This window comes from Girardinichthys multiradiatus, chromosome X (genome assembly GCF_021462225.1).
Source record: "Girardinichthys multiradiatus isolate DD_20200921_A chromosome X, DD_fGirMul_XY1, whole genome shotgun sequence".
Taxonomy (NCBI): domain Eukaryota; kingdom Metazoa; phylum Chordata; class Actinopteri; order Cyprinodontiformes; family Goodeidae; genus Girardinichthys; species Girardinichthys multiradiatus.
The window spans coordinates 17129663-17190610 of NC_061817.1; the positions used below are offsets into that span (position 1 = coordinate 17129663).

General features: G+C 37.9%; 2 long non-coding RNA genes and 3 gene segments (V, D, J or C); all 5 read left to right on the plus strand.

The window, feature by feature from the left end:
• The first annotated feature begins 2079 nt into the window (after nt 1–2079).
• Nucleotides 2080–2630, plus strand: LOC124863100. The segment is given in 2 exon segments: nt 2080–2124; nt 2248–2630. Coding segments are annotated over 2 exon segments (426 nt in total).
• A 22861-nt stretch (nt 2631–25491) lies between these two features.
• Nucleotides 25492–25954, plus strand: LOC124862944. The segment is given in 2 exon segments: nt 25492–25559; nt 25647–25954. Coding segments are annotated over 2 exon segments (348 nt in total).
• Nucleotides 25955–32580: 6626 nt separating this feature from the next.
• LOC124862947 lies at nt 32581–36853 on the plus strand. Its single transcript, XR_007037031.1, has 5 exons — nt 32581–32717; nt 32926–33020; nt 35889–36158; nt 36411–36437; nt 36540–36853. It is a non-coding gene; the product is annotated as an uncharacterized LOC124862947 (long non-coding RNA).
• Nucleotides 36854–41842: 4989 nt separating this feature from the next.
• Nucleotides 41843–45769, plus strand: LOC124862948. Its single transcript, XR_007037032.1, has 4 exons — nt 41843–41933; nt 43831–44100; nt 44353–44379; nt 44482–45769. It is a non-coding gene; the product is annotated as an uncharacterized LOC124862948 (long non-coding RNA).
• A 3227-nt stretch (nt 45770–48996) lies between these two features.
• LOC124863102 lies at nt 48997–49441 on the plus strand. The segment is given in 2 exon segments: nt 48997–49045; nt 49134–49441. Coding segments are annotated over 2 exon segments (357 nt in total).
• Nucleotides 49442–60948: the final 11507 nt, after the last annotated feature.

The window sequence follows — 60948 nt, forward strand, 5'->3', positions numbered from 1 at the left end:
CCTCCTCAACTGTGACTGCTTCCTTCTCAGCTCCATCTTTGATCTTTGCCTGCAGACAAACTCATCACATCCTTACTCACACATGCACCATGAAAGGTTATAAAGATCAAATAGTCAAGTTAAAGAAAAGGAAAATATATAAGATAAATCTATCTTCAATTATTCCAACAGTTTATATAGAAGCATTTTCTTTCAAATTTCTTGGTTTTTAACTTCTGAATTTGAAGTATTCTATGTTTTCACAAAACCTGGTGGTTTTGAGACTTACTCTGGTTTTTAGCTAATATAAAATCAGCTTTCATTTGATCAAAAAACCAAGTTAATGTGCTTATGAAATATTTTGGTTTGTTGCGCTACAAATCAGGTTCACAAAACCTTGTGTTTTCAGATGCAAAAAGGGTTAGGGTTGGATGAATATTCACACAAAAAAAAGGAAAAAAAAACAGTTACAAATGTTTACTAAAATGGCCTACTGATAACTGCTGCTTCATACTTTTAGGTTGGCTGAAAAAAAAATCTTATCTGAATTGAATTTTAAAGCAACTACTTCAACCATTTAAACCAGGATAAGATGAGGGTTCATACGATGCTTCATGTGAATTATTGTGAATTATTATTTTGTCTTAACGTTAATTTGCTCCTAATCCCAAAAAACATTTAACATTCACACAGACAAGATGAATAATGAGGGATTTCTTGTCACAATTTTAGAAAAAAAAATCAACATACTGATGTTCTTATTGAATGTGCCTAATTGTTTCACTGCTGCTCTTCTTAAACAATTTTTAAATATGCTGCAATAGACTTGTCTATTTCTCACCATGAACTAGTTTCATTTGAGTTAATCGAACGTCAGCCTAACTGATGGCTCATTATAATAACTCAGGCACATTTGTGCTTATTTTATAACACCAAAAATGTAACATCCCATTTCTCTCTCCTGTAACAGAAGTATCCACATCATAGATAATCAAAATACCATAAATGGTCTTGTCTCCCATTCAAGCTTTCCAACTTCCCTGATACCTTTACTTTCATTTGACCTGATTTGAATAAAAATTATCAGCATTTACTTGGTGGCACAGAGAAATAAACATAAACCAGACAATAAACTGGGTTTTATTTTCTTAATACATTTACTATTTGTTGACATTTTTTAAAGTAATAAAAACGATCTATTTAGGAAAAAGATTATCTTTGATGTTTATTGGAATTTCAAATAAGAAATGCAAATCCAACAACAACTTTATATCTGTTTCTATAGTTTGGCTCTAACTTTTCCTCTGATGGTAGTTTAGGTTTTTGTAGTAGGGTTTGTCGCTGGACTGGGAGGGACTGGGAGGGCACATACATGTACACCAATCCAATATCTGACATTGGTACATAAGGTAGGAACCCTGTTTACACATTTTAATAAAGTAATGAATATTTCAAATCAGTTATTCTCCTTGTTAAAGTCATACAGTGTATAAATGTATAAGAACCAATTAAATCCTGTAAAGACTCACAATAAAAACACAAAGATGCCGATTAGAGAAGTTAAATAGCAGATGTTTATTTCTTTGGCGTTTGGACCCCTGTTATTACAAAAATAGCTCCTTAAATCCACTAAACACTTTAATTCAGGATCAGTGGTCTCAAAATGCTGATGTTCACAGCCTGTAATGTGGTGCTGGTGTACTGAGACAGAAAAAGAGAGTCTCTTTTTAAGCACTTAATGGGCTCACTGTACCCCTGACAAATGTTCATATATGGGTGTTTAATCTACTATGCAGGAAACTGCAAACAAAATGTGTATGAACACCTATAAATATTTAATCTTAAAATGATTTAACAGAGCTTTTCACAAAAAATAAACAAAAGAACAAAAAGCTGCTTTTCACTGACTTTTAGACAAATATCTAATATTTTCATTTTTTTATTATTGTGTAAAAAAGTTAGATTTTATTTTCAAATTGAAACTGAGTATTATAAGAGCCACTCCCTCATTAGTGGTATCCTGATGCAAATGTGTGGTCTTTGCAGGGTACAAACTGGTCTTACAATTCGTAGAGCAGCAGAAATCTTGTGGCTTCAGTAAGATGAACATGTTCATTCTTCTTCTGCTTGCTCTCTCTCTGCCTTGTGAGTTATTCCACATACTTACTTGCCAAACAGAATTTTCCTATTAGTCTGTAAAGCTAAACAACCCAAATCATTTCCTCATTTTTAACAGTGCAATCGTTTCTGCTTCTGTAATCTGATCAGGTTGTACAGGCCAGAGTATGGAGTCCATTCCTTCCAGTCCAGTGGTGAAAAAGCCTGGAGAGACTCTGAGTCTCTCCTGCAGAGGAGCTGGGTTCTCGTTTGGGTCCTACACCATGCACTGGATCAGACAACCTGTGGGAAAGTCACTGGACTGGATGGGATATGTTTATTACGATGCAAGTGGAACTGACTATTCGAGTGCTTTACAAAGTCGGATAGAAATCACCAGAGATAACAGTAACAGCATGGTGTATCTGAGTCTGTCTGGCTTAAGGCCAGATGATTCTGCTGTGTATTACTGTGCCAGACAAGCACAGTGTTCAAAGTGCATGGAGAGGCTGAACAAAAACCCTTCAAAGAATATTTGTTCTGTCACCAGGTGATGGCAGTGTTGACAGCAGGATGACTGAGTAGTGTATTATGTGCATACTTAAAAGCAACAGAAAATGTATGTTGTAACTTACATTTCAAGGGTCGATGTTTTAATTTCAATTCAGTTTATGAATATAGCGCCAATTCACAACACATGTCATCTCAAGTCACTTCACAAAAGTCAGGTACATACATTCCAATAAATCCTAATCATTGAACAGTGCAGTCAGATTCAGTTATTTATTCAAATTGGATAAAAAGTTTTTCTGTCTAAGGAAACCCAGCAGATTGCATCCAGTCAGTGACTTGCAGCATTACCTCCTCCTGGATGAGCATGTAGAGACAGTGGACAGTCACTGGCGTTGACTTTGCAGCAATCCCTCATACTGAGCATGCATGTAGCGACAGTGGAGAGGAAAAACTCCCTTTTAACAGGAAGAAACCTCCAGCAGAACCAGGCTCAGTATGAGCGGCCATCTGCCACGACCAACTGGGGGTTTGAGAGAACAGAGCAGAGACACAAAGAGAACACAGAAGCAGTGTACCAGGAGTACTTTCTATGGGAAGGAAAAGTAAATGTTAATGGATGTAGCTCCTTTAGTCGTTTCACCTAGAAAGAAAGAACAGATAAACTCTGAGCCAGTTTTCAAGGTTAGAGTCTGAAAGAGAGCACATATAATTAGTCACAGTAAAAGCTCAGTCAATTTTTTTAATTTTCATCAGAACTCTTGCTGCAGCATTTTGAATCAGCTGAAGGCTTTTAACTGCATTTTGTGGACATCCTGATAGTAAAGAATTACAATAGTCCAGCCTTGAAGTAACAAATGCATGGACTAGTTTTTCAGTGTCACTCCTGGATAGGATATTTCTAATTTTGTCAATGTTCCGGAGATGAAAGAAGGAAATCCTAGAAACCTGTTTAATATGGGATTTAAATGTCATGTCCTGGTCAAAAATGCCACCAAGGTTTTTTATTTTATTATCGGAGGTCAATTTAATGCCGTCCAGGTTAAGTGATTGACTAAGAAGAATTTATTTTTATCTTCCTATAGTTGTTTCATGTTGCAGATGTGCCCAAATGAGCACAGTGACGTTTATAGGTTCTGTAACAGGACAGTATCGATGTATACATAATTCACAGAGGGTATGGGACGTGGAACTTGTTTTCTGTTTCTCATTAACACACTATGTACATTCATACTATAATTTTCTTTACTGTTGCTTAATATTGTATTTATGATAAGCTTATAAGTCTATAGTTTATCTCCTCTATTTTTATTTTTTTTTTGTATTTGCTTGGATTCCAGCTTTTTGGAAACTAAAGTCTTTTCTCTTTAGTCTGACAAAAAGGTCCTGTGTTAAACATCACAAATGATCATCTATTCAGAGCCCTATCTGTGTTTAGTATTTTAAGTCAAAGGTCATCATACATTGTCAAGATCAGCTTAATCTTTTTTTTGTTTGCCTGAAGAAGATAATCTGGTTTTAATGTAGCATGTGTCACTTTTAAATAAAGACATTTAAGCACTTTATAGGTTGTATTTCAAGAAAACCAGCTAAATAGCTTTTAATTTACATAAAAAGGATTTCGGAATATATTTATTATCTAAAAAACTACTAGCAAATTCAGTTAAGGTAGATCCCGAAGTAAAAACTTAATAAAAAGAAAACAAAAAACAAACAAACAAAAAAAAAAACTTCTTTGTCCGAACTGTACAATGAGGAGGAGCCATGTAGTGCAGGATATCATCCACAGCTATATATTTGACTTCAGGTGGACTGACTGAGTACATCAGAAACATTTTATCAGAATGGACTACAGGACAGGGCTGCTGCTTTTAACAATCTGCTGCGCAGGTGAAATATTCAGCCTTTATCAAAATGTATTTGTTGAATTTCTTCTTTGTGTCTATTTAATACAGACCTTTAAGTTTTTATTGTTCTTAAACACTTGTTTCCTACTTGCAGGTGTTAATAATCAGACCTTGACAGAATCTGAACCAGCCGTTAAAAGACCTGGAGACTCACACAAACTGACCTGTACAGGATCTGGATTCTCATTCAGCAGCTTCTTGATGGCTTGGGTCAGACAGGCTCCAGGGAAAGGACTGGAGTGGGTTTCAACTATTGATGTTACAAGCAAATATTACTCTCAGTTAGTTCAAGGGAGGTTTACCATCTCCAGAGACAATAACAAACAGCAGGTTTACCTGCAGATGAGCAGCCTAAAGACTGAAGACTCCGCTGTTTATTATTGCGCTCGACAACCACAGTGACTAAAGTCAGTTCAGCAGCTGTACAAAATCCCATGACGTAAAGCAGTTATGGAAAAAAACTTGTGAGAAGTATTTTTTGCAATGTGTAATACATTCAATTGTTTGATAAATTTGTACCTGCAAATATTTTATTTAGTAATTGCTTAATTTTATTTTTAAAGAAAATAAAAATATATTCCATATGTATATAACGCACACAAATGTGTAACATGTATAGCTTATATCAATCAGTATATTAAAAAGATTATTTTTTTCATTACAAGAAGTAGAAAGAATGTCGTGAGTTTGACACAATAACAGATAAATTAGTTTTCTTTGTACAGGTTGTTTCTACGTGGAGAAATGTAGCATGAAGAAAAATCGTTTACTGTTAGACATGTTGGTAATATTTTACAGTAAAGCTCTTTATGTATTGCGAGTTATTTTCTCAAAGTCAAGGATATAACTTTTTAACTTATTAACAATAATAATATATATAATAATTCCAGTTTTTCTGAAATTGTCACTTTTGTGTTCATTATGTTGCCAGAAATGAGTTTCGTGGCTGTTTTACTTCACAAGAAGTGCTAGTTCGTTGATTGCTCTGCTGCTACTTAAAACATAGCATCATTTCTACCATAGACTTGGAGAGTGCTTAATTCCAGCTGCCTTTGCAGTAGGACAGCTGTGACCTCATTGTTTTCATCACTCGTGATGTCCTCTATGGCCTTGCTTCTGCTCCGACAGCTTTCAGAAAATGCTAGCTACAATTGTGGAAGGACTACCAAATGTAGCAAACGACCTTGGTGATGTCATCGTCTGGGTCTGCAGTCAAACTGACCATGATGGTGCATTGAGAGCTGTGCTGCAACATTTAAAAGACCATGGATGTCTACATTAGCTTGGACTCACAGTGACAGCAGTGGGAATTCAGCCCAATGAGGATCGCATCTCTGCTGTTCTTCACGTTAAGCTGCAATCATTCCTGAGTATTCCTTGTATAAAAAGTTTATACCCAACTTTCCTACTGCTGTTGAACCTTTATGTGCCTGCATACGCCAAGAGGCTGAGTTCAACTGGTCTGAAAAACCGGGGCATAGTTTTGAGAAGATAAAACTGCTAGAAAGTCCAGCTCTTGCACTTTTTGATCCTGACCTTCCCACTACTGTGTCCACTGATGTTTCTGTTTATTATTGGTGCTGTGCTATACCAAATTAATCAAATGGCACAGAACTCACTGTTGCATTTGCATCCAGAACTTTGAGTCCTGCTTAACGCAAATATTCGACAGTCGAGAAAGAGGCTGAAATGGTGAACCTATCTGTGGGAAATGTCAAAGTTAGACACACTGATAAACTCAGAGAAGGTAAACATTGACGATACAAGCGAGTTAAAGTTATCTTTGGCTGGCCAGGGAGAGACAGTCCATTCTCTCAGAGGAGCTGCCATGTGTCACAGCCTTTTATTAAAGAAAGGAAAAACAAAACACTCATGTGACAGCATCGTGGGTGTGGCTACACACAGTTTCACAAATACAAGTCCAACTGAATAAAACTGGTTCTGTCCAGATACTGATACAGTCCACATGTCCACATCTGGCATTCAAGGACACGAAGATTGGCTGGGGTGCGAACAGCCTTCTTCCCAGAAGTCCCACGCACAGCTTCCTGCTCAGTCTGTATACCAACCACACAAATGCAACTCTAAGGCAAGATGACAATTCTGTTAATAGTTCATAAAAGTACCTCAAAGATAAATATGAAAAGTATTCAAACCACTTCTATTAAGGTTTACCAAACTAAATAAATGAAAATGACTTTTAATGATAAATCATCGAGGATAAAGAACCTTTTTAAACTAAGCAATGATAATTTATGTACAAATTTTCCAACAGACTGGAGATTTTACTCTCTTCACAGAGCACCTAGCTCTGACAAATCCCCTGACTTCTAAAGGTTCTGACCGTGCTGGCATGTGTGTTGCACAGTGGCTGCTGTGTTTCACTTATGTTACTTATTTGCCAGGTTCATATAAAAGCACTGCTGACTGCCTCTCTCTTCCATTGCCCACTTCACCTGATCATGCTGTGAATGTTGAATCTGAGTTTGTTGCAATACTGTCTGCCAGCCAGCTGCCTGCTGTTTCTCTTGATGATTTTGTTGCTGCTTCTGCTTCCTGTCCTGAATGCTGTGCATACGGATTGCCTCACTCTTCTGCAATCCTTGAGCCCTGTTCTTTGCAGATATCCCAAACTTCAAAATAAGCTGTCTGTGCAAGGTGAATCTATTTTTCGAGGCTTTCAAGTCATTGCTCCAGCCTCACTCCGTCATGCCCTGGTTGTTCTCGACAATGATGTCATAATGGAGAACCAGGTGATTCTAGTGTGAGTAACAATTATGGAGGCAGGATCAGAATTAAACAAGTTTATTGAAAAGCAGGGAAACACATTGTAGTCGTAAGGGGGTCCGTGTCTCGCAGGTCGGAGTACTATAGAAGAGAGGTTGGTGGGTACGAATGTCAGGTTATGGTGTGCAACTTGGAATGTTTGATGATAGCATTTACTTGAGAATGAAGTGGAGCAGCCGGGAGGTGGTGAGTGATGCCACGCAACAGAAATTGACAGGTGATATTGTGGTGAGGCGGCTGAGGTTTCTCTGGGATTCCTTCCAGATAATTGGTGTAAGATTGGAGGCCGGACAGGCAGGTGTCTTTGTGATTTGAAGATCCAAGAAGGAGCTACCTGTGTGATCCCTTCTCTTTTCCGATGGTTATAATCAGTCTGACAGAGAGAGGTATCCCAATCCTTGTGGTTTTTAGTATAACAATGACCATCAGTGGGACCCTTTGTGTGGTGCCTTGAGACGACATTGTTGTGAATAAGCACCGTTTAAGTAAATAATCTGAACTGAAACTATCTCTGTAGTTATGCTGCTATAGGCTTAGGCTGCTGGAGGACATAACGACCACTTTCACCCTCTTCGCTACATTCTCACACTACTCTACAATTTTGCATTATTTGCTGTTATTTCAGCTTTTAACTTTGTTCTCTCTATTCTCTTCCTAGAAGCTACACCTGGCCTGGCTCTGTGTCTACCTGTGACACCTTTCTGGAGAGGGGAATCGTCCGAGCTTCTGCTGGCAACAACTTAATGCTCACCCTCTACCAATGATCCACATAGCCCTGTCTTTTAGTGTTTAACCCTTTCTCTCTCCTAGACGTGGCGATTGACTGAGCTTAACTTTAACTAACTCTATGTGCTCTCTTTCAGACTCTAACCTTGAAAACTGGCTCAGAGTTTATCTGTTTTTTTTTTCTAGGGGAAACGACTAAAGGAGCTACATCCATTAGCATTTACTTTTCCTTCCCATAGAAAGTACTCCTGGATCAGTGCTTCTGTGTTCTTTTTGTGTCTCTGCTCTGTTCTCTCTAACCCCCAGTCAGTCGTGGCAGATGGCCGCTCACACGGAGCCTGGTTCTGCTGGAGGTTTCTTCCTGTTAAAAGGGAGTTTTTCCTCTCCACTGTCGCTACATGCATGCTCAGTATGAGGAATTGCAGCAAAGTCAACGCCAGTGACTGTCCACTGTCTCTACATGCTCATCCGGGAGGAGGGAATGCTGCAAGTCACTGACTGGATGCAATCTGCTGGGTGTCCTTAGATAGAAAAACTTTTTATCCAATTTGAATAAATAACTGAATCTGACTGCACTGTTCAATTGTTAGTATTAATTGGAATGTATGTACCTGACTGTTGTGAAGTGCCTTGAGACAACATGTGTTGTGAATTGGCGCTATATAAATAAACTGAATTGAATTGAATTGAATTGAGAGGCAAGTACCTTTTGTACACTACCAGTTTCCAGGAAACTGAAGGAGATTCAGGACAGGTGAAGCCCAGAGAAGTGCTTTCGGCCACAGGTGAGCTAAAGCTTGGGACATGCACAGAGAGGGAACAGGTTCGGGTTTCCAGAGTTCCTTTCAACTCTAAGGAGATGAGAGCAAGGAAAGTACAACACAAGATCGTGGACAGTGAGTACACATAACTGGTGTGTCGCACTGATTACAACTCAGGTGAGTTAACAATCTGACGTCTCCTTCAGGGTTCCAGCGACTTAAAAAGGCTCTTCCTGATTAGTTCCGATGATCCACAGCTATGGCTACAACTGCCTGTCGCACCCTGCAGGTGGAGATAAGAGAACACCACACACACAACAACACAAACCTGTCCTCTGCTCCGTCACATGACACATGAAGAATGTCAAGGCACTGTAATAACTAAACAGCACCTCTGTGAGGTCTACTAGTGGCCAGGTAGATAGACGTCATACTCCTTCAAGCCTGTGTATGAATAACAGATACAGAACAAGATTGCTGCTTTTATCATTCTGCTGGACATGTGAACATTTTCTCTGGCTCTAAGTTAGACAGAGTGGCCCAGCTTATATGTTGTTATATGTATTGATGGTCAAATGTGACAACATCTGAAATAGAGGTTTTCATCATAGTTTTCACATAATCACGTGAAAGGTAGTTTACAGTTTTAAAATAGTTAATTTATCGACTAAAAGACAGCAAATCACACAATTAAAACTGTATCTCATTTACAAATTTCATTTTGTTTTTGATTAAATATGTCATGATTGAATAACGTCTATTTTGTTAATTGTGTTCTCTTTCATTTGCTGGTCAGGTTATTTTCTTTAGTGTTTTCTTCCATGTTGCAACTATCGTCATAATTGATCAAAATTAAATAGCTAGATTCTAAAGGGATAAAGGTTCTACTGAGGTAAAAACCAAATCTGTCAAACTGCATGAAATAAATCCAGTCAGACTATGATATTAAGACTCAAATCTAAATTTCCGTTCCTCCCTCCCAGGCAGGAGGAGTCAATGCAAAACCTTACAAACTTCCAGCCATATTTATGCTCCTTATTCTACTGTCAAACAGCAAGGAGCAAACTGGACCATGATGGACTACATATCAGCAATGCTCTTTTTAATCATCTGCTTTATGAGTGAGAAAATGCTGACAGAACGTAATCTATCCTTAGCAAAATGTCTCCTAACAAAATAATTTTGACTGTCTTGCTTCATAGGTGCTGATGGTCAGACTCTGACAGAATCAGAACCAGTGGTTAAAAAACCTGGAGAATCCCACCAACTGACCTGTACAGCCTCTGGATTCACATTCAGTAGCTACTGGATGGCTTGGGTCAGACAGGCTCCTGGAAAAGGACCAGAATGGGTTTCCACGCTTGATAGTGGCAGTGGTAGCAGCAAGTACTACTCTCAGTCAGTCCAAGGCAGGTTCACTATCTCCAGAGACAACAATAAACAGCAGCTGTATCTGCAGATGAATCGTCTGCAAACAGAAGATTCTGCTGTTTATTTCTGTGCTCGAGAGCCACAGTGACTGAAGTTGGTTAAGCAGCTGTTTAAAAACCTCAACTGCCTCATCTGGATCCCTTTATTTTGCTGTGAGAATATTTTCCCATACAAGAGACTAACAGCGTTACAGTGACAGCACTGATACTGAGGAGAACAATTAGTCTACCATGTTCTTTTGTCTCACTGTCCCACCATCAGGAAAGCAATTTTATATAAAGAAACATGATTGTGTTTGTCTATGTCAAAATAATAAATGTGGATTATTGTATTTGTACATTAAGTGCCACTCCCTTATGCATCCCTTGGTTTCAATTTAGGGTACACACAGATGACTGATCCTGTACTGTAAGTTAAGCATCAGATAGCCTGTGTCCTCAGCAAGTTGAACACATTCACTGTTGTTCTGCTTACTTTCAATATTCATGTCGAGTTCCCACCTTTCTTTACTTGGGTTCAGTTAGACAATATTTATATATGTTTGTAATTCAAAAACATGCTAAATAGCTTCCTAATTATAACCAGTGCAATATCTTCTGCTGTTACCTCATCAAGTTACAGTTCAGAATATGGAGTCTGGTGGTAAAACTTCAAGGAGAGAACCAGTCTCTCCTGCAGATGATCTGCCTCCATTTAGGTCTGGGATATGAACTGGATTAGACAGCCTGTAGGGAAAACATTTGTGGGATACATTTATAGAGATGCAGGTGGAACACAATATTCTCAGTTTTCAGGGCAGAATATGACTAGAGGCAACAGCAATAGCATGGTGTATGTTAGCTTAAAGCCAGAGGACTCTGCTCTGCATTGCTATGAAAAAGATGCACTGTATTCAAAGCAGGTGGAGAGGCATTCAGATATTTTCTCTTTGACCATCTGGTGGCACTGTTGACTACAGAATGACTCACCCCATTTAGTTATATTTATGTATTTTTTTTATTTTATTTGTGCCATCTCAAGGCATTTTACCAGACATGCATACATGTATACAATATTTGCACATTTTTAACAAGTTGATTTTTGATGATTATTTTTATTACTGAACACCTACAGTGCTCTCGGTCAATCAAAAATGATAATAAAATGTTAATAAATATCAGACCTGAGTATTCAAGAAAAGAAAAGTGAGGATCTATTGGAAAAATGTAGGTGTGCATTATTATATAATCAAATGAAAAATGGAAATGTTCCCATCTCACTTGTATATTTTTGTCTAATAAAGTGAAAGTAAAGAACTACCAAAATAAAATAATTATACCCCTTTCTTTTGGATAACAGCCACAAGCCTTCCGTTCATCATTTTTTTGATCTCTTTGACAATTCAACCACAGCCTCCCAAACACTCTTCAGTGAGGTGGATCATTGTCCATCACCCTATAGTGGCCCAGATATTCTCAACAGGGTCCAGGCCAGGTAGGGAAGAGGGTCATCTCATTATTCTTTTGTCTTTAAGCCTTTGCTAGCCATGCAGTGGAGTACCCCATGCATGCGATGCAGACTTTTCCCTGAACCACTGCTTGAAGAAAGTGTGCTCTAAGAACTAGCAGTATGTTTACGAGTTGATTTAATACACCCCAACCCAAAAAGGTCATCTCTAATAATACAAGCACATACATACCCAACCTCCACCTTTTGCCCTTGATTCCAAATTGACCTCTGTCCACTTTACTGTTCAGGCTATGAGCCCTTTTTAGCTGACCAATGTCTCTGAGACCTGAACACCATGTACCTCTGGGCACACCAGGTAGTTGTAGTCAGGGGTGAAAGTAGTTTTAAATTCTTGCTGGTACTTAGGGGCGGAGCTAGAGGGGGAATGGGGAGGCACTGGGGGTATATATATGTATAGTGTGTGTTAATTGATACTCTCATCTATAGCCCCCTCGAGATCTCTCTCTCAGCAAAGTCCAAACTCAAACTAATTAAAGCGTATCAATATTTTATAAGGCAGCATTAAAATCACTTGAGACAATGTAGAATATTTCAATTGTTAAAGAACTGCCATGTATGAAACAATGATAAACCATTTTCTGATGCATAACTTTTCATCTTCAGTTTCCGTCTTTTCTTTTGAACAAAGAAGTTATTGTTCTCTGCTTTGTGATCAAGTTTTGATTTCATTTAAATTAAAAATTTGAAAGTTTGGTTATTTTCGCAGTTTTATTTAAAAGTCTGTAGATGGTGATTGATTTATTGTTCGTCCTGTCCTGCAAGCGGCGGTTTTTTATGTCTGTGCACCACCTGTGTAAATAAAATCTCCCAGTCCCTTAAATCGAACGCACCAATCTCCTTGGCAACCGCTCGGTTTTGGGGGTAGTGTATGTGTAGTGTATGTGAAATCTCTGGTCAAACGCGATGTTTTCACATGTACATGAAACACAACTAGTTACTCTCCCTTTGCTTTTAACTGGGGTATTTAGCAGCGAGCAGACAGACATTAAACGTAGCGGTGCTCGTTTTAAAGGCTGGCGTGCACAAAAGCCTCGAGCTCCGAGGGGAGAGAAGCAAAACAGTTCAGAAACTATTTGGAATGTGGAGAAAAAAGCTATATTTACAAACAGATTAAGTCGTGTTTAGACTGATTATTGGTAGCAGATCTGATCTTCTTTGTGTGCTTGTGAATTTTTGCAGCCGTGGATGACGGCTTCATAGCACACAGCCGTTCTTCCCTCTTCCCGGTACTGCATACCGGCACAGAATCTTTTAGTGGTACGCAATACTGGACCGTACCGGCTCACTTTCAGTAGTCATGGAATATAAAAGCCCAGCAGGAGAGTTGACTCCTGGTAGTTTCATATTAGATCCCTCTCATACTTTGTGCAGGTAATTTATATTTATTTTTCTCAACACCTTTCTTGCAACCCCGCTGACTATTTGTAACAAAACATTTGATGGTTCTATGATTACACTCCAATGTCTTCACAATTTCAAGATTTATGAATTTCTCTGACCTTTGCAAGTTTCTGACTTTTCCTTTAGTTAAATCTGTTGTTTTTTTTCGCTACAATTTTCCAGAACAATTAAAGCTCCCTAATAATCATGCATACTTGATATAAAGTATATCTGGAATGACTTGACTCTGTGTGGAAAAACTAAGTACGCTATTGCTGCTTGCATAAGATTTAAGAGAATAAATATGACTATTTGACTGAATATATGTGGAAGAATTGCCCAGTATAAATATAGCTGCTTCTCTGTTAATAAGCATTTACAATTCAGAATATCAGATACACATACGAGGTAAAATATAAGAGCCCCAGAAACATTCCTTGACATTTTCCAGTTTTTTATTTATGTAAGGCTTAATCTGTCGGGGCTGGAGTTTTTTTGTGTGTACTTACTGTGTTTTGGCTCCTAGTAGGCTAGTGTTCAGCAGTGGTGGAGACAGGTGTTTCCCATTCCCGGTGATTGAGTCCTGGAGGCAGCCAGCATCTCAGCATCTCATCTCGAGTATTAGCCTCAGTGGTAGCTACTCAGCCAACCTATGTACCAAGTTAAGTGTACTTTGTCTTCGGCCTTGTTTACCTCTCTTTGCTCTTTCTAGTGAACTTTACCGGCAACTACCTGGAGGATACCCATGCTGGCCCCGGTGGCTTAACCCTATGCTACCTTCGTTCCTAAGATCATCCAAGGACAGATCTTCTACAAGTCGACCAGTTATTACTGAACCCTGGAATCCTTTCTGGTTGGCTACTCCTGGACTTCAAACTTCGTTGCTCTCTCTCATCCACACCTGTCCACCCTCCACCACACCGCTGACTCTCCGCCTATCCACCAACCCCAGGAACAAGTGAACTATTGGACTTACCGTCTTCGTTTTCCTCGTTGTTTGCTCCAATCCAAATACCTCTCCTCCTGGCGGATGACCATTCTCAATCCTAGTAAGGAACATTACACAATTAATATCCAGCTTCATTTAGCGTGTCTCTTACCTTTCACTTCCTTCCCTAGAGTTGTGCCTGCTCTTTGTTCACTTCCAGTCACTTTAATAAACTTTTCAAACTTGTACTTGTTTCTCTTGAGCGTTATTCTGCATGTGGGTCAGATCCGTGCGCAAAACTATGACATAATCCCCCTATAGAACTACATGTTCTGTTTTGTCTGTATGTGTGTGGAAATAATTTGAATATTCACAAGATTAAAAAAATCCCTGACACTTGACCTGCTGGAAGAAATGACATTACCTTTGTTTTGGTGGCAGTTTAAACTATCGCCTCCTTCTCCGGCTCTATGTAAATTATGTGGTTTCCTGGTCATATGTAGACACAAAGTGAAAGACCATCAGATTTCATCCCTGCCAGTGCTCCGAACCATATTTTCTCAGACTTTTCTATTTTGGCTAAAATTTTATTTCCAATTTTAAATTAAATTTTAACTCCAACTTAACCTTAAACAATGACATTTCAGCTAAATTCATTTTGTGTGAGAATAATGCAATTGTTTACACATTTCCTCCCACTGCTTTGACAGATTTTGGCAAAACATTGTTTTCCAATTATGCACCATGTACTTAGAATAACCTGCAAAAAGTTAGTAAACTGAAAATACTTTACACATTAATGATTTTAAGAGTATAATAATAATCACTAAAGGGGGACAGCCACTGTTTTTCTTGAGAGGCCACTGTGTTTGAATGGCCTTTTCATTTTGTTTTGTTTATTGTGTATAATTTAAATATTTAATATAGTCCTGATTTGTGTAGCTGCCATCTTGGCTAGGCGTATCTTGTAACAGAGATTCCTGATCTCAAATTGACTTCTTGTAAATAAAGGTATAAGATGAACTAATAATAAAAGGACTAAGTATACAAAAGCATAAAACACCCTCTGAATGTGAGAAAAGAAAAAATAATAATAATAAAATAAAAACGCATTAAAAATCTATTCTCAAAGGACCATATTAAAGAATGATATAAAACTAACAACTAAGAAAGGAAATTGTCAAACTGAGGGCAGCCCAGATCTACGTTTCAGTTCCTCCCTCTCTGGCAGGAGGAGTCAATGCAAAACTAATAACCTACAGCCTTAGCTGTGTGACCATCAAAAAGCTACCAGGGAGCAAATAAATTATTGGAAAATATTGGAAACCTTACAGATCCATAAATGGCTTACCATGTTTTATTGGTCAAAAATGCCTCAAACCCCTGATGACCCTGCATGGCATTACGACATTAAATCTAGTAATATACAGTATCAGGATTTGACTTACCAAAGATAACTGATGTTGAACTGATGTTGTTAAAAAAGCGGACCTGTATTTATTTATTTACTTTGAGAGTTAATATTCTAAACAAACGTTTTGTGTTAGCTGTATGAATTTCTTTGCAATCCTGATGTCAGTTGCCTTAATATGAAGTTATCGATAGTTATGTGAAAGTTGCTGATGAAATGGATGTTTTCATTTGAACAAAAACAGCACCTGACACTATCTCCTCCCTTTGAGGAGGAGTCGATGCAAAACACTGATACTGCTTTAACACCATGCACTGGCAGAGAAAACACACTCAGTTCAACATCATGGACTGCAGGACAACACTGCTGCTCTTAGCTGTCTGCTGGACAGGTAACATCTTTTTCTAACATTAGGTGGAATTCAACATTTTCTTTGGCTGCCAAGTTATAACTTGATTCACATTTCTGCAGGTGTTGGTGGTCAGACTCTGATTGAATCTGAATCAGTGGCTAAAAGACCTGGGGAATCCCACACCCTGACCTGTACCGCCTCAGGATATACATTTACAGATCATGCAATGCACTGGATCAGACAGGCTGCTGGGAAAGGACTAGAGTGGGTTGCATTCGTAAGTAAGCCCACTGGTAGCACCCAGTACTACTCTCCATCAGTTGAAGGCCGGTTTAACATCTCCAGAGACAACAGCAAACAGCAGGTGTATCTGCAGATGAACAATCTGAAGACTGAAGATTCTGCTGTTTATTACTGTGCTCGAAGCGCACAGTGACTGAAGTTGATTTAGCAGCTGTACAAAAACCTCCAGAAACAATAAACACTCATCTGTTCAACCTCAATCCTCAGGTCTCTGTCTATAAATTGCTGTTTTCATAAATCATAAATTACATATTAGAAATTTATTTTGCAGCACTTCTGTATACAACAAATGTATCTGAAAATGGACACCATAAAAGTCTGAAGCAGCTGGCCTTTATTTATTTATTTATTTTATGCTTTTGAGAGACATTGCTTAACAAAATGTTTTCGGTTAGATAAAACCTGAGGAGGAACCCCAACACAACTGCTTATTCTAAAACTGCACCACTGTTAGCAATTAGAACATCAATAAAAAAATAAAAATAAAAACTTTAACAGACAGGAATCCTAAGTAATTTAATTTATGTTTTAATCATTTAGGTAAATATATCCTCCAGAACAGTTTCAATCTTATATGAGACAACCTCCAAACAATTTATTCTTTGGAATAAATAAAAAAAGATTAGATTTGATAATAAAGATATTTATGGAAGTTCTTCAGCTTGCATTAATTTTACAGCAGACCTAATTGGTGACTAAAAGTGTTAAAATTCAGTAGGATAGTATTGTTGTGCTGTATGACTTTCTTTGTAAAACATCCTGATGTCAGTTGGCTTAATATGAAGTTATACATAGTAAGTTATGTGAATGTTGCTATTGAATCTGATGTTTTCATTTGAACAAACAACAGCACCTGATTCTATCTCTTCCCTTTGAGGAGGAGTTGATGCAAAACTCTGATACTGCTTTAAACACCCTGCACTGATGATGGCAGAGAACACACACTCAGTTCAACATCATGGACTGCAGGATAACACTGCTGCTCTTAGCTGTCTGCTGGACAGGTAACATCTTTTTCTAACCTTAGGTGGAATTAGACCTTTTCTTTGGCTGCCAAGTTGCAACTTAGTTCACGTTTGCAGGTGTTGGTGGTCAGACTCTGACAGAGTCTGAACCAGTGGCTAAAAGACCTGGAGAATCCCACACCCTGACCTGTACAGCCTCTGGATTCTCGCTTAGCAGCTATACAATGAGCTGGATAAAACAGGCCCCTGGAAAAGGACTAGCATGGATCTTCTATATAGACACCTCCAGTTATCCAACATATTACTCCCAGTCAGTCCAGGGAAGATTCACCATCTTCAGAGATGACTCCAAAAGTAAAATCTTTCTGGAAATGAACCGGCTGAAAACTGAGGACACAGCTGTGTATTATTGTGCTCGAAGAGGCACAGTGACTGAAGGAAGCAGGAGGCTCATACCAAAATTTCATTTGCGTCTTCCTCTGGAAACATTCTGTTACTGGTAACACTTTAGATAAATAACTCAGTGGCAAACTTTCTGCGAACAACATTGATTAAATGAATTGTATGATAATAATATTTATATTAATGTAATTATTTATCACAGTTAGTCTGGCTTTAAATTACAGATATAGCAATGCTCTATAAAGGATATCATGTTGTTAAAAACTGCAAAATTGAATAAACTAGAAACGGCTTCATACTCAACAGATCAACCATTCATAACCTAAAGGCCACTGACTTTTGGGAATGGACAACAAAAAAAAGTTGACATTATGACAATTAGATTTACAGTTATGTGCAAACGTTTTAGGCAGAAGTGAAAAAGTGCTGTAAACAATGAATACTTTCAAAAATGGAAGTGTTAATCATTTATTTTCATCAATCAACAAAATGCAGTGAATGAAGAAAAGACAAAGGGCTGCACGGTGGTGCAGTTGGTAGCACTGTTGCCTTGCAGCAAGAAGGTCTGAGGTTCAATTCCTGGCTGGGTGACTTTCTGTATGGAGTTTGCAGGTTCTCCTCATGCATGCATGGGTACTCTGGCTTCCTCCCACAGTCCAAAGACATGCTTTTTAGGTTAATTGGTCTCTCTAATTTTCCCTTAAGTGTATGAATGAGTGTGTGCATGGTTGTTTGTGTGTTGCCCTGCGATGGACTGGCGTCCTGTCCAGGGTGTACCCTGCGTCTCACCCATAGACTGCTGGACCAGTTTCCCGCAACCCTCTATGAAGTAAGTGGTAGAAAATGACTCACTAAATCAAATCAATATTTGGTGTGACGGCCTTTTACTTTCAAAAAAGCATCAGTTCTTTTAGGTACACTTGCACACAGTTTTTGAAGGAACTGGTAGGTTGTTACAAACATCTTGGAGAACTAACCACAGATCTTCTGTGGATGTAGGCTTTTTCACATCCTTCTGTCTCTTCATGTAATCCCAGACAGACTCCATGATGTTGAGATCAGGGCTCTGTGGGGGCCATACCATCTCTTCCAGTAATTCTTGGTCGTCTTTACGCTGAAGATAATTCTTAATGACTTTGGCTGTATGTTTGATGTACGCTCACTTAGCGTTTTGCAAATTGACAAAAATTAACAATCACCATTTATATATCTGAAAGCATTCTTTGTTTACAGCATTTTTTCACAACCGCCTAAGACTTTTGCACAGTATTGAATGAATATATAATATATAGTATATGAGTTATAATACTGTATATGATATGCATGATGTGCTGGAAAATGGTATGATATAATGTGGATGTATGTGAATGTGTGTGTATTGTGTTTGTGTGGATGGAGTGTAAAGATCTCTCAGCATTTACATTAACAATAGCTGTAGTTTTACTGCAGCTAATGGGGATTTTAATAAATGTATTAAAATAAAAAATAAACAGTGGATGCAAACTGATTACAAATGTATATGTCTATGTTCAACTATAAACGTGTGTTCTTCTAAGCCTTAAAGGTCCTTCTCAAAATATTAGCATATTGTGATAAAGTTCATTATTTTCCATAATGTCATGATGAAAATTTAACATTCATATATTTTAGATTCATTGCACACTAACTGAAATATTTCAGGTCTTTAATTGTCTTAATACGGATGATTTTGGCATACAGCTCATGAAAACCCAAAATTCCTATCTCACAAAATTAGCATATTTCATCCGACCAATAAAAGAAAAGTGTTTTTAATACAAAAAACATCAACCTTCAAATAATCATGTACAGTTATGCACTCAATACTTGGTCGGGAATCCTTTTGCAGAAATTACTGCTTCAATGCGGCGTGGCATGGAGGCAATCAGCCTGTGGCAATGCTGAGGTCTTATGGAGGCCCAGGATGCTTCGATAGCGGCCTTTAGCTCATCCAGAGTGTTGGGTCTTGAGTCTCTCAACGTTCTCTTCACAATATCCCACAGATTCTCTATGGGGTTCAGGTCAGGAGAGTTGGCAGGCCAATTGAGCACAGTGATACCATGGTCAGTAAACCATTTACCAGTGGTTTTGGCACTGTGAGCAGGTGCCAGGTCGTGCTGAAAAATGAAATCTTCATCTCCATAAAGCTTTTCAGCAGATGGAAGCATGAAGTGCTCCAAAATCTCCTGATAGCTAGCTGCATTGACCCTGCCCTTGATAAAACACAGTGGACCAACACCAGCAGCTGACACGGCACCCCAGACCATCACTGACTGTGGGTACTTGACACTGGACTTCTGGCATTTTGGCATTTCCTTCTCCCCAGTCTTCCTCCAGACTCTGGCACCTTGATTTCCGAATGACATGCAGAATTTGCTTTCATCCGAAAAAAGTACTTTGGACCACTGAGCAACAGTCCAGTGCTGCTTCTCTGTAGCCCTGAGTACCTCAAGTCTTTGGATGTTGTGGGGCTGTCAAGGTTGACACGCCTCTTCAACATTGCGTGGCGGACGGGGACAGTGCCTTTGGAGCTTGTGAACCACCTCGGTGACTTCAGCCTGGGTGATGAAAGAGTCCAACCCTGAGTCCCCAGCCTCTGTTTCCACCAGGGAATGTGTGATGGCAGGATTGATGAGATCCTCGAAGTACTCCTTCCACCGCCCAATAATGTCCCCAGTCGAGGTCAGCAGCTCCCCACCACCACTGTAAACAGTGTTGGCGAAGCACTGCTTCCCCCTCCTGAGGCGCCAGACAGTTTGCCAGAATCGCTTCTGGGCCAACCGGTAGTCCTTCTCCATGGCCTCGCTGAACTCCTTCCAGGTCCAAGTTTTTGCCTCTGCCACCATCCGGGCCGCAGCATGCTTGGCCCCACAGTACCCGTCAGCTGACTCAGGAGTCCTACAAGCCAACCACAGCCGATAGGACTCCTTCTTCAGCTTGACAGCATCCCTTACTGCCGGTGTCCACCACCGGGTTCGGGGATTGCCGCCGCGACAGGCACCGCAGACCTTACGGCCGCAGCTACAGGTGGCAGCATCGACAATAGATGTGGAGAACATGGTCCACTCGGACTCTATGTCTCCAACATCCCTCGGAATCTGGTCAAAGCTCTCCCGGAGGTGAGAGTTGAATACATCCCTGGCCAAGGGGTCTGCCAGACATTCCCAGCAGACCCTCACTATGCGCTTGGGCCTGCCAAGCCTGTCTGGCTTTCTCCTCCCCCAGCGGATCCAACTCACCACCAGGTGGTGGTCAGTGGACAGCTCAGCCCCTCTTTTCACCCGAGTGTCCAAAACATGCGGACAAAGGTCTGATGATATGACAACAAAGTCGATCAATGATCTCCTGCCGAGGGTGTCCTGGTGCCAAGTGCACTGATGGACACCCTTATGTTTGAACATGGTGTTCATTATGGACAATCCGTGACTAGCACAGAAGTCCAATAACAAAACACCGCTCAGATTCAGATCGGGGAGGCCATTCCTCCCGATTACGCCTCTCCAGGTGTCACTGTCGTTTCCCACGTGGGCGTTGAAGTCCCCCAGCAGAATAATGGAGTCCCCAGGAGGAGCACTATCCAGCACCCCTGACAGGGGTGGCCAAGAAGGCCAGGTACTCCGCACTACCACTCGGCCCGTAGGCCGAAATGATAGTCAGAGACCTCTCCCCAACCCGAAGGCGCAGGGATGCGACCCTCTCATCCACCGGGGTAAACCCCAACACGAGACGGCTGAGCTGGGGGGCGACAAGCAAACCCACCCCAGCCCGCCGCCTCTCCCCGTGGGCCACTCCAGAGTAGAAGAGAGTCCAGCCCCTCTCGAGGAGATGGGTTCCAGAGCCCACGCTGTGCGTGGAGGCGAGCCCAACTATTTCTAGTCGATATCTCTCGAAGTCCCGCACAAGCTCAGGCTCCTTCCCCCCCAGCGAGGTGACATTCCACGTCCCCAGAGCCAGCCTTAGCATCCGGAGAGAATCCTAGGTCTCCACCTTCGTTCGCCGCCCAATCCTCTTTGCACCTTTTCAATTTCTAATTTGGCAAAATTATTAAAATATTATTTTATTACAATATTTTCTTTAGCCTTCTGATTAGTATGTTGAACTGGTTGTGTGTTATTGTAATTAGTATTATGATTATATTATTCATTATTTATATTTTTATATTTTATTAAATAATAATAATTCGATGTGTTGTCCTTTGAATACCAGCCCAATAAGGCGGTGGCATTAGAACAATAAGGAAAGGGACGAACCAAGATCTGACATTATTGAACAGCAAAACTGTTTCTTAAAATACAAAAATTTATTAACAAAAATAAGTCAACTCAAAGTCAAACATATTTCAGTCAACAAACTCTTTACTGTACTAGAACTGTCCAACTAAAATTACTAAGCAAAAGGAGGCGATATAACACCACAAATACATTCATGGCCAGTTCTCTTTCATGTTCAGTATAGAACATAGTACAGTTATATTAACTTCAAAAATCTTACTAAATGTAGTTTCAGTGTTCTTATTATAGCAACAGAAATAAACCAAGATCACCTTTTTCATTGACAGAAAACCACTAAATCTCCAAAAGTGCATAGATCATTTTAATTGTGGCAACAATAAGAATTCTACCTTTATTAGGAATTCATATTCATATTTTCAAATGTTTGATCAATTTTATCCAATTATTTTGGCAACAATCGGCTTCTATAAATATATGTTTAACTAACCAATCAGTGAATCTATGATTTCAGTAAAAAATCTATAAAAACTGAACAGGACAGCTGGACTCACTTCCACTCTGGAGTGGCCCTCAGGGAGAAGCGGCAGGCTGGGGTGGGTTTGCGTTTTGCCCCCCAGCTCAGCCGTCTCGTGTTGCGGGGTACCCGGCCTTCTTGGCGTCCCTGTTGGGGGTGCTGTATAGTGCCCCTCCCGGGGACTCTGTTATTCTGCTGGGGGACTTCAACGCCCACCTGGGAACTACAGTAACACATGGAGAGGCGTGATTGAAAGGAATGGCCTCCCCGATCTGAATTATTGGACCTCTGTGCTAGTCACAGATTGTCTATAATGAATACCACGTTCAAGCATAAGGGTGTTCATCAGTGCACTTGGCACTAGGACACCCTAGGCAGGACGATGTTGATCGACTTTGTTGTTGTGTCTTCGGAAATTGGCCGCATGTTTTGGACACTCGGGTGAAGAGAGAGGCTGAGCTGTCCACTGATCACCACCTGGTGCTGAGTTGAATCCGCTGGAAGAGGAGAAAGCCGGACAGACTTGGCAGGCCCAAGCGTATAGTGGGGGTCTGCTGGGAATGTCTTGTGGAGCCCTCGGCCAGGGAGGGAAGCTGGGGGAATTCTTTCATCACCCAGGCTGAAGTCACCGAGGTGGTTCACAAGCTCCATGGCGGCAGGGCTTCGGGGGTGGATGAGATCCGCCCTGAGCACCGCAAGTCTCTGGATGTTGTGTGGCTGTCATGGCTGACATGCCTCTTCAACATTGCGTGGCGGTCAGGGACAGTGCCTCTGGACTGGAAGACCGGGGTGGTGGTCCCCTTCATAAGAAGAGTGACCGGAGGGTGTGTTCCAACTATAGGGGGATCACACTCCTCAGCCTCCCTGATAAGGCCTATACCAGGGTATTGGAGAAGAGTCTGGCCGATACTCGAACCTCGGCTTCAGCAGGAGCAGTGTGGTTTCCGTTGCCGCCGTGGAACACTGGACCAGCTCTACACCCTCTGCAGGGTACTCAATGGTTCATGGAAGTTTGCCAAACCGGTCCACATGTGTTTTGGGGACCTGGAGAAGATATTCGACCGTATCCCTCGTGGTGCCCTGTGGGGTTGCTCCAGGAGTACAGAGTCAGGGGTTTGATTAAAAAGCTTATAAAAACCTGTGCGTATTAAAAAAAAAAGACACAATATGATCTCCCAACACTATTGATGATAAAACACTTATACAGGTCCTTCTCAAAATATTAGCATATTGTGATAAAGTTCATTATTTTCCATAATGTCATGATGAAAATTTAACATTCATATATTTTAGATTCATTGCACACTAACTGAAATATTTCAGGTCTTTTATTGTCTTAATACGGATGATTTTGGCATACAGCTCATGAAAACCCAAAATTCCTATCTCACAAAATTAGCATATCATTAAAAGGGTCTCTAAACGAGCTGTGAACCTAATCATCTGAATCAACGAGTTAACTCTAAACACCTGCAAAAGATTCCTGAGGCCTTTAAAACTCCCAGCCTGGTTCATCACTCAAAACCCCAATCATGGGTAAGACTGCCGACCTGACTGCTGTCCAGAAGGCCACTATTGACACCCTCAAGCAAGAGGGTAAGACACAGAAAGAAATTTCTGAACGAATAGGCTGTTCCCAGAGTGCTGTATCAAGGCACCTCAGTGGGAAGTCTGTGGGAAGGAAAAAGTGTGGCAGAAAACGCTGCACAACGAGAAGAGGTGACCGGACCCTGAGGAAGATTGTGGAGAAGGGCCGATTCCAGACCTTGGGGGACCTGCGGAAGCAGTGGACTGAGTCTGGAGTAGAAACATCCAGAGCCACCATGCACAGGCGTGTGCAGGAAATGGGCTACAGGTGCCGCATTCCCCAGGTCAAGCCACTTTTGAACCAGAAACAGCGGCAGAAGCGCCTGACCTGGACTACAGAGAAGCAGGACTGGACTGTTGCTCAGTGGTCCAAAGTACTTTTTTCGGATGAAAGCAAATTCTGCATGTCATTCGGAAATCAAGGTGCCAGAGTCTGGAGGAAGACTGGAGAGAAGGAAATGCCAAAATGCCAGAAGTCCAGTGTCAAGTACCCACAGTCAGTGATGGTCTGGGGTGCCGTGTCAGCTGCTGGTGTTGGTCCACTGTGTTTTATCAAGGGCAGGGTCAATGCAGCTAGCTATCAAGAGATTTTGGAGCACTTCATGCTTCCATCTGCTGAAAAGCTTTATGGAGATGAAGATTTCATTTTTCAGCACGACCTGGCACCTGCTCACACTGCCAAAACCACTGGTAAATGGTTTACTGACCATGGTATCACTGTGCTCAATTGGCCTGCCAACTCTCCTGACCTGAACCCCATAGAGAATCTGTGGGATATTGTGAAGAGAACGTTGAGAGACTCAAGACCCAACACTCTGGATGAGCTAAAGGCCGCTATCGAAGCATCCTGGGCCTCCACATAAGACCTCAGCAGTGCCACAGGCTGATTGCCTCCATGCCACGCCGCATTGAAGCAGTCATTTCTGCAAAAGGATTCCTGACCAAGTATTAAGTGCATAACTGTACATGATTATTTGAAGGTTGACGTTTTTTGTATTAAAAACACTTTTCTTTTATTGGTCGGATGAAATATGCTAATTGTGTGAGATAGGAATTTTGGGTTTTCATGAGCTGTATGCCAAAATCATCCATATTAAGACAATAAAAGACCTGAAATATTTCAGTTAGTGTGCAATGAATCTAAAATATATGAATGTTAAATTTTCATCAATACATTATGGAAAATAATTAACTTTATCACAATATGCTAATATTTTGAGAAGGACCTGTACTGATTCCACATAGTGATCAACAGATGTAAAATCTGAACAGCTGACACAGCCAGCATTTTACACTTTACAGCCAGGTCAGACTCTGGCCATTGGCTGTTAGGTATCTTATTCTGTCAGCAACTGTTACACAGCTTGGATCAGACAGCCAGCAGAAATGACTGGAGTGGATTGGAAAAGCAGCTAATGAATATAAAACATACTACAAAGATTATTTCATAAACAAATTTAGCCTTTTGGCCCTTAATGGACAGAATATGCAGCCTGGAAAGCTGTACAAAAACTCTCTTGATTCTGAACACATACATTATTACCTATCAACCAGAGGAGGCGCTCCTAATCTTAAAGCTTCCTGCTGTGCTGTTAAGAGTATGGTAATCATTCCTGATTGGCTGATCTGTCATTAAGCAAATTAAACATCAAGCTTTTTAGACTTGATCTCATGCTGTCAGTCACAGAGAAGCTCTCATTGGATCATCTTCAGCACAAACATGTTCTCTGTAGCTCTGCTGCTGCTGGCTGCTGGATCCTGTGAGTTTCTCTGAGACACACACATTATACTGACACCACACACTTATTGATATTAAGCTGTAATTATTTTTATTATGTTATCAACAGGTGTGAAGTGTGAACAGCTGACACAACCAGTCTCTATGACTGTGCAGCCAGGTCAAACTCTGACCATCAGCTGTCAGGTCTCTTATTCTGTCACCAGCTATGGGACACACTGGATCAGACAACCTGCAGGAAAAGCACTGGAATGGATGGGTGTTATTTGGGGTAGTGGAAGTAAAAACTTTGCCACCAGTGTTCGAGGACGTATAGAATTCACCAGAGACATCAATAAGAACATTGTGTATCTGAGCCTGTCCACCATGAAACCAGAGGAGTCTGCTGTGTATTACTGTGCTAAAAGCACACAGTGATCAATGTGAGCACTGAGGCTGTACAAAAACAAAAGAAGATGGGGGTGACATCAGCTCACAATAAGTGATGTGGTTGTTGGTGATTTCCTGTTTTTCTAACATTTTGACAACAGTTTTTCATCTTCAACAGATGTTTAACACAGAATGTGAATCAAATGGTCATGAGTACGAGTATAATTCAATTCCAAGTGAAAGCATTTCAATTAACAAAACCTTTAACTAGGCTAGAAACAATAAACCAAAGGCAAAATGAAGGAACAGGAAAACTAGTGAACTATACTAAAAAGGGAAAAAGTATATAAATGATGCAATGACATCACAATTTAGTGTGGATATATATGTTTAAGACCAATTGTCCAAAATATTGTTAATTTCTACTTTGGCAAAATATTCTTTTAATTATTATTTTATTAAAATAATGTTTTACCTACCCTTCTGATTTTGCATTGTTTTTCATTGTTTGAACACATTATGTTTCCCTAATAAGTTTAAAAACTAATTTGATCTCATTTCCAAATTCCTCCACAAAAACATGGTTCTTAATGTTATTTTAGCTAGCCACTATGGCATAAAGGACTACTAAAATGACAGAGAGGAATGTCTATGGAGTCTCACAAGATGGCAATGAGCCAGATATAGGTTAATTTTAGTTGTTTAGAATATATTTTTGGTTTAGTAATTTGTTTAGTTTATACATTTATTTTGTTTGGGATATGGGTTTTCACATAAATAAGTAGGCTTTAGGCAGCTCCGGAGGCACGTTGGTGGTCATATGGTTTTTTTACCATTCAACCACAGGCAGCCAGTCAGTCATGCAGTGAACCAATTAGCCAGTGACTAGTAGTGAGCAGGTGAGGCAATCGGTCAGTCAAGTAAATTCAGCAAGAAGAGCAGGAGAAACAGAGGACAAAAACATGTATTGCTGTTTGCCTGCAAAATATCGAATAAATCCACCACAGAATTGTCATTTTTGACGTTTTCCTTTTTGGACCTTTTTTTTACTGCGTAAAAAGTGATTATTTGAGTTATATTCAACTTCAGTTTGATCATTTAAGTTTTGTTTTGGTTTTCATGGACAAATAGTCACTACATTCTTGGAACTAACTTAGTCAATAACTGGAATACCTTCAAACAACCATTCACAATGCAAGATCATTATTTTAATAAAATAACATTTTAAAGAATGATTTGCTGAATAAAACCAACCTTCTGGATGACTAATTCTCAACAGTGTTTAATTAGCTGCCTTTATTTAGTACCATAATATTTATAGAAATATTATTAAGAAATTATTAAAATAATATTTAAGGAAATATTATTTTGAATAAGAAACAAACCTTTCTGGATAAATTGGCCTTAATGGTGTTAAATTAGCTGGCTTCATCTAGTACAAATAATATATAAGGAAATATTAAGGAACTTTTAAAATAATATTTTAGAGAATATTATTTTGAATGAGGACCAACCTCCTTTCTGGGTAAATGATCTGTAGCTGGCTCATAAGGTGGGCAAGCACGTGTTCTTTGCCCTTAGCAGTTAGAGCTACCAAAAGAAGCTTATAGTTGTTATGGCTAATCTGGGTTTAAAAACCACCCTTTAAATAAAGTTTCTCTCAACTTTAAAACACAACACAGAGCACATCCTTAGCTAGTGCTAGTCTGCTAGCACATACTGTAGCTGAGCTTTTCAATCACAACAACAACAAAAAACATCAATAAACAAACATTATTTAGATTATTTAACTCTAAGCTAATCTTCTCTGCCCAAACACCACCTCTTACGTAAACTGTGCTGAAGATAAGTTGTCCTGGTCATTGAGGAAAACATCCACGTGACTGCTCCCTAAGGGTTAGCTAGCAGCTAACCTCTGTAGCTGTGGGGAAGGGCTTTTAGCTGGCCCAGCCGAACCGTACAACAAAGGCACTTTCAGCTCCTTGAGTGGCTGTAATGTGGTGGGGTAGCTCTTGCTACCTGGACGCCCACGCAGGAAGGCGAGTGATGCAGTCCCAGCCTTCTTTTCCATGCCATGGGGGAAATCTGCTTCAAATAGGGCTGCTTCTGAAGAAAAGTCAAGTCACGCTTGTCTTATTACACCCTTTAAATGAATGAATGCTGGGTCCTCGAACAGCAAATCATTACTTAACTTTGTTGCATGTGATCATAGTTACTTTTGGATCCAAATTGAAGACTTATCTCTGCTTGCCAGCAAGGAGACATACGCACGCATGGTGCCTCTCCTGTCCGGTTCCCGTCTGGAATCTGCATGGAAAGAGGTTTGTTTGTTGGATTTCAGAGTTTTTATTTAAACAATGAAGTCACGGGAAGTCCGCTCTTACTCCTCCCGTTCCTGGCTGTGCTGGAAATAGGTTAATGCGATTTTTTTAGAAAGTTCCAGACAAGGTTTAATGTTGTTACCCATGGCTGGGGTCCCAACACCATATTTGTCTCAAATTTTTTCTGTTATTACAAGCTTGTGATTTGGATCAATTACAGAGTTTTCTAGAAATATATACAACAGCATAACACTCATTTAAAAATATATTACAGTGGGCGGCACTGGTTGTGTAGGGGTTAAGCGCGCAACCACTATAGAGGCTATAGTCCTCAAAGCGGCCGTCCCGGGTTTGAGTCCTGGACCCACCGACCTTTGCCGAATGTCTCCCCCTCTCTTTGCCCCTCCTTCCTGTCTACCTACTATCAAAAATAAAGACGTCTAGTGTCGAAAAATTTCTTTAAAAAAAGAAATATATATATATATATATATATATATATATATATATGTAAACTATAAACAGATTATACGCAGCTTTAACATAACTAAATTAATTACTAGAACTACAGAAATAGGAAGCTTTTCATCTGCATGTATACATTAAATCTTTATAAATGTGGGTAATCCAAGGCAGCACAGAGATGCACATTAATTTGCAACAGCTTTTCACTCATCACCATTTGCAAAGACTGAATTAGAAGCACCAGTGTATTTACTTTAATAAAATTATTGAGCTACTATCATACTGTTTTCTGTTTTTATTTTGAGTTACATTCCCAGTTTCACTTCACATTGTCACATTAGTTTTTTATATTATCCTTTCTTCAAAAATTTGGACAGGTGTCATATAACTCTAGATTTCTGTTGGAACAAAGGCAGAACAATGCAGCATGGTGAGCTGCAGAGGTTTATTTAATAATAATAATAATAAGGTAGAAAAGAGTCCAGGAAAGTAACAGAAACATCTAAGTGAACAGAAATCAGAAAACAATGGGACTACCTAAAGAACATAAACAGTGAGGAACCAGATCTACAAACTAAAAACAACCCAACTAACAACCTAACTAACCCTAACCCTATTACAGAGTAATCCAAGAAAGAAATCTATTCAACATGAATGAACTGAAATAACAGCAACAGAAGAACAGAGAAGAACAGAAAAAGCAGACAGAACTCAAACTCAGAACCCCTAACACAGGCATATTATGACAGCATGTGCCTCATCCATTAGGGTTTATGTCATTAGGAGCCAGACTACTGAATTAATGGGCAACGAGTTAAATAAGTTCAATTATTAGTGAGCTAAAGATACACAATTACTTCCATGATGATTTTAGTTAAGGCCCTGATCCCACGACTTAAATGTGTTTCATTACTTCCTCACAAAGACTACAGCACATTAACTGGGCTTTTGTGTGCAGCTCTCTGGTGAAAAAAGACATGTAGAATTTTGTTTTATGTTCTGCCTGAGGAAGCATTGGAGGTGTCACTGTCAATAGGACACATACTTATTGCATGTGAGCAGATTTGGGTGTAATTGACATATCTGGTTGTCTCATTTTGGCATCATCATTTTACAAAGTGATATAAAATATTTTAATATGCAAAACAAAACAAAAAATATTTGTAAACGTGGATGTTTCATTAAGTACAACATATTTTAGAACATAGTTACTAAAATTCATTATTCCCATTTGATCTTATAACAAATATCATACCTGAACATGTCCTAATATAAAACAAATTGAGAGTAAACTACAGGTCAAGTGGCAAGTGAGCTTCAAAATGCAAGAAGGAGCAGCTGTAGGTTTTCAGGAGGCTTGATTATATGCTTTTACTTAAAAAGTAGTCCCATGAGTTTTAATTCTGTCCACACTAACATGAATATTCAGCAAAATAAGTATTTCTGTAATTAATACAGAAGAAAATGATTTAAAAATTGACCTGTTCTGTTTTTTCACCACTGAATAATAACAAAAAAACACTATTTATATGTATATATGTATATATGTATTTAAATATATATAATTTTCGGTGCTTCTGTAAAGCAGGATTTTGAGACATTTAAAGTTTACTTCACAGACAGGTTTTTTTAGTCATTGCTATAGTCTGGAACAGAAAACAAACAAACAAACAAAGCAAACAAATTGGAAACGCACAGCAGTTTGTGGTTGAAAAAAATAACATGTCTCACAATTTCAAAGACCCCTCAAACACAGTAAATCTGAGAGAGCAGAATCAGTCTTATATTGACAAAACATAAATTATTTAAATGTCATATGAAATTATTTACACATAATTTTCTTGTTCCTAAATTATTTACACAATGTATACATAAAATCATTTTAAATGTGATGAAACAGAGACAGCAATGCGATGCTGTTGATTTAGCAGCAGTGTCTGCGTCGTACATCAGCCTTTCTTAAGAGATATTCAGAATCTCATTTGCTCCTGTATAGCTGCTTCAAAGTCATGCAGTGCTTTAGTAGATCAGGTTCTCAGTGCATTAAAAGGAGCTGAGCAGCAGCAAATACTTTTTTTTCATCCTAAACATTATTTATTGCATCTTAGCAATCAGTCGCATGGCCATTTCCCTTAGCACATTTACATTGGTCTTTATGTAATTGGTGTGGGGAGGAGCCAATGCAAATATCTTTATTTATCTTAGTAGAAACCAAACCACCAGAGAGATGTGCAACAACTTTTCACAATGACGTTAGTTGTGTGTGTTTCTCTTCTGCTATTAACAGTTTCTGGTAAATATCAAACTTCTGCACTCTTCTGTTAACGGGTTTTCTGTTTGGATTATTTCTCATCACACAATTTTTCTTCCAGGTGTTTTCAGTCAGACTCTGACTGAATCTGAAGCAGTGGTGAAAAGACATGGAGAATCTCACACTCTGACCTGTACATATGCAGGAATATCAGATGACAATGCTGATATCAGCTGGATCAGACAGGCTGAAGGACAAGGACTGGAGTGGGTTGCGCACATTTCTGCTCCTAGTGGTAGCAATAAATATTATTCCATATCTGTCCAGAATCGCTTCACCATCTCCAGAGACAACGATAAAGATCAAGTGTATCTGCACATGAGCAGCTTGAGGACTGAAGACTCTGCAGTTTATTATTGTGCTCGAGAGCCACAGTGATACAGGAAGCATTAGAGCTGTACATAAACTAGCAGCTGCAACTGTGACAGTCTGTTAGAAAATATGAAAGTCTATAGTACTCTACTGTCTACTATTGTTTTTGATCTAATTTTAGGGACCAAAGTTGATCAATTGTTTAAGGAGAGAAAAATGAATAAAAAAATATTATGACACTGTTTGCACCCTGGACAGATTAATGTTTTGTGCTGAATTTTTAGAGAAAATATACAATCTTCAAAACTATGCATCAAACTAAGGCAACATTAGTGTAAGCCAAATAAATCCCTAAATTGTTTATGTAGAAACATTTTTTTCAACTTTTTTGGTGTTTAAACCTCTGAATTTGAAGTATTCTGTGTTTTCACAAAACCTGGTGGTTCTTCAATACCATAAAAACAACTTTCACTTGATCATAAAACAAAATTAATGTGTTTATGAAAGGTTTCGGTTTGTTTTACTAAAAATCTGGTTCACAGAATTTTTTTTTTATTTTTTTTTTGTGTTTCCAGATGCAAAAGTGTTACGGGTGGATTAAAAGTTGTCTATAAAGACAGATTATGTTCACAAAGAATTAAAAGAATAGTAATAATAAAAAATAAAAAAACTTCAGTCACAAATGCTTATTAAAGTCACCAACTGATGTGTGACTTTCAGGTTGAATGAAAGAAAATTATTTCGGGATTGAATTATAAAGCAACTACTTCAGCCATTTAAAACCAGGACAAGATGAGAGTTAAAACAATGCTCCATGGTAACCAGTAGAGGGCATTTTCTGTCAAAATCTCTTAATCAACTCTTAAATCTTCCTACAGATTGTCAGTGCTGTCTTCAACATTTCCATCCAACCAAACTCAAAAAGATGTGAATTATTGTTTTGTTTTAACGTTAATTTGCTCCTAATCCCAAAAAAACATGATACTTCTTCAGTTCAGTATTCATAGACAAGTAAACATAAACCTAAGAAAAACTGGTTTTTATTTTCTTAAAATAATACATTTAGAATTTTGTATAATTTTTTCAAAGTAATAAAAATGATCTATTTAGGAAAAAGATTATGTTGGATGTTAACTGAAGTTTCAAATAGGAAATGCAAATCCAACAACAACGTTACATCCGTTTCTATAGTTTGGCTCTAACTTTCCCTCTGAAGGTGGTTTAGGTTTTTGTATTAGGGTTTGTCGCTGTGATGGACTGGGGGGGCACAGAGATATACACCAATACAAAAACCTCAGAACAAAAACCTGAAAGAAATCCATCATTATGCAAAGAACAAATTGATGAAATCCAACATGTCTTTTTGGGATATGAGGTAGAAACCCTGTTTAACAATTTTAATGAGGTAAGAAATGTTTGAAAGTCAGTTATTCTCCTTGTTAAAGTCATACAGTGTATAAATGTATATGAACCAAATTGAATTTTCAGGCTGAAAAGCAAAAACAACATAAAGGATATTTGCAAAATTACCCAGAGGAACATCAGACTTTCAGAATTTTCAACAGAAACTGTAAATTTATACATTTTTGCCTTGTTGTTTTGTTTTTCTGGAGCTTCTTGTTTTTGTTGAAGCAGTCAGTGAAGCTGTAACACTGTGATTCGGGTTTAGACGTCTGGGGTAAAGGAACCACAGTTACTGTTAAATCAGGTAAGATAATTTAAAATTACTATCTGTTTCACATTTATTTGTTTTATTGTTGTTGTTTTCGTTGTGTAAAATTGTATTAACAGGTCTTTTTTTAATATCTGGTGTTGGGAAAACTACCTACAGCTTGCATTCGCAATACTACATGAAAACACAGGACAGATTATTTGTTGATTTACTATATTAATTTTGCACAACACTGTTGTTAGTTTTTTTAATGGTATAAATCCTTTATATATCAGGTTGTACAAGACACCCCACAGTCCCTAAGATTAATACAAATCTGCTGTAAATTAAGCAAATTTTAATTTATTTCCTGACAGAAAATGTTGTATTTATGTTATAAAATGAACAACACAAAAAATGATTTATAAATATGAATACATGTGTAGGTGTAATGCACAGAGATAAGGGACAAATGGTTATCGCATCATTATTCCAGAAAAAAAGTGATTGGATGATTGGATATAACTAGTTTTTATTTTTGTAGAGCCTTCTATAAATTAGTTAGTTTTCAGGTTTAAAGTTGCTGCTTAGTTTGTTCATTTTATTTGTGTTTATTTGTGTTGTTGAGGCAGAACAATTGAAACATCAGGTTCAGATTTCTGATTGTGTGAAACTTAGCATTGAACAAATCATGACATTTTCATGTTTCCAATAACAGTAATGGTTCTTCAGAAGAGTTTGAACTGGGTTAGTAAACAAAAGTAACTCAACTGTGCTTTGTAAAAAATTAATTAAATATCATCAATAAATTCCCTTAAGGAGAAAACTAACATAGAAAGTGAAACAAATTTACGTTATAAACTGAGTTTAAATATTTATCCTTCAGTGTCACATTTAAGGACAGTTTTTAATATGTTTTATACTTTAATCAAAACTGTGCATTATAACATTCTGTTTCTTTAAAATAATCAATGCCCAGTGAAAAGATTAGATAATAAACATCTGTAATTATTTTAAGTAAATCAGTCGACTGAGGAAGAGAAGACCTCCCCAGGTCTTTTCTCTCTGCTTCAGAGCAGCTCTGTGACTGAGACTGAAAGGACTGTCAGCTGTCTGGAACATAACTTTTTGAAATATTAGGTAGGATTAGTTAAAGTCATCTTTAAGTAAAACAATTTGATAATGCTAAAAAAAAAGAAGAGAGGAATAATCCAGAAACCTCCTGATAAACTCTGGTCTAAACTACAGAAAGTGAGTAACTTCCTTTTTATCTGCTGTAACAATTCTCAGTTTCAACCAGTTTTTATTAATTCAGGTCCTACAGAAAATATTTTAGATTCTGAGAGATGAAATGTAAACCTCCCAACAGCGAAATCTATTAAGACTATGAATTAAAACAAATAGACGATGGAGGGGCAATTTTGTTATTTTCTGGATCATTAGAGTAAACACAAACCATAATAAAACAAACAAAAAACTCATCAAAGAATTTAGTCTCCTCTAGGATAAAACAGTTTAAAAGTAACTACAAACACAAATTAAACATGTTTCTATTTATTCTGATGTCTTTGTTGACTGAAATATCACACCATGTACCTCCTGAAGTGATATACTGTATTTTTGTTAATGTTTGATTTTAAAAGATCTGTAACTTTCTGTATTTATCAGCTTATATTGACTTTCTTCACCATAATGCAAACCAATGAAAGAGTCAGAATTCTGACTAAATAAGGTCAAATAATCGTGTGAAATCAAACAGGTTAAAAGACGCACTGACCTTCAATTAAATATAACAATGCAGTTTTGACAAGAACAAGAAATATCGTTTTAACCCCCAAAACAAAATGTTGGAGGCCAAAATCAGTGTAGCCTAGCTGCTGCGTCTCTCCAGCGGTCATTGGGCGAGAGGCGGGTTACACCCTGGACAGGTCGTCAGTTCATCACAGACACTCGGGATAGATAGCCATAAACACACACACACACACACACAATCAGAGTCTACATTTCTCTAAAAACAAAACGAGCACTAAAGTTTCTCCATCAAAAAACTAAGTAAACTGATTCTTTCACGATCTACATTAATAATTATTCATTAAATTTATATCCCGAGAAATATTCTTTAATCAATTAATGATCACATTTAGAAAAACAAACATTTATAGTGTGTATATATATATATATATATTTATATATATGAATATATATAAAGATCGCTAAAAAAGTTTTGATATTTTAAATGTATTTCATCTTAAATAATTTTTTTATTATTTAAAAACATGACTTCGGTTTAAATAAAAGTAACCAAAACAATCAAGGCAAACCCTGCTATTTTACGGTTAAAACCCTTCTTGTTTTACCAGGAAGTTTAATTTGCGGCTTAATATAACTTGTATTTGTCTGTCTACTTTTACATATACATAAAATTTGATGATGTCCTGTTCTTCATCTACAATGTCTAGATTGCTGATGGACACCCCCATTGCTCGTAATAGCAACTTTAACTATTCTGTAAACTACAAGGTTTAGGAGTGTGTTCATAATTAGATGGGAAACACAGAATTACAGCCTCTCCTCTAGTTCATCCCAAAGGTGTTCAAGAAGGCTGAGGTCAGTCAAGTTTCTCCACACCAAACATTGTACACCTGCAGCCATGGAAGTGATCTTAACACCAGAACTCATTGATTCAGTGATATGACTTAACACTTTTGGCAATATAGTGTACATATGTGTGTGTGTGTGTGTGTGTGTGTGTGTGTGTTTATTTCTATACACTTTTTTAAATTCTTTAAAAGTCAAACTTTTATCTTTCTTGAAACATTAGTTTGTCCTCCATGTTTTTGGAGTAACTAAACACAATATTATTGTGATAAACTTAAACGTCCTTCCTTAGAGAATGAATTCCTGGTTTACTTTGTCTCTGTACAGAAGGTCCAGATGTGACTCCAACCCTCTACGTCCTGAATCCCCAGAAACCCGGCAACACCCTGAACAAAGCGGATCAGCTGAATTCAGATGTCTGTCTGGTCACAGATTTCCATCCGAAGGTGGATGACGTGGTTCCAAAGGTGACAGGTGGTCCGGTCAGTGTGACCACTGATGATGCTGTTTCCTCAAAGAATAACAAATACAATGCAGCATTGAGAAACAAAACCATCCACTCCTGTGGGATGAACGGGATGTTCAGTGATGAAGCAGGTACCAAACTCACAGAGGTCTGTCAAAGTTCAGATCAAACTGTTTAGAGAGCTTGAAACTGTCAGCTGGTGAAAAGTGTTTCTGTGACTAAATCATTTAATTTTAACAATAAATACAGCAATAAAGCTGAATATTTAAAGAGGGAACCAGACTGATGGTTTTCATCAGACATGTTTCCACAGACAGATCAGCAGGAACTTTCAGAGTTTCCATGATGTTTGTGTGACTGATGTGTTTTCTGTCTCCTAACAGATGATGCATGTGGGAACATTTATCCAGGTAAGTCTGAACACTTCCTGTCTCAGTTTGGTTCCCCCACTGATACCTGCAGTCAGCTGTTAGCGATCAGTTCAGTCTGAACTCTGTTTCTCTGCCGTCCAGAAAAAGCCAAGCTGAACTTCTACCTGCTGCTGATGAACGGAGTCCGAGTGGTGTTCACCAAAGCTCTGGCCTTCAGCACCATCCTCACCATCAGAGGCCTGATCTTCTGACAATGAGCCTTAAAGGCCACCATACAGACAAATTGTCTACACCTTAAAAATACTGGAATACAATAAATTTTAATTAATTCTCTTCAGTTTAATAAAAATGCAAACTATAATGAAAATAATCACAAAGAAAATAATTAAGTTGAAAGTCAAATATAGACTAATGTTAAAACCATAAACAGAATCTAAGTATGCTGAAATAATGATGTTAATAATTTGTAGGTTGAGAATATTTTTTTATTATTTTTAATTTACATTTGTATTACAGAGATTGCATTGTTTTATCACAAATATAATTGTCTGTCAGTATAAAACATTTTTACAAATGCAAAATTTTATGTTTTGAATTTGAAGATCTTTCTTTTTGTAATGTGTTTAAAATCCAATTTAGGGTGTATTTTTAAATGTAGAGTTTGTGTCATTATCTTCCATTATGCATTAGTGTTTGTTAAATCTGAGACATGTACAAGGAAGCATTTTATCTAAAATTCTTCTGTTTTTTTTTTTTTTTTCTGTATTTATGTTTGAAGACTGTTGAAGCAACCAATAAGTCACTTAGGTAAGATTAGTTTTTCATAATAATAAAAACAAAAATAACTCTATAAAATAATGACAAATTTTAACACAATGGGCATTTATGATCAGAAAACCTCTAGGGCCTTATAGCAAATATTATCCTTACAGACAGAGCAGGTAGGTTAACAATAATTTAATCAGACAGAGAAACACACATCAGGAAGTTAACTTCCATGTTCAGACTATTTGGAGGCATAATAGCCTGTTTTGAACATGAGTTTTAAAGCTCTGTTAGACACCTCTGTAAAATCCTTCACACACTCTTTAGAGCAGCAGTTTTATCAGTTTAAACCACATTTTAACAGGAAGCTGAAGATGAAGCTGAAAATCGGACAGAAGCCAAGCAGCAGCTCAGTTTCACATTAGAAACACTGGTTAACCTCAGCTCTGCTTGATTCTTTTTTTTTACTCAACCTGCAGAATGTTTTCATACGTGTAAACTTCAGTTGTTCAGATTTTCCTGGTTACATTGGTCTGCAAATCAAATACCATGCATTGTTCTGCAGCAATCTATGTTTCCAATCTTTTCAAAGAGTTACAGTATGTCCTAAAATGCTTTTTTCATTTCAAGTGTTTTGTCTCTATGTGAACCTATGTTTTATGTAGAGAGTGGCACTTAGAGTTGGGCCCATTCCACCATCTTCTTCAAATCACATTAAGATCTACATACACAATAAAATCATGACATACAGTAAGAACCTGGCAGAACAGAACAGTTTTCAATTGGTTTTTAAAAATCTCTACAGTCAGCAAAGCGAAGCTGCGGTGGCAAACTGTTCCCCAGTTTCGGAGCTGAAGTCTAAAAAGCCCTGTCTCCCTTGGTTTTCAGGCTATTTTTTGGAGATTTTTGCCTCGTGACCAAAGGCTACATGGAGCAGAGTGTTTAGTGGAAAGCTGATACAAATACTTAGCAGCCTGGCCATTTAGAGCCTCTAGGTAAGGACAAGAATTTTAAAACAAATTCTAAACTCAACTGGAAACCAGTGTAAGAAGCATAAGACTGAGGTGATATGGGAGAATTTACAGTCCTATCTTCACTACTAGACACATCAAAATATAACATAAATAAAGGCTTGAAAACTTCAGTCTGTGTGTAATTAATCCAGTCATTCACAATAAGTTTTGAAACAGCTAATGGACTAATTTTGTGGAGTTGCTTTTTCTGTTTGACAGTTTAGCTTTTGATAGAAAAGAATATTTGCCATAAAAATATTAAACTGATTGAATATTGTTTCATCCATTTTTATCTCTTGCAGTTTTATCAAGGGTCCCTGCCTATATCAAGCTCTGTGCTTTTTCCATGTCAAAACAATGCTACAATTACTGATACCCCAGTCTTACGGCACGTTTTCCCTTATTACATTTCCTATAATTCATCTCACAACTTCTTGTGCTATTAATCATGTTAAATTAAGCTATTCATTTAATCAGCTCAGATGCACGGTTTAGCTACGTTTACATGGACACAAGTAGATGGAATAAACGGCTGACTGGACTAAAAATGTGTCATGTAAACATGTCAGTCGAAATATTCTGATCGGATTCGGAATCAAATTATAATCCAATTGAAAGGGGTGGTTTATGCCGACTGACAATCTGATCGACATGCATGTAAACGTTTGAGAGGATAACATTATTCTGAATGAGACATACTGACCTGAGTGCACATGTGCACCCCGCGTCAACGTGACGTATGTCTGCCTAGAGTGGCTAGTCGCTCTGGCTAGATGCTAAAGGACTATTCAGATCGGCACGTTTACATGACACATTTTAGTTCGATTGGCTGTTTAATTCTGGTTACTTATGTCCATATAAACGGTACAATATGATTATTTTTGTTTTTTTAATCCGAATACACTTTAATCTAGAGCTGCATGGTGGTACAGTTGGTAGCACTGCTGCCTTACAGCAAAAAGGTCCTGAGCTCGACTCCGTCCGAGGGTCTTTCTGCATGGAAGTTTCTTGTTCTCCCCATGCATGTGTAGGTTCTTTCCAGGTACTCCGGCTTCCTTCCACAGTCCAAAAACATGACTATTAGGTTCATTGGTCTCTCTAAATGTTTGCGATGGTTGAGCTCCTGCTCATAGGAATTATGTTTTGAGCATGGTTGAATACATATCTGTTTATATTTGGTTCCATGCAGTATGATGAAATGCTGTTTTTTATATTGTCTTTCATGGAGATAATGATGGTGTCTGAAGAATAGAGGATGAGTTGCTGTGGAGGGGCTGAATGGTTGACTGTTGAGGGGACAGTCTGGTCACATGACGACAGAGTATGGGGGGTTGGAGAAAGAGGGTGGCGGTAGAGCTGTTTAGACTTGATCTTTGGGCAACAACACCACCACTGATTTGGTCCTGATACGTGTTTTGCCCCCTTTGGATAACAGGTTAGATGATAGGCAGCTGCAAATATCTGCTCATTATGTCCTACAACAATCAGGAGTGCTGTGTTTTTGGTTTGACAGATCTATGGCAACACCTCTGAATCCAGCTGGATGTACAGTTGACTTCCTTCAGACAAGAGTCGATTGGATCTGCTGTGAGATATCCTGAAGCTGTTTGATTTAATATCCAATGCAGTAATGATAGAGGTTGGAGAGGAGACAGAACACAATCAGTACAAGAAGACCAAGGAGTCACATTTATTTAAGGACTCATCCTGCGCTTTGACCATTAAAAGATGTGTTTGGGCTCCTACATCTGAAGGACAATAGTACTTCAGCAAAATCCATTGAAGAAGAGAAATGGCATTTTATTTCATTGTATATTGTTATGAAATCAGAAACTGTCAATAAAATCCCTGCACCAGGTCACTTTTCCTGAACATAAATTTATGGTCGACTAACTTTAGTCTGTTACATGGGTTGTCATAATTTGTCTTCTCAGCACCATATGTCCAACCCAACAAATTCTTTATTGCCGCCATTAGCCTGAACTGGACTATCACCTTATTTCATATAACTTTAATTAGCTTGTTCCTCATTTTCAATTGAAACTAAAAGAGTTCCATCCAGAAACTTCACAAATTCAATATTCCCAAATATTTTGTTTCATTTTTTTAAATCATTTGACAGGATTATCTTAGTCCCTTTATATTGTATCTCCAACTCACACAACCAATGCCTTGTAAACAAATTATCTCACCCTAACTCAGTGTACTTCCACTGCTGCTTTGAATGAATGCTGTTATAATGATTATACTATTTATTATGGTAAATGGACTGAACTTGTATAGCGCTTTATCAAGTCCCCAGAGACCCCAGCACTACAATCAGTCATCTACCCATTCATACACACATTTACACACTGACAGTGGTGGACTACATTGTAGCCACAGCTGCCCTAGGCAGACTGACAGAAGTGAGGCTGCCATACACAGGGTCACCAAGCTCTCTGACCACCATCAGCAGGCACAGAGGGTGAAGTGTCTTGCCCAAGGACACAATGACTCAGACAGACAGAGCAGGGGTTTGAACCAGCAACCCACAGGTTACAGGACAAACCTCTACCACTGTCAATTGTTGCCCCTATTATTATTATAAATTATTATAATTAGTCAGTCAGTCATTTTCTACCACTTATTCCATAGTGGGTCACGGGGGAGCTGGTGCCTATCTCCAGCAGTCTATGGGCGAGAGGCAGGGTACACCCTGGACAGGTTGCCAGTCCATCGCAGGGCAACACACAAACAACCATGCACACACTCATTCATACACCTACGGTCAATTTAGAGTGACCAATTAACCTAACAGGCATGTCTTTGGACTGTGGGAGGAAGCCGGAGTACCCGGTGAGAACCCACGCATGCACAGGGAGAACATGCAAACTCCATGCAGAAAGACCCCAGGCCGGGAATCAAACCCAGGACCTTCTTGCTGCAAGGCAACAGTGCTACCAACTGTGCCACCGTGCAGCCCTATTATTATAATTATTATTATATATTACAAAAAACTAGGTTGTCAGCATTGAAGAAATTAAACAATCAAACAAATATATTTTATTTTTTTGTGTATTTTTCTTTTCTTGTTCTGAGGCATGAATAAAACATTAACATGCACAATCCTTTAGAAATGTATTAATAAAGTTTATATTTTAAGAACAAATAACCTATCGTAATAAGCCAAATACAAACTGCGTGCAAAATCATTGTCTGTCTTTGTTTTATTTGTTAGTTTTCTTTTATCTTCCCCTCAGGTGGTGGTGAAGGTTTTTGTATTGGGATTTGTCAAAGTGATATGAAGTATACGGATACGTGGAAGACACACAGATATATCCCAGTACAAAAACTCCATGACAAAGCCCAGAGAGTAATTCATTTTTATTATCGAAAAGAAAAGCTAAAATACAGTATGTATCATTGGAAAATGAAATAGGAACTGTTTGCCACAAATTTAATTAGCTGGTTGACGTTTATAAGCTGTTTTAAAATCATCTAAATTAACTGAGGGCAAATACCATCCAAGTCCGTTATAACTTTAAGACCTAATTAATAATCAGTACACCACCTTTTTATTCCAAACTGTATATATATCCAAGGAACATCAGACTTATAAGATTTTAATTTGTGGTTTTTCAAATTTTTGGAGTTTTAGTTTTTCTCTTTTTGTGCTGCTTCATGTTTTTGTTGAAGGAGTCAGTGAAGCTGTAGCACTGTGATGATTACGTTCTTGACTACTGGGGAGCTGGAACCAAAGTTACCGTTGAGCCTGGTAAGAATAATCAAAGTTATTTACATCAGTTTTTGTTTTATTTCAATGCTTTATGCATTAATAGTTATAGAGCAAAAATGATTAATGCCATGCAGTTTTCTTAATGACAATGGAAAAACTGAAATCTGAATCCTAGTAACAATATTATTGTCCAGAGTGCATATGAGGCATAATTGTATTTAACATTTTTATATTGTTATGAAACAGTTAATACTTCCCGTTGGCTTTATTGGTGAGGTCAAAAATACATTATTTTGTTATAAGGAATATAGAAAAACCAGCACAACTTTATTTGTTAGATAAATTATGTATAATTATAAATGTTCTCAGGTTCAACGCGGCTCAGTTAGTGGGCCTGAACTAAACGTCGGCTGTCTGGGTCCGAATTTCCACCTGAATTATGTCACAGGAGTTAACTTTAATACGATTGTCTTCAGTGGAGCAAAAATAAATCATAAATACGCTAAAATAGACTCGTTGCAGTACAAACTCTTTCCCAAATTCCCCTGAACTAGAACATCAAGACAAATGCTCGAAACTAGGATGAGAAACACCGAGTAGTCCAGAATCCACCCGAAGGGTTTGGCCGCATTCTTAGATCCAGTGGAAATAAACTCTGCGTTTTGATATCAGCTTTCACTGATGGAAATCCTGCATTAAGATGTTCAGGCTCTCCAAGACGGACTGCAATTCCACCGACTTGCAATTTGAACGGTTGGCAATGTCTCATTTTAAATCCACGATTTAAATCTACGACTATTTAAAGAAATTAATCTGAATTCTACTCGTGATTTTTTTAAAGCAACAACTAGACCTTTAACTTGAATTGTCAAATATTGAAACAAAGTCTTGGAGACAGATACATGTTTTATTAATATTATACTGATGTTGTTGTGGAAACATTTTAAAAGTCCAAGAAATATGATCTTCAATTTGCATTTTCTTGTAAAATTTATAAAACTGATTCAGGCGTAATACCGATTTCCGAAAAGACAGACTTGAGCGATTAAGAAAAAAAATTAAAAATTAAAATAGAAAAGTCATGACAAATACTATATGAACATTTGGATTTATTCTATGTCTTCATCTACATAATATTTACATTTGTTTCTGAAATTATCAGAGTAAATTTCCATCTATCCACTATATCCTATCAGTGTAGCCTGGCTGCTGCGTCTCTCCAGCGGTCATTGGGCGAGAGGCGGGGTACACCCTGGACAGGTCGCCACTCCATCACAGACACACGGGATAGATAGCCATACACACACACACACACACACACACACACACACACAATCAGAGTCAACATTTCTCTAAAAACAAAACGAGCACTAAAGTTTCTCAATCAAAAAACTAAGTAAACTGTTTCTTTCACGATCTACATTAATAACCCGATTAAATTTATATCCCGAGAAATATTCTTTATTTAATTTTTGATCACATTTGGAAAAACTTAAAGGAACACTTTTTCTGGGCTATTTGAAGTATATATATACAATAGAGGAGTTCTTAAAAAATGTACAGATATGCTGCTGATAACAAAAAACATCGCTAGAAAAGTTTCGATATTTTAAACGTAGTTCTGTGCGTCTTTAAAAACACAACTTCGATTAAAATAGAAGGAACCAAAACAATCAAGGCAAAAGCTGTTATTTTTCGGTTAAACCCCTTCTTGTTTTACCAGAAAGTTTGATTTGCGGCATAATATAACTTGTATTTCTCTGTATACTTTTACATATACATGAACTTTGATGATCTATAATGTCTAGATTGCTGATGGAACATTAGTTTTGTCCTCCATGTTTTTGGAGTAACTAAACACAATCTTTTAGTGATAAACTTCTTAAATTATCCTTCCTTAGATAATTCATTTCTAGTTTACTTTGTCTCTGTACAGAAGGTCCAGATGTGACTCCAACCCTCTACGTCCTGAATCCCCAGAAACCCGGCAACACCCTGAACAAAGCGGATCAGCTGAATTCAGATGTCTGTCTGGTCACAGATTTCCATCCGAAGGTGGATGACGTGGTTCCAAAGGTGACAGGTGGTCCGGTCAGTGTGACCACTGATGATGCTGTTTCCTCAAAGAATAACAAATACAATGCAGCATTGAGAAACAAAACCATCCACTCCTGTGGGATGAACGGGATGTTCAGTGATGAAGCAGGTACCAAACTCACAGAGGTCTGTCAAAGTTCAGATCAAACTGTTTAGAGAGCTTGAAACTGTCAGCTGGTGAAAAGTGTTTCTGTGACTAAATCATTTAATTTTAACAATAAATACAGCAATAAAGCTGAATATTTAAAGAGGGAACCAGACTGATGGTTTTCATCAGACATGTTTCCACAGACAGATCAGCAGGAACTTTCAGAGTTTCCATGATGTTTGTGTGACTGATGTGTTTTCTGTCTCCTAACAGATGATGCATGTGGGAACATTTATCCAGGTAAGTCTGAACACTTCCTGTCTCAGTTTGGTTCCCCCACTGATACCTGCAGTCAGCTGTTAGCGATCAGTTCAGTCTGAACTCTGTTTCTCTGCCGTCCAGAAAAAGCCAAGCTGAACTTCTACCTGCTGCTGATGAACGGAGTCCGAGTGGTGTTCACCAAAGCTCTGGCCTTCAGCACCATCCTCACCATCAGAGGCCTGATCTTCTAAACTTGAGCCTTCAAGGCCTCTGTACAGACCAATATAACACCTGTTGTATAATCTGTAGAGCAAATTATCTCCCAAGAAAATATTTATTCCATTCATCTTAACAATAAAGTGCAGGTCTTGTCAAGACAAACAGTAAGGGCAGGACATTGTAAAATCTGAAACATTTTATATAATCTGTTAGACTAATGGTAAACACAAAACACAACTAATGCAGAGAAAAGTGGAATATAAAAAAAAGAAAATCAAATGTGTTAAAAAATGTAAAGGTGTTACCTTTACAGTTTTTAAATAATTTTTCAAATATGAAATATATATATATTTGTATGTTTTAAAGTAAATCTATTACATAAATCACATCTGCAATAAAAAGAAATAAAAATAAAAACAACAAAATGAGCGAACCTCTTGAAAAAAGAAATAATCTATTACTTTCTTTAAACCTTCTTGTTTTTGTATTTTTTCTCTAGACTTTTTTTCTCATCCATATGATTCACAATGTATTATGTTGAAGGAACTGAAAATGCACCTGAATAAACATGTGTTTCAGACATATTGCATATTTTGAATCAGAGAAGTTGAATAAAATTCAAATAAATGAGAACATCAGCAGAAAATAATGATATTTATTTCAGGATGTAATCACAGAATGAAAGTGTTTGTCACACAATTGGGAAATGTGGGTCCATGTGCAAACAATATTTGAAATACATTTAGGAAAAAAGAAGACATTAATTTGTATGTGTTTGCTTCATTGTTCTGTAATGCAAATAAACAACAATCATGTATTATAGGTAACTTTCTTATATTTTGCTCATATTTAGTTAATTTGAATTGTTTAATATCTTGCATGGTTATTTTACAGCATGTTTCTGTTTGTTTGTTCATGTCTTTTGTGACTTCTGATGTTTTCTTTCCTTAATCTTTCAAACCTCTTCATTAAAAATAGTTTAACAACATTGTTCAGTTGATCAACCTGCACATCCCCACTCAGTTTATCTTAAGCACTAATTATATGTTTTACTAATAACCTTGGTGAATCAGAGAAACCTCTCAGTTTTTAGCACTGCAGTTTCATCAGTTGAAACCACATTTAAACAGGAAGTTGAAAACACAGCTGAAAATCGGACAGAAACCAAGCAGCAGCTCAGTTTCACATTAAAACATTCTGGTTAACCTCAGCTCTGCTTGTTTCTTCTTTTCATACAACCTGCATAATCTTTTCACATCTGTAGGCTTCAGTTTCCATGTAAATAAAATCTATTTCATTGTTCTGCAGCAATATATTTTTCCAAGCTTCTTAAAGGAGATATGTCCTTGTCAATGCCTTTTCATCTCCATGCGGATTTTCTCCAAAAGTTTATATCAGTGAGAATAAACAATGTATCCCAGAAGGCTGGTTGGAAGGTAACTAATCTGCAACTCAGAAACTTTCTTGGACAAACAACAGCACAGTACTCAGTGTTCTAATGGATCATGATCAACAGAAATGAACTAATCATTAGTTTCAAGCCCTGTTTTTACATAAAATATTAATTTTCCAGCCCACTGTGGCTTTAAATAAATAATTAATCAATATAAAGTTTTAGATTTTGATGACATGTCTGTGTTTTGGGAGGTGTTTGGGGGATGGAGATCTCTCATTAAATTAATAAAAACACAGGAGGAAACAAGACTGAATCCCACATCTGTATAAAATCACAGTCTTATCTACCCAAACCTAACATCTGTTTAACACAACACAGTGTTTCTTAAAGGATAGTTATTTGTAGAAATACATAAGGCAAGCAGAGATTTGAGATTTGCTTTATCAATTGTTTTTACAAGGATGTAAATGTTCTCAGTATTATCTATTTCTAACAGATAAGGAATTTAAACCTCTGTGAGGATCTTTGTGTTAAATCAAATTACTGCAAATGTTTATTGTCTTATTTTCTTATAGCTGTTATATACATTTTATATGTGTTCATGTTTAGTATCTTGTACAATAATTTTAACCTAAGGTCAGGTTTAGCCTTTTTGAAAACAGTGAAAGCTGCTAAACCTAGAATCTTTTTAACCTTTGGAACAATCGTGTTCTCTAAACATAAACATAAGGTACATTTTAAATGCAAATTTTATTATTTCTGAAAATAAATGTTTTATTCTTTACACTTGCATAGACCATTCTCCTGTCTCATGCCCTTATGCAGGCCCAGGGTGTCAGCCATTAATGTTTGTATCAGGCAGTTAAAGTAGAAGAAGTGAAACTCTTATAAGATCACCTTCAACACCAACATGCGGTCTGTAGCTCTGCTACTGCATGGTGTGAGTCGCAGTCAGGCTGTTACATCGCAGTAGGATCCCATATCAGTTTGTTTATTTGAATGCACTATTATACAGGTATAAAGCGTAACCAGCTGACATAACGTGTTTCTGACCATCAAATGTCAGGTCCCTTATTCTGCCAGCAGCTACTGGATGGTCTGGATCGGGATATAGGACGTACGATTCACTGAAGTTTACTGTCACCTTTGTTTTTTCCAGTAAAACTGTGACTCTGAATGTAATAAATATGAAGCCAAAAGACTCTGCTATATATTACTGTGTGAGAAACCATAATGACAAAATCAAGCAGTGGAGCTGTACAAAACCCACAGCCTGAATACTTGTCCTATGACTTATTAACCAGAGGAGGCGCTCTTAGACTATAAACAACCTCAAAGCAGTTGAGAGAACAGTACTTCATGAGTTTTTTCATGTGTCGTGAATATTTCAGCGGTAATGAATGGGCAATTCTAATACAAGCCTGGTGGTGAAAAGCTGTTGAAAGAAATGGGCAATAAATCATTCCTCATCGTTTTGTGAAATGTTGTTTGGTCAAAATGTTTTATTTGTTTAAAAAAAAAATGACCTTAAGTCAAATTCTCAGACAACGGTCTTTGAATGTTCAGTATGGAACATTTTTAAATTTCATTCTAATCATAAAGAAATATTTTGTCTCATACTCAGAAGAAAGCTGTCCATTATTGGTGTGAAAAACAACGAAGCTCCAAAGGTCAATTATAGATAGAAATGTAAAAAAATCATAGAAAGTTATCTCTGTGTAAATCTAATTAGAACCATTCGACGATTTTATTTAACCTACTCTTTTAGATTCAGATTTTAGAGATACTCAATTTGACAAAAACAGACCTATTTTTTGACTGCATTTAAAGTTTGTTAGAAAACAAAAATAGATACCACAGATGCTATATGGAGAGATATTTCTCTGATTGTACATCTGTCATCTTCAAATCCTAAATCCTAAATTAACATCTTCTGTTTCAAAATTCTTTACTTGATACTTATATCATGCCCTGACAGTTGGTTGGAGTTTAGAGAATATTTCCGTCTGTCTGTAGAAAAAGATGACAGTCGTCTTATAGTTTGTGTGAGTTCAGTTAAACTGATGTGTTTCTTTCATTACACCACCAAATGAGAATCAAAAGGCATATATTAGCTTAAACATGTGTAATACTCTATAAGTAGCAAAACAAATTACCCAAATAAATAAATACAATCCTCTTAACAACAGTGATTGTTATAAATACTAAAGTCACAATAATTGCTCTTAGTTTATTTTTGTTGGTTTTTGTAGTCTAAATATATAATTTTACTGTTAGTAGGACCATCAGGGTGAAAGGTTATGTTTCTGTTTCTTATAGGTGGAGTGATATCAACCTGCAGCAGCCTCCCTCTGAGGTAAAAAGACCAGGAGAAAGTGTGAGGATTTTATGTGTTACATCAGGTTACAAGAGGACAGATTATTACTTGAACTGGATAAGACAGAAACCTGGGAAAGAAAGGTCTTGAGTGGATTGGGTGGATAGTGTGATTATTCACCCAATCCAGAGTATACAGCTGTTACTACCCATGTCAGCTCCTTTCAGGGCATCTTCAGCTTCCCTCAAGATGTTTCCATCAGCACTCAGTTCCTGCAGATCACAAGTCTCACCATAGAGGACTCTGCTGTTTACTTCTGTGCACAAGAGCCTCAGTGATTTAAATTATAAAACCTTCAATTAACTGAGTTCATAAAAAGCACAGAACAACACAGATTAGTGAATAAATGTGTATCAAAATAATAAAAAGTAATGAATATGCTTTTATATGTGTCCAGTATTGAAAATTAAGCTTTAACCATGACATTCTTTTGATACTTATGTCTTGCCTTTAATTGTAATCAACATAACAATTTTTGCGGTAAAATGATAACTTAAAAAAAAAAACATCAATCTTATAAATACTTTGGTCATTAAGTTTCACCAAATTGGAGATGAAAGTCAATTCTTCTTGTTTCTTTCACAGTGAGGAGGAGTTTATGCAAACCCAGATGTCCTCTACTTATACTTATGGCAGATTAGATCCTGACTGAACAGACTGAAGAATGAAGGGTTACGGGACAGGGCTGCTACTTCTAGCTATCTGCTGGGCAGGTGGAGATAATGACTGATTATTGTTCCTTTATGCTATCATAGCCATGTTTCTCACTCTTAAAGAAAGTCATTTTTATTATGTTTGCAGGTGTTGATAGTCAGACTCTGACACAGTCTGAATCAGCGGTGAAAAAACCAGGAGAATCCCACAAACTGACCTGTACAACTTCTGGGCTTTCATTCAGCAGCTATTGGATGGGCTGGATCAGACAGTCTCCTGGAAAAGGACTGGAGTGGATTGCTACTGAAGCTCAGGGCCGTCAGTACTACTCTCAGTCAGTCCAGGGCAGGTTTATTGTCTCCAGAGACGATGGCAGAGAGCAGCTGTTTCTGCAGATGAACAGCCTGAAGACTGAAGATTCTGCTGTTTATTATTGTGCTAGAGACCCACAGTGACTGAAGTTGGTTCAGCAGCTGCACAAAAGCCTAATGAACAACTGTGTTATGATGAAGAGCAGCTGCTACTTAGGGAAAGTAATAAAAATAATATTAATAATTTACCTTTGTTCGTATTTATGTTGGTATTATGTTCATGTTTGTGTATTAAAACCCAAAGTTTTTTTCCTACACATTTTCTTGTGATCAGTTTCCCCACTGAGAGTGTTATAATGTGTTGTCATTTAATCCTTATAAAGTTACCAATACATCAGTAATTTTATGTCCCTTGTGAAAGCATACATTTCAATGGCCATAATATCACTTTGCGTGGGAGATAATTTACATGGAGACATGTCTATAAATTATTCTGGAAGGACCAACTCAGACACTTTTTGCTTCTTTTTAATTAGCATTTGCAATAAATATATAAATAAGGGTATATTTTCACACTCACAAGCATAATGTTTAAGAGTTTCTATTTTCTGATGCTCAACATTAACTTAATAATTGTATTTTTGATGGTTTTACTGTTATTTAGCTGTTATTCAGCACACATTTCTTTCCCAATCAAATACAACTTATTATTAATTGTTTCTCTCTGTATTTATGGATATAAACACATTGTGCATGCTAATAAATTTAAATAGCCCTTGCTGCTCAAAGAAGCAGAAATTGGTTGCTTTTTGTGTTATGCTGTCTCCTAATGTTTACACTAGAAATATTAAGCACAATCTGTAGCTCTGCATTGATATTAATAGGGGCTGGCAGAACATAATGCAGACACTTGCATTTTTCAAAGTAAATAAAGGTTTTACATATGCAGATATATGTTTATGCATTATCAATCAGCAGTTCTTTGTTTACTTAATGTGTTTTATTCTAGATGTTAGCTCTATAACTGTACTGCCTGAAGAAACATCTGACCGTTTTAATTGGGCAGCTGGAGAGAATGAGTTGTGACTGTAGAAGATTCATCAATAAACAAGTCCAAAGGTAACTTACACAGTTTTAGTAACACAGTGACTCTGAGTGGACAGAATATGCAGACTAAAGATGCTACTGTGTGTTACTGTGCCAGATTCCAACTGTGTCAAAGATCAGTGGCAAACCTGAACAAAAACTCTTCTGAAACACGTCTGAGGAGGCCACCGGAGGGGTAGCCCTGAGGCCAGGGTTACCAAGAAATAAACAGTTCTCCTGGCTGCTCACTGTAATTTACAAGTCCTTCTCAAAATATTAGCATATTGTGATAAAGTTCATTATTTTCCATAATGTCATGATGAAAATGTAACATTCATATATTTTAGATTCATTGCACACTAACTTGAAATATTCAGGTCTTTTATTGTCTTAATATGGATGATTTTGGCATACAGCTCATGAAAACCCCAAATTCCTATCTCACAAAATTAGCATATTTCATCCGACCAATAAAGAAAAGTGTTTAATACAAAAAACGTCAACCTTCAAATAATCATGTACAGTTATGCACTCAATACTGGTCGGGAATCCTTTGCAGAAATGACGCTTCAATGCGCGTGGCATGGAGGCAATAAGCCTGTGGCACTGCTGAGGTCTTATGGAGCACAGGATGCTTCGATAGCGGCCCTTTAGCTCATCAGAGTGTTGGGTCTTGAGTCTCTCAACGTTCTCTTCACAATATCCACAGATTCTCTATGGGGTTCAGGTCAGGAGAGCTGGCAGGCCAATTGAGCACAGTGATACCATGGTCAGTAAACCATTTACCAGTGGTTTTGGTACTGTGAGCAGGTTCCAGGTCGTGCTGAAAAATGATATCTTCATCTCCATAAAGCTTTTCAGCAGATGGAAGCATGAAGTGCTCCACAATCTCCTGATAGCTAGCTGCATTGACCCTGCCCTTGATAAAACACAGTGGACCAACACCAGCAGCTGACACGGCACCCCAGACCATCACTGACTATGGGTACTTGACACTGGACTTCTGGCATTTTGGCATTTCCTTCTCCCCAGTTTTCCTCCAGACTCTGGCACCTTGATTTCCGAATGACATGAAGAATTTGCTTTCATCCGAAAAAGTACTTTGGACCACTGAGCAACAGTCCAGTGCTGCTTCTCTGTAGCCCAGGTCTGGCGCTTCTGCCGCTGTTTCTGGTTCAAAAGTGGCTTGACCTGGGGAATCCGGCACCTGTAGCCCATTTCCTGCACACGCCTGTGCACGGTGGCTTTGGATGTTTCTACTCCAGACTCAGTCCACTGCTTCCGCAGGTCCCCCAAGGTCTGGAATCGGCCCTTCTCCACAATCTTCCTCAGGGTCCGGTCACCTCTTCTCGTTGTGCAGCGTTTTCTGCCACACTTTTTCCTTCCCACAGACTTCCCACTGAGGTGCCTTGATACAGCACTCTGGGAACAGCCTTCGTTCAGGAAATTTCTTTCTGTGTCTTACCCCTCTTGCTTGAGGGTGTCAATAGTGGACCTCTGGACAGCAGTCAGGTCGCAGTCTTACCCATGATTGGGGTTTTGAGTTGATGAACCAGGCTGGGAGTTTTTTAAAGGCCTCAAGAATCTTTTGCGGGTGTTTAGAGTTAACTCGTTGATTCAGATGATTAGGTTCATAGCTCGTTTAGAGACCCTTTAATGATATGCTAATTTTGTGAGATAGGAATTTTGGTTTTCATGAGCTGTATGCCAAATCATCCGTATTAAGACAAATAAAGACCTGAATATTTCAGTTAGTGTGCAATGAATCTAAAATATATGAATGTTACATTTTCATCATTACATTATGGAAAATAATTAACTTTATCACAATATGCTAATATTTTGAGAAGGACCTGTAAAAATGCCATTTATTTGCAACTTATATAACTGTTTTAGTGACTTATAAAGTGTTTTCTTCAGAGGTTTTTTTCTTAATTTTACACATTTTTAACACATTGAATTACACAATATTTATACCTAGCAACAGCAATAACTACTACTCCACCCCATATTTTTCTCTAAAACCTGATTTGAATGTGGCATCTAGATGCTAAATGTTCATAAGTTGGTCTCACTAACTTGCACACACACACACACCACACAAACACACACACACACACACACACCCACACACACACACACACCCACACACAAACAAACACACGCTGAGAATACAAGCCTTAACAAGATGGTTTCCTTTATTTATTAAAGTAGTTTTACATTAAAATCAGGTGTAAACATTAGAAAAAAAAAAATGGGTTTAAACCTTTTAGGTGAGAACCTGCTTCCAGATCACAGTTTTTCACAGAGTAAATATAGAAGCAGCAGACCACCAGGTCTGAAACGACTATAATCAAATATGTGTTTGATTTCAACAAATTAGAATGTTCAACTCTGCTTTTGTTCAGTTTTCTTCTCCCAAGGAATCGGGTTTAATTATTTTTTTAACCTGTAATATTAGAGGGAGGGTTTATGCAAACTCGTCTTCTCTTAAAAGCAAACCATCAGCAAGTTCTCATTCAGTTTATGGCTGAATGAAGAAAAACAAAATATTTTCACCTTTTTTTATTACCATCATACAACAATAAGTTTTTTGTCATAGGATGGAGAAAACAGCCATTTGGAGTTTTCTTTTTGTAGTCTTTATTCACAGTGAGATTTTCAGTTCATTATTTTGATATTTATCTAATGATTTTTAATTTAGGCAAATAATGAACCCAAGATGTGTTCTTACAGGAGTCTGGAGTGAGATCAAACTGGATCAGTCAGCCTCTGTGGTGAAGAGACCTGGAGAGACAGTAAAGATGTCTTGTGTCATCTCTGGTTACAGCATGACAGAAAATGATATCAGCTGGATTAGACAGAGAGCAGGGAGAGCTCTGGAGTGGATTGGGTATATGAGCACCGGTAACAACAATCCCAGATATGCCAGCTCCTTTCAAAATCGATTCACTATGACTGAAAATGTCCCCAGCAGCACCCAGTTCCTCGAGATCAGCAGCCTGACAGCAGAAGATTCTGCTGTTTACTTCTGTGCTCGAGAAACACAGTGACTGAAAGCAGTGGAGCAGCTGCACAAAAACCTCAACAACAATGTGAAGTCATGGTCAGGGACATCTGGGTGTGGTGGCTAAATAAATCTCATGTTTATGGATTAATTTATTATTTATATATTTTTTTGATGATGATGAACAGTTAATGAGAACATTTCACTCACAATTAGTTTGAACACTGTATTTATTAAAGCGAAAATAGAAACCGGGAAGAATTTAATTGTGTCTTATTAGACAAACTATATTTGCAGAGTTTGTATATTTGTTGTTTTTTTTTTTTTTTTGTTGATTCAGCCAAATAACTTCAAAGAAGGTGTGTCTTTCAGGGAGGCATCTGGTGACAAGTCTTGTAAAATTTTAAACTGTATCTTTGCCAAGTAAAGACACAGAGGTATGTCTTTAGTTCAGTTTTCTTTTATGTGTAAATAATTCAATGGTTAAGTCGATTAGGAAAGGTTTTCCTCTGTAAATACTCATGTACTGGACATAAAATGTCTGGACAGATTAAGTCTTTTTTTTTTATTTAGAAGACCAGTAAAGTCTATGCTTCTACTTAAGACACAGTCTGCCCTATTGAAATCAAATAAATACAAACAACTAAAAACTCATAGATTTAAGGAATCTTGTGAATTTTAAAATTCAGTCGTTGCCTTTCCTGAGCTGGCTTTCCTGAGCTGCCTTACTGTGAGCTGGCTTTCCTGAGCTGGCCTACCTGAAGCGGGCTTACCTGAGCTGGCTTACCTGAGCGGGCTTACCTGAGCTGCCTTACCTGAGCTGGCTTATACGCTGAGCTGCTTACCTGAGCTGGCCATTACCATGAGCGGCTTACCTGCAGCCTGGCTTTCCTGAGCTGGCTTTCCTGAGCTGCCTTACCTGAGCTGCCTTACCTGAGCTGCCTTACCTGAGCTGCCTTACCTGAGCTGCCTTACCTGAGCTGGGTTACCTGAGCTGCCTTTCCTGAGCTGCCTTACCTGAGCTGCCTTTCCTGAGCTGCCTTTCCTGAGCTGCCTTTCCTGAGCTGGCTTTCCAGAGCTGCCTTACCTGAGCAGCCTTACCTGAGCTGCCTTACCTGAGCTGCCTTACCTGAGCTGCCTTACCTGAGCTGCCTTTCCTGAGCTGCCTTACCTGAGCTGGCTTACCTGAGCTGGCTTTCCTGAGCTGCCTTTCCTGAGCTGCCTTACCTGAGCAGCCTTACCTGAGCTGCCTTACCTGAGCTGCCTTACCTGAGCTGCCTTACCTGAGCTGCCTTTCCTGAGCTGCCTTTCCTGAGCTGCCTTACCTGAGCTGGCTTACCTGAGCTGGCTTACCTGAGCTGGCTTACCTGAGCTGCCTTACCTGAGCTGGCTTACCTGAGCTGGCTTACCTGAGCTGGCTTACCTGAGCTGGCTTTCCTGAGCTGGCTTTCCTGAGCTGCCTTACCTGAGCTGCCTTACCTGAGCTGCCTTACCTGAGCTGCCTTACCTGAGCTGCCTTACCTGAGCTGGCTTACCTGAGCTGGCTTTCCTGAGCTGGCTTTCCTGAGCTGCCTTACCTGAGCTGCCTTACCTGAGCTGCCTTACCTGAGCTGCCTTACCTGAGCTGGCTTACCTGAGCTGCCTTTCCTGAGCTGCCTTACCTGAGCTGCCTTTCCTGAGCTGCCTTTCCTGAGCTGCCTTTCCTGAGCTGGCTTTCCAGAGCTGCCTTACCTGAGCAGCCTTACCTGAGCTGCCTTACCTGAGCTGCCTTACCTGAGCTGCCTTACCTGAGCTGCCTTACCTGAGCTGCCTTACCTGAGCTGCCTTTCCTGAGCTGGCTTACTTGGAGGTCACATTAAATGCTACAGTAGATGAGTCTAAAGGTGACACTGCAACATAATTTACCCAAACCAGAATAAATTAATAATCTATAGAAACACAAACCAGTTTGAGGGGATAATGTCTGCAATTGTAAAACAGCTTTTTGAGAAATAAATCGTTGATGTTAAATAAACAAGCAACCTTGAATAACAAATAACATTTAATGACAGCCTTAATTATGCTAGTGGTTATGTTTTATCCTCCCCTCTAATGGTGGTGTAGGTTTTTGTAAAAGAGTCTGTCACAGTGTTATGCGGGGCACAACGTTACACACCACAGCACAAAAACCTCAGCGCAAATATATAAGAGAAAAAATACATTAATGTGTCGTAGAAATCATATTGAATATATGATTATTATTAGTTCCTTGTTTTCTTGACTAGTTATAGCAAGCTGTCTTTTTTTGAATTATAAAATCTGCTGTTTTAAACTTTATTGATACAAGATATTATTCAAGCTCATTTTTGTTTAAGACCTGATTAAGAACTATACAAAATGGATTTTCAATACAATATCAAAAATATGGCACACTAATTAGAATTGCAAGAGGTAATTTGAGTTTCCTACATTTTATGTTTTTTTTGCCTGTTTTGCTTTTCCTGTTTTTCTGATGCTTCATGTTTTTGTTCAGGCAGTCAGTGAAGGTGTAGCACTGTGATTAGGGTTTGACTACTGGGGAGATGGAACTACAGTTACTGTTGAGCCAGGTAAAATAATTTAATCACATTCATTACAATTAGTTTTTTATTTGGATTTGTTCATTATAATGTTTCTGTGGGGTTTATTTATGACATCTCACTCATAATTTACATAAAACTGCAGCCTGAATACTTGGATGATAATTTATAAAACAATATTAACTTTAATTGTTGTATTACCATAATGTTCTGCAAGACCTTCTCAGAGCTTGTTGTTAATAGAAATCTCCTCTGAATAATTGTTTTTTATAAAGGTTTGAAGAAAGCATCGATTGATAGAGATTAATATACGGACAACATAAAAATAACTTGTTTAGCGATATTTGTTGAACAGTTGTAATTACCAAAAGACAAAATAGGAAAATGTCTCATCAAACATTATTATTTTAAACATCGTTGTTTTAATTATTATAAAATCCACATGAATTCATTCAGTGCCAGTCTTACAGTGTTGCTTAAATCAATAAAAACAGCCATAAGAGCAAAGGGTCCAAAACGTTCTCAAATTCAAATTATAAAAAAATAATTACGACATTTTGTACAGAAATCAGACTTTAAACGAGTCCAAAAATTAGATGCGTAATTTGCGCGAAACAAAACAAACAAAACAAAAAAAAAAAAAATACAGCATTATTTTGTCAGTAATAATAATAATAAAAAAGTTTCAACAATATGCTACCTTCTGTGGTTGCATTATGAAGGTTTTAAAATGAGGCATTTTGCGACTCTAGAAGTAGGGCAAACATTTTAAATTGTGCTCATGAACCGGAGCTGACTTCAGCAGCCACACAAAACCCTCGTTAAAAAACGTATTTCCAGGATCTACTTTGACTGAAAGGACGGCGACCTCTCCGTGTTAAAATCTCGGATGAAGTTTCTTCAAATGTTTTTGTAGCCGACCTCCTATATTACTGGATTATATGATTCCCACCATACTGGAGCGCATGGAAAAACACATTCAGGATCCGGAATCGTTCCCTTCTTAACTCCCTGGTCCGAACTGCAGATAGGTGGGCTGCATTCTTAGACCCACAGAAATGAATCTCAACCAGCTCTCAGCAGAAAGAAGTTCAAGCTCTCCGTAACATTCAGCCAGGCGGAGAAAGATACACGGTGAAGAAAATTTATAATTACAATCAGACAATTTATTAATTACATTGGTTAAATGTTTACATAAAAAAGATGTATAAAATGAGACGAGAATAGAAAATAAAAGAAAACTAAAGAAGTAGAGGGATTTTAAACAAGTATTCAAGGGTAGCTAAATCTGTATATTATATCTGACTGCACGTTTCTCATTTGATGAGCATTGACATAAAACATGTTAAAGTACCAGAAAAAACGTAGAAACACAGTTTGTTCCAAATCAGTAAATTTGATGCTGTGCCGTAAAACAAAAAAAAACAAAAAAAATGTGAAGCCTAAATTTTCCTTTAAAATTGCAGAAACAATGTGTGAAATAGCTCAAAATTGGCGGAATCATCCTTAATTCTTCTTGATGACAAATATTTAGAGAAAATGACCATGTTTCAAAAAATGTCACATAAAAAATTCTGTATATCCCTTTTTCTGCAAACATATCATCTGAACACAAAACCGTTTTGTATTGAGATACAAAATGAATATTATTCTTCCTTCAAGAACTTAACAGTGAGAACCAAAATCACATTCTGTGAAATATTCTATAAATTTGAAAAATCCCCTGCTCCCCCCCAAAAAAAATATATATATATGACAATGAATCGGTCTTTAATTTTAAACTGGTATCTGGTTCTCTTTGTTCCATACAGAGGGTTCCTCTGTGGCTCCCTCCCTGTCCGTCCTGAGTCCCCTGCAGAGTCCTGGCTACCCCCTGAAGACAGCAGACGAGCTCGGTCCAAATGTCTGTCTGGTCATAGATTTCCGTCCGAAGGGGGACGACGTGGTTCTGAATGTGAAAGGTGGTCCGGTCAACGTGAGCACTGATGATGCTGTTCTGTCAAAGAACAACACCTACTACTTTGCTACATTCATGAACGAAACCATCTACTCCTGCGGGATGAACGGGATGATCGGCAACAATGAAGCTGGTAACAAACTGACACAGTTCTGATTTTGAAACTGTCATCTGCAGAAAAAGTTTGATGAAAAATGTGATTAAATCACATCATTCTATCACTAAACTTATTTATAAAGCTGATTTTTTTAAGGAAGAAACCAGGCGATGGTTTTCATCAAACATTTTTTCAAAAACTTTCAGAGTTTCCATGATGTTTGTGTGACTGATGTGTTTTCTGTCTCCTAACAGATGATGCATGTGGGAACATTTATCCAGGTAAGTCTGAACACTTCCTGTCTCAGTTTGGGTCCACCACTGATCCCTGCAGTCAGCTGTTAGCGATCAGTTCAGTCTGAACTCTGTTTCTCTGCCGTCCAGAAAAAGCCAAGCTGAACTTCTACCTGCTGCTGATGAACGGAGTCCGAGTGGTGTTCACCAAAGCTCTGGCCTTCAGCACCGTCCTCACCATCAGAGGCCTGATCTTCTGACACTGAGCCTTAAAGGCCACGTTACAGGCAGTCAGCAAATTCTTTCTATTTTTATTATAAGAAAAAGCACCAATCATTTTAGAAAATATTAACAAGAAGGAAACTAACTTTATAGACTAAAACATTTGCTGTGAGCTATTTGTCTTTTATTTGTCTCTCATTGTCGACCAATGGTCAAAATAAAACATGAAATAAAACTAAACCATAGAGAATCAAAATCCACATACTGAATAGAAACACAGTAATATTATAATTTTACTTAATTTTACAAATTCCTAGTTGATGAGGCGAAATCACTTAAAACAAAAAAAGAAAAATGTCAAAACCAATAGTAATACATTGTTCTTCTTCTCTTTTTTGGATTCAGAAAGTGCATCACTGTTTTGATAATTGAGGTCAGTAATATAAAAATGAATTACTAAAAAAAAGTAATTATTAATTGTAGGTTCATGTTCTTACATTTTGCTACGGTGTGTGTTAGATAAAATATTGTTCATGTTGGAGGGAAAATGTTCTTTAGAGCTTCTTCAATTTATTTTAAGTTTTATTTTCTATAAATTAAATATCAAAACAGTGTGTGTTACATATCTCTGTTTTATTTGAACAAACTTGTTCTTTCCTTAATCCTTTAAACCTCTTTACCTTTCTCATTTAACGTCTGTTGGAAGGCTTTTTCAGTCAACTATAGTTGCATAACCCCTACATCTAGCCCCCTATTCAGGGTATTTCCAGTAATAACTAAATGTGTCAATAATAAACTTGATGATGCAGAAACTTCACTGAAAGATAAACGTTATTGCAGCAGTTTCATCTGTTAAACCCACACATCAACAGGAAGCTGACAGAAACCAAGCAGCAGCTCAGTTTCACATGAACAGAAAATAGTTGTTAGCTTCAGCTCTGCTTGTTTTTTCTTACCACACAATGTACATAATCTTTTCACATCTGTTGACTTCAGTCACAGCAGGTTTCCACAGCAGCACCTGTATGCAGTAATCTCTGATTTAGGGCTACTTAAAAAAACAGCTACATCCTCCATTAAGTGTTGTTGCTGTCTTCTGCTGCAGGTTTGCTGTATTTTGTCTCAGAACCAAATTAAAATGTGTTTAAGAAGACTGGTTCTATTGCTTTTTCTTTAGCTTTTTGAAATCTTAAAAAACAAGTGTCACTTTGAAAGATGCAGCAATAAAATAAAATTTGGGGCAGAATAATACTCTTGTACCATACTACAGAAAATAATATGAGGCACCGAAGCTGATTTCCATAAAATATATTAACAATTTGATTGTTTTGTATTAAGGATGTCTCCTATTAGATACTTTTTTTAATTTGGTGGTAAAGACTGCATAGCAGTAAAAGTAGTGTCTAGCAGTAGTGTCTCCCCTATGCATGTGTGTGTGTAGCCCTGTGATGGGCTGACAACCTGTCCAGGGTGTACCCAACCTCTTACTCAATGAACGCAGGAGACCACCATTTGCATTATTTATTGAATTGCAATTATTAGCAGAGCCTTGCAAAAATACTATAGTAATTCAGATTCATCCAAAGAAAGTAAAAGTTTGAATTTACATGCTTTAATCTTTTAGAGGTATTTCAAACCTTTTCCAGTTCATTTTGTTTTCTTGCATAAAAATGTTAATGATGAATAAGTGTTCTGTATGTGCTCTGTTAGTACAAACATAATCTTTTGATGATAAAATATTTTATTAAAAACCTGCATATTAGGTAATTTGAAATAAAACTTTTAATATCTTTAAATTGGCTGAAAATGATCGAAGGAAGACCAGAGAGCATACAGGAATATAGTAAAGAATGTCAGCAGGAGAAATCAAATTAAAAGTATTCTTTCTTCCTCTAATAATAACAGAAAGAAATATGCCAGTTTTATACATTCATTTAGAGAAACCTATAGCAGTTTCCTATTAATACATCATATGTGATGTGATTAGATAGCCAATTTTGATAGGCTAGCCTATCATTATGCAAATGAAACATTTTGCTCCATAGGCTTGATCTTATGCTTTCAGCCAAAGATGAACAGATGTTTTCATCAGATCATCTTCAACACCAACATGTTCCTTCAGGCTCTACTGCTGCTGAGACAATACAGCATGATTGCATCGCACTGATGGTATACTGTCGGTAACAGGTTAGTTTTAATTGTTTCGTCCACAGATGTGAAATGTGAACAGCTAACACAACCAGCCTCTATGACTGTGCAGCCAGGTCAGTGTCTGACCATCAGCTGTCAGGTCTCTTATTCTGTCAGCAGCTACTGGACACACTGGATCAGACAGCCGGCTGGAAAAGGATCGGTTACACATGCACCAAATGCCGCCCAATCTACAAAGAATCTTTAAAGAACAAGTTCAGTTTTACAGTGCAATCTTCCAGTAACACTGTGACTCTGTATAGACAGAATCTACAGCCTGAAGACTCTGATGTGTATTACT